The following is a 60,948-nucleotide window of genomic DNA, read 5'->3' as shown; positions in this document are numbered from 1 at the left end:
ACCTAGGGACAATTTGGACCGGCCAATCAACCCGACATGCATGTTTTTGGAATGTGGGAGGAAACCGGAGTGCCCGGAGGAAACCCATGCAAGCACGGGGAGAACATGCAAACTCCACACAGGATGTTTGATCTCATGACCTCAGAACTGTGTTGCACACGCGCGAACCACTGCGCCGCCGTGCTGCCAAATAATTGGCGTCAATTCAGTCCGGATGGTGAAAGAGGAAACAAAGAGGATTAGTACAAGCGTGCATAGACAAAACACGAGACAGTACAGACACCTGTCTGCGGGATTGCTGCCAGATGGCAACTCAAACTTTGGCATCCAAAAAATAAACACAATACAGTACTGCCAATGTGGGGCCCTAGCCAAGATTCTACCATAGCGCCCCCTACGTTGGAAAATATACTAACAAGACAAAATCTCGTGCATGATTGTTTCAATCGTCAATACATTTGTATTTTGAGTTCATGTTAGATTCCCCAAGTCAACGGTTTACAATTTAATGAGTGGTTTTAAGGTGTTTACAATGCATACTTATATACTCATAAAGGCCATTACTTATCTGCAAAAATATGCAATTATAAAGCGATTAACATACGTAGTAGATGCTGAATAACACCAATGACTTTACATTTGTTTTCGTATAAGACAAATATTTTTAATTATTAAAGCCCTTCTGCCTAACTACAACTCTTATAACGTGAATCAATTTCTTACGATTTAATAAAACTACTTCAAAACTTCAGAAGACGTGGGCCAAGAGTGTACTATCACGTAAGTGTAACTATTAGCAAAACGATTCGGGCTCAATGCTGCCACCTAGTGAAATTTAAAAAGCATCAAAGTGATGCAAATACAAACAAAACAAACTGCATTTGTAGAGAGCTTTTCAATGAATTGACACTCAAAATGCTGAATACAAATATTACAATATAATAAGTAAATAAAATCCCCCGTTTTACCTCACCAAACCGGAAACTCCAAATAGACTGACACACAGTGTTTTATCCTAGGTTTTGATTTGTAGAATGTTTCCCCGATTTACTGGATATTTCCCCCCCCAAAGCTTTCTCAAAGCTTGATGTATTTAACAATGGTGTTTCTCCGCAGAGGTTTAGACATTTCTAGTTTTGGTTTTAGTTACCAGTGGAGCTTTATGGCCGAGTGCTGATTTGGGCGGCAGCAGCTCAGGAGGTAGAGCGCTCATCTTGGGATCAAGGGATCCCAGTTCGAATCCGGCTCGTCCGTGTTACATGTTGAAGTGTCCTTGGGTAAGACACTGAACCCTAATACCCCCAATGCAAGCAGGTTAGCGCCTTACATGGCTGCAAGGCCGCTATTGGGATATGTGGAGCACATTGTAAAGCGCTTTGGGAAGTCATTGACTTGAAAAGCGCTATATAAATGCAGATCATTTCATTTTCCGTTAAAATGATCAATAACATCCCTGTTTGCAGGTAAAACGTCTGCGTGACCTTTGAAAAGTCGATACATTTTTCCGTATCCTTCTTACCTTTTATTCAAAATCAAAAATAGGTTGCATGGCAGGAAGGCTGGTAGAGTAATTTCAAGCCCACGCTCGCAGTTTTATTCTATGATGAAAATGGTGAACGTAAGAAAAGGAATGTTTCAAATACAGTCCAAATGTCAAACCAAACCCTCCAAAAGATGAAAAAGGATGTTTATTCGAGTGCATCTAAAAATTTCAGATACTTGCATGTGCAACAAAAAGAGAATTCAGCCAGAAGATGGTGTCAGCAAGTAGAATATTAGGAAGTTATACACACCCCTTTAAGTACACATAAGATTGACATAATTTTATAATGTATTTTAAAATGGTTTTAAAAGAATAATAAATATAAATAACTTATATGCTCTTTTAATATTCAAATGCAAATACAATAATTGGAAATAAAAGCCATAAGTATATAATTGTAAAAATAGAAAAATACTGTAATACATTCCAAAATCAATCAGGAAACATATTTAAAATACATTAATGCAACTTAAAGGGACACTGTAATATTTGACAACAAGAATGTCATATTGTGTAGTGCAAACAAAAACGAGTGCTAAAAAGCCAAAGGAATCAGGACAGCAGAAGGGTTATACCATTTAGATGAGACAGACTGGATTTGAAATTTTATTTTGATCTAATGAAAACATAATTACGTTGAAAGATTGTATGCAAATGTGGTTTTTTTTTTTTAATCCAACAGCTTTTAGTACCCCCATTTGATAAAGGCGAATATTTGACTCTTAGTCTGGAGTGCCATCTCTAATATCGCAAACAAAGAAATTCTAATTTCTCATTCCTTTTTGTCTCTCTTGAAAGTCTTTGTTACACCTTTTATCCTGTAGTGCCATGACCGATTCCGTCGTAAACAATGTTAATTCGTGGTTATAATGGCAATAAAGACAACTGTAATTTTTGTTTCTCAACATCCACAAACCAAGATTTGATCCGCAAGAAAAGAAAACACAGGAGACGTTGGAATCCTTTTTAGGGGTTTAATGGTTGTACAGATTCATTTCAATGACTTAACACATACAAAAATACCCTTTCAATACATTTTTAGAAACTAACATCTAAATGACCTTTTTTTTTTTCGTTAAATGTTTCCGAACAGCGAAAACAGTTGTCTGAAACAGAGTGTCGGTTCAAAAAATACCTACGTATTATGATTGCTATTTAAAAAAAAGAAATCAAACGATACAAATAGGCAAATATAAATTAATTCTTAAGAAAACCCCTGTTAATGGAGCGTGTGATATTTGGAAGGGAAAAAGGGGAACAGAACCTTATACTGGTAAATAAGCCCGAGTCAAAGCAAGTCTGCTCCGAGGAAGAAGGCTTCTTGTTGATAACAAATTCAGCAGCACGAGTCGTTCACATCACTTCTTGTGCTGTCGTGTCAGATTGTGTTGACGGGAAAGTGATTGGGGAAAAGAAAACAAAGTCCTGATGCCTTTAAGAACCTCCACAGGAGGCGCAGCGGGTTATCACCCAAAACAAAGGGAATTTTGTCTCTCTCCGGGCACGCAAACACACTCGAGCATGCACACGCGCAAATCTAGCACGACAAATTTCGCAAAGCTTTGAACCAGCTTTCACTGAGCACCACAAAACGGGGCGCTGTGATCCGGTCAGGGATTGGCTGCTGTGTGCACGGCTGCTTCAGGAGCAGCACAGCTTCACCTTGTTTCGCGCATTTTCAACCCCTGTAGCGAATATTTTTTCTCCTTTTTTTATTCAGGTGGTGGAAACCAGCAACTCACAGACCTGATTTTGAATTTTATCTGTAACGAGCACTTGTTAAAGCACCGTTTTGAAAACAAACAAAAAAATACACACTAAAAAGATTGATACAAACCTGGAATCCTTCTTAGTGGTTCTTGTGGTCCAAAGAACTATCATTGTTGTCAAATCCAAGCAAATCTCCACTAAATCATTGCTGCTTTTTTTTTATAAGCTATAGCATGTTCCCCCCTTAAAAACACTCGGGGCAGAAATCTTCTGGATAAGACACAAAGAGAGAGAGCACGCGTGAGAGAGACGAAAAAGAAAAAACTTTTTTTAAACTTTTTTTTTTTCCCCATTTAGATAAAACTATAATAGAAGCATCAAAAAAATTGACAGTGATCATAGCTCTTTTTTTCTTAAGACAAAGACGTTATGTACATCGACATTTACTGTACACATTTCTGTTTGGGATGAAAGAGATCTACTTACGCACATCCGCCGAGTGGTCGACAAAAGACTGGGTATTTTTGTTTAAAAAAGTAAGACGGGAACCAGGAGATGTTGGGTTTTTTAAAAAAATGAGAGGAACGGACTGCTGCTGTCTTAGATCTCACTCGAGTGTTGTGTTAAAAGAACTCTGCCGAGTACCGACAACCTCATGTTGGACCGAACCGCCGATTTTCTGGTTTTACGGTAACCCGCCGGAGGCTCGGAGGCGAGGTGTCGGCCCCTTTAACGCGACAGCCGGAACCGGCCCGTCCGATCGTGTGACGTCAACCTGTGTGCTGGACCACAAAGCTCCCACCTGTGAGTGTTTATGAATCCAGAAGATATTTCCCAGTTCAGGCTATGTGGATTCGGGCCTTCTCGGTTTCCTTCAGCCTCTTTGCCTGCTCCTCCACGGTGGGCGAAAGGGCTCGCTTGGAGGCGGCTCCGTTCAGGGGGTCTGGTCCTCGGCTCACTAACGTAGGAATGGAGCTGCCCACCGGGTGGGTCGAGTGCTTGGACGAGACGTGTTCTGAAAAACAAAAATGGGAATGTCATTTACAGTCTGGCTCATGTGTATAATGCACACAAGTTTTATCTTTCATTGGCTCAAATTACTACAGACCGCACCAGATTGAAAGCTACATGTGCAAATGTATGGAACAAACTTTTTTCGGTTATAAGCCGAAGGCTTTGACAGCCAAAAAAATAAACCAAATGACGCCCATTTCTTACATTAAAAAAAATCATCAGGAAAATGTCTAATACAAAAAAGTAACACTTTGTGCCGCCATCAAAACACTCAATTACGGACTGTGTGTCCAGCTGTCTTTCTCAAGCACAACAGACAATATGAATAGAAATTGGCATTAACATATAAACAGGAGTATGACAAAAATCAGTATTCATAAATACGTGGAATCTTTCTAACAAGTAGTGTCAGTGGATTGAATATCTTAGTGTGGCAGCAGGTAACAATTTATCAAGAATATTTTTCCGATCAAGCCAAAAACCGACATCATATTAGGCTGCGATTCAAGGGTCTCCAACCTTTTTAGAAAGCCACTTTGTGTTACTACTTAGCGCAAATGGCACCCCATTTGATATACATTTCTAAAATAGCAACTATATTCAAAACAGGTCTCCAAGCACCTCAGCTGTCCTTAAGGGGCACCACAATCGAGACCCCTGCTGTAGTCTGATAACGGTCAGCCCGATAATTATGTGCCTCCTTTGGTTAGTAACTGGTTTCGGCATGTGTAATGATTTTTTTTTTATGTGGTAGTAGCAAAACCTAGTCTACATTCTATCGCTTTTCCATGTGTGCGATGGATGGGAGATATTAAAATCAGTTGCATGACAGAATAAGGGTACAGGCTGTTACTATTGTATGGGCTTTTAGATTTTAGTCAGTATTTGTTGGCCTGGGGAGGGATCAGCGCCACCAGGCTGTACTTGCCAAATACACCCCAGAGGAAATGGTGACAGATACAGCCAGTCTTCAAACGAGTGTCTTTATCGCGTCAAAATGTGTTACTTTTCTATACAAGATATTTCCTGCTAATTCTGCAAAGACTTATCTTACTCTATAGGAAAAGTTGGAATCTTGTTCACCCATTCATGCTCATTAGATGACAATGTATTTGACTGCAGAAGGGAGTCATAGTTACTCCCACAGTTTAACCAAGCTTCATTGAATTTCTTCACTTTGACATTCAGAGCATTTGGTAGATACTATAATGACTATTTTTGCACCAAAATGCGTATGCTGACTTTTTCTTGCACTATGATGACTATTTTTGCACCAAATGCATATTGCACAAACCCTTACGATAACAAACTGTATGTAACATCCTACATGCCGACATTTCTTGTGTAAATTATAACTATAACTTTATCCTCCTTGTTTCATAACCTTATCTTCTCTGTTCCTTTATCTTCTTGGATTTTTACCTCACTGTGAATGTGTAAACCTGGAGTGTCATGCCCAATTTCGTTGTCACAATATGTTAACCCATTTTGTAACAATGACGATAAAGGTATATTCTATATCACATCGATGCCTTGTTCTAAATAAACAGCCAAATTCACCTGGTTTGCACCATTCTTGGGCAACTGATAGCAATTTTCTCAATTTAAGTGACAATTTTCTGATTTCACAATCTACCTAAGAAATGGGGTAAAATAAGAACAAAATTATAATGATAACTAAACGAGGTCTGTTATTTTTTTGCAAGAAAAGCGACAAATAAGATCTGGCTGTGCATCGAGTTAGTCATGAACCTTAAATACAAAATGTCAAAGCTGCTGTATATGTGAACTGCTAATGCTAACATGTATATACACATCTCATGTGTTTAGCAGATATTACTCACTGGAACCGATAACAGGAATGAACATCCCCCGTTCTTGTTCGGCAGTAGGCACCTCAGGAGTTTGGGTGGTCTCAAATACTGGAGCCTTAGGAGGTGTGATGCTATATATCAACCAAGGAGAACAAAGTTCACTTTCTAATTCAACAAATATAACCAGATAGTCATCCAAAACTCACTTGTGTCTATTGAGTGCTAGTTTGATAGAATTTTTTACAACACGGCAGCTGTTGCTGGCTGGCAGTGGTGACGATGCGTCAGGCAACTCCATGCTGGGAAGTCTCTGATGGGACCCATACAAATTTGAACCCGTTGTATTTTAATCAAACAGTCTCCACAAAGTAAGTCTCACCTGTGTTCTTGAAGAATCAAGGTTTGGAATGGGCTTGGACTTTGACTCTGAAAGAGCAATCTAATGGTAAAGAGGGGGAAAAACATAGGTGACTTAGCTGGGTGAAAAATATGCAAATAAATATAGGTAAAACAAAAATAAATGTAGTCATGGTTTTCAGAGTCCTGTACAACCATAAGAGGCAGTGTTTCAAGCACTTCGGGCATCTGCAGGTCAAGAAATGAATACCAGACTTCAGGCATTTGCATCACCTGCAATTGTTAAGAATGTCTAAAAATTGTGGTCACACTCGCAGGTAAGCCACTTTCAGAATTTTCCGACATGAACGTGAGGATTCCGAGTGGCAATATGCCTTGGCGGTCTTACGGGACAGTTACATTTGTAACTTCTATTTTGTCCCTAACAACCGCAAGAGCTTCAAGCAGAGAATGACTGGTGCCAGCGGAGTCAAAAGAAACCCCAGAAACATACATCACTGAGAAGCCTCGGGTGGACCAAAGATGATGCCGAGCGGTGTGGGGGAGGCCAAATCAACGCAGTAAAACCTGGTGAAAGTGCTAAGTGACGTCCTAGAGGCAGCAGCACAGATGTCCTTCCGGGGACACCCCCAATTAGAGCATCCCAGGAAGTGGCTTCAGCCCTGGTATAATGGCAGCGCACGGCTAGCAGTCGCGAGATTGGTGAATGGGCCCCCCAACCTAGCATGACAAGGCAGAACCGCGAAATGAGCCACCATAACAAATAAAAAGTTGACTCGAATGAAAACCCGCCGTAGGGTTGATGTAACTGCGCACTCTGGCCTGTTTCTATCCTCACCTGGAGGAGCAGAACACGAGAGACGCAGCGGCCTGTTAGAATGGCAGCAGGAAAGCAATGTGAGGGGATGGCAGAATTTAGCCACAAAGAGACGCCAGGGCCGTCCGAGTGCCGCCTCATTCAGACGGGCCTAATGGACAAGGTGTGACGCTTGCCAACGCGCTTAGCAGAAGCCAAAGCGAGAAAGTGAGCAGCTTTGCAGGAAACCCACCAAAGGTCCGCTTCAGCAAGTGGCTCAAGGTAGACACATGCAATTCATTACCAGTTGAAGATCCCAGGATGGGACGAGAGGAATAGTATAGGGATGAAGCCACTGAAGGCCCCTAAGAAACAAGGACACAAGGCCATGGCCCCCCCAACAGACATGACCATAGATAGTTGTGCCCAGATAGTGGCCACTTATGCCCTCGGGGTAGACTGAGCCCTGCCTCCATCGAGGAAGGACTGCAGGAAGTCCAAAACGGTTGGCACCGACCAGGACACCGGGTCTCAATAACGGCCCCTACACAACGCTGTAAATAACTTGCACCCGTTGTCGTACTGGAGCCGAGAAAAATGGCGCCCTGGCATTAAAGATAGTATGCCTCAACCGGCCAGTATGGCCACTCAGTGCTGAACCGGCGGCAGGGGTTAAAAAGCTGGGCGTGCCAAAGCACCGCCAGATGGCAGACCCTGGGGGAAAATGGAATCTGCCAGGTGATTCAAGCTGCCGGGCAGGTGCACAGCCCGTAGATTGGCCAGGAGGGGGTGCTGTCCAAGTACACGAGCCTGTGTCTCCCTCGCAAGTATAGGAAAAATAATTATCTGCGAGTGTGACCAGAATTTTTAGACAATCCTAACGATCGCAGGTGCTGAGAATGACTAATCTGTTATGCATTTCCCAAACTGTGCATGCGCGAAAGTAACATTCAACGCTTGAATCACCGCACCTGGCAGTCAGTAGGGACGAAATAGGACTGTAAATAGCTACCGTAGTTTTTTCTCGAGAAGAGTCTGACGATGGTGGAAGTGGTTCCTTGAACATAGAATCATCCTTGGAGGGAAGCCACAACAGAAGCAGGAAAAACAACAACAAAATGGATTTATTCCCCAAAGACCATCACAATTCAAATGAACACATCCTCAGTTAATCTTACCTCCGTGAGCCTCTTGGCTGTGTCTTCCTGCACAGGTGAGTGTGGTCTTTTGACAGCTCCATTGACAGAATCCTCAAGGTTTTCTGGCTCCTCTTTGGGGCTGCTTGCAGCATTGGGAATCACATTGTGGGAACTTGACGTTGTGGAATCAGTGCTACTCGTTGGAGGAGACTGTTCCATTTCTTTGTCTGTTGGCTCTGAATGAAGAACACACACTTTTATTTTGACACATCACAACATTTGGGTCAATTGCTGTCACCAGAAAAGAATGTGCTTTTTAAAAAATTTAATATTTATAGGAATACATGCTAAAAGGCGTGTTAAGCCCTTGGCCACAAGACCAGGGTCGGCAAAAAAAAAATGGAAGTCACCTCATGACACGTACTAAACAATGTCAATTCAAAGGACTCTTTTCTATCTCCATTATCGACCAGTTATTGTTCTTTTTTGTCTCTCTGCCCTCTCTCAGTGCTGTGCTAGATTCTTAAGGATGTAATGCTGCTGTGATTTATGGCCTAATTTTCAACCCGTAAAAATGACTATTGACCATCTAATTCTTTTTTTAAACTTTTGGAAAAAAACATCAATGTTGGAAAATTGTGGGTTAAATGTAATCTCTGCAGAGACAGAAACATATCATAGGTAAATGTTCATACAGCTTTGTTTAACATAGATTTCATTACCAACCCTAACCCTAAGAAAGGCTTTGTTATCATAAATCACCTACCCCTCCTCCCGAGTCCTCACAAATAAAATATGAAATTTCAGGTTTGCTCCAGGCTCAGTCCTGCACATCAAGTTAATTCGCCAGGTTAGGGATAGATTTTTTTAAGGCCTGATCTTACCTCCAACAGATATAGATACAGCCTGATCGTTAGCTGCTGGTGCCAAGTTGGCTGTAGGGGGAGTCTCAAGAAAAAGCTGCTTTGGAGGGCTGACACTATCAGAAAAAAGGGACAACATCAGTAATGTTTCCATGACAGAAACAGTCAAGGCAACCATTAATTTAAATTGATTTACCCGTCATCTGTGTCAGATGTAGGCACGGCGGGTTTGCCGGCAGGGGAGCTGAAAGGAGTCCCCGACTCTGTGTCTCTCGAGCTGTCCAGGTGACTGCTGTCCAAAGACATTCTTTTCGAACTCCCTCCATTAGAGCTGCGATTCAACTCTCCAATGCTCTGGAAGTAGCAATAAAGTAAGCAACCAAAAGCAGAAAATAACACTGTGCTTTAAAAATGTCTCACTCTCTTCTTCTTCTGCACCAACTCAGGAGGAAGATACTGGTGGAGCTGCTTCTTTTTCACATGAGTAGCTTCAATCTTCATCCCATCTTTTAGCATGTTGATGTTGTTGGCCTGTCTGTACACTGTACACAGAAGTTGATAAAATAAGGGTCATTTAAAAGCTTATTTACTAAGTGCTTGAATCTTCTTTTAGGAGACGAATTAGGTTATTGAGTTTTAATAAGTGTTGCCAAGACCATACAGCATTTGAGGAATGCAATGACTAACAAAACAAGTTAAGCATTTGGTAAAGTAACAGTCTTTAACATAAAAGGCTTTGAAATTATGGAAGGACCAAAAGCGAAAACAACTTGAAAGAAATCAGAAAGTATATTTTAAAAAGTTGTATCAAGACCCACTAGTATAAAGGCTTAACCTAATATAAGATCTTGTTAGTTTCATCACTGCCACAATCCTTCGGTATGTTTACATGTAGGCAATAATCCGATTTGAAACGGAAAATTGAATTTCCGGAGAAATCCGAATAAAATGTCCCGGATGAATTAACCGATACATGTGACACTTTTTTTGCAGAGTAAGCAAGAGTTTGCATGTATTATTTGTTTCTGTACTGCATGTCCAGAATGCTTCGCGCTAACAAATATTTGAGATGGAGAAACAGGATTTGCGCATAAGCTATTAGATCTCCAATGTGTCTAAATGCACGAGTAAACAGAACAAGAAAGGTCTAACCCAAGCATTGCAATTTAAACTTGCAGTCAGACTAAACTATAAATATTGTGCACACTTACATGGTTTTATATAACCGGAATCTGTGCAATATTCCGTTTCCAAATGGATTATTGCCCACATGTAAATGTACCCGTTGATTTTACAAGTGCAGAGTCTATGTTGAAGCAAACGTGTATGATACTTGTGAGACTACCAACCAGTGTCTGTGAAAGACTGGATATCGTATGTTAGGTCAATGTTCACACTCTCCGCATTCTCCACCTTCTTGAAAATGATCCCAATAAACCACATGGACACAAAGTCATTCCTGCAAGACATTCGTAGAAAAATAGAACTTTGAGTTTTTTTTCCTATCCAAAGTGGTTGTCTCAATTGACGTCAAAAACATTAGTTGTCAAACTAGCCAACCTTATTGAATTATTTCTTTTCAGTAAAGGGGGGATTAGTTGGGGGTTATTCAAAGAAGAAGAAAAAAAAATCTCACTCATTGCGGTTCTCTTTGGACCCAGGAAAAGACTGGGGATTGACGTGTGCCAAGGTAATGTATTCATTCCTCTCCAGGTTTCCAACCAAAACACGAATCTTGGACTCAACAAGTCCAATCCTGCATAAAAACCAATTGTGATTGTATTGAATCAGATTCTGGAGGTACCATTAGAATTAGAAGAAAACCCAATAACAAAGATCTTCAAAGATTTATTTGTTTGAAAGCAGCAATGATGGACTTGTAAAGATACAAAGTGGAACTCACCATTCCAAATGATTTTCTTCTGTTGAAGCACTGGCTGTCAGCACAATATAATGTCTGTGGAAAAAATCATTAGATTATTCCTTTGACGAAAACATCCCAAATAACTCTTGGGCTCTCAAAAAACAACCTTGATTAGAAGAGATTAGATTGTTGGCATGCAGCAGTAGAATCACAAATTAAAATTCAGAATACAATTTAATCAGGCAACTTCAATTAGTGCTCAAGTTCCAAAAACACTTACTTGTATTTCTGAAAAAAATTGGGAGGCTCAAAGAGCTTCGACCATTCAGCTTTTCCCTGAAGAATCTCATCTGTGACGCTGAGACCTGGTTGTTTTTTTGAAACAAAGTGCAAACCGATAGTACATAAAACAATAAAAAGATAATTACGTGAGCATGTTTGGAATTGTCACTTTGAATACCATATTTGAACTCCTCGCTCATTATGGTGCGAGTCGAAGTGGAGACATTGTATGTCGAGTTTTGCTGAGGGTAGGCTGGGGTGATGATGGGCATCAGGTGATATCTGTCAGATGGATTTACCTAAAATCAAAATGACAATCACTTAATTTGACAGTTCGGGAAAAGGAGTGATGTAATAAAAAATATTAATAATAAATAACACACGCAGTTATTCACGTTTGTTTGGTGGCCGATATGGGACAAAACCTAGGTCAGTCTTTTCATTTCCACCTTTAGCTGGCAATTATTTTTTATTCAACATCGAAAAATAATTCGCAATCAAAGTAGTCCCACCTAAAACAAATTATAGTAGGTTTTCAATACATAACTGGGCAGAAAGTTGATTCAGGTAGACAAAAAACTTTGAAGAAATAAAATCCTGGAACAGTTGTTGGTTCAATTGCTCAAGAGACTAAGTGGCTAGGTAACCCCAATAATGATTATACTTACTCTGGGGTCCCACACAGGTAGATTCAGATTACTGTCCTCTGGTTGTTTCAAGAGCACAGGGTTTGGCCACTCCCTGTGAAAAAAAAATTATTTAAACAATTTTAGAAGAACAGTGTGAGGCTGAACTGTCCAAATTAATGTTAGGCTGAGGGCCATTTCATAACCTTGAACCTGTACAACCATTTAACAACAAAACAATACTTGTCTAAAACACTTGCCAATTGATGGAAATGTGCATCATGTAACATTTGACAAAATTACAATTCAGTGGCATATGGAGCACTTGGATGAAGTGTGTGCTTGCTGTTATATACACCGACTCCTTTTCATTGCATCAAAAGGTTTGTCCCATGAAGATCACAATTAACTAAGTTAGTTAAGGGGTAATAAGATTTACGATATTCGATAAACACATATTTGGTGAAGTTGCAAATGTCAATTCAGTATGGTAACTGCAAAGAAGTAATGTTTAAAAACTGAACACATTTCTATTACAAATAAATAAAATCAAAAAAGACTAGTTAATGTCCTCAAATCACCTCTTCCGGTTGCCAGGCACAATACATAAACTAGCACAAATGTTTAAGCAACCTTTTGTGGGGATCCTTTTAAGTAGAACAATTATCTCACCATTTGGAGAAGACCAAAAAGAACTTGTGGACCAATGTGGCAGCAACAGCATTAGGGTAGAGTTGGCAAGTCCTTGCTACGAGCATGGCCCATGAAACTCCACCCAAAAAGCCCAGCATATTGGAATAAATCCCACGACCTATGGTAGAAATGATAAATGGCGACTACAAATTAGCAATAAATATAGTGAAATGTATATTGTATGCATTTTGAGGAAAAAAAGAACAATTCCAAGACAATGGAATCTGATACAATTGACTGTTGCCCTACTCAGTACAGTAACTACCTTAGGTAACAAAGTAAGCCCTAAATAAAAGAATCGTGTTCGATGTCTACTGTTAAAGACTTCAAAGAAAAAATGTATTTCATAATCTGATGGATGAAACCTATAAAAAGAGCTAACATCAGAATAAATCTTACGTTTTGCCCAAAGTTTGATGGCTCTTAAGGTCAGCCTGAAGTTTTCTTTGTTTGGCACTAGGTAGAGTATTTCATCAGTCACTCGACAACCTGTAATCACAAAACATGTCAGAAAATGCCTTGAGAAGCGGGAATCAGTGACATTTTTTGTTGACTAAAAAATATTACAGTTACATAATAATTACAAGAATTAGAAATTTCCAAGGTGCAAGTAATACCATTAAGACTTCGAATGCAACGTATGTCTAGATTTCTTAGGATGGAGTCCCCCCGCAGGTCTAGGTTGTCTGGAATGGATTGTAACGCCAGCCTAGCAAAAAGCAGGTCAATCTAATAGGAGACAAGGAAGGATAAAACCTTATTCTTAGTACCATACATAAATACAACTCGTTTATTGTACTAAATACCAAAACTCTTTTTTTTGTATGAAAAAGACATGTCTAACCTTGTTAAGAATCATAACATCAAATAAAGACTCATAAAGACTCAAGGCTTATTTGTTCAAGTTCAACCAGGGACGCATCAAAATGTGAATGTATGGTCAATATTGAAAAAGAAATCTTGCATAGTTGCTAAACACTGGAATAAAGCATTTACTTTTTCTTCAATGGATTGTAAATTCATAAAGATTATTGCTTCCAAAAATAACTGAATTCAAAACTTTGGAAACATTTATTTTCCACTGACATTCCAACAAAGCATTAAAATACAATAAAAGAACCGTCATTAGATGCTAGTGAAATGTTTTTAATGTCAATATCTCACAAAAGTGCATTTAAGTGCTTTTTACATTTTGTGTCGACTCCCTTTACTGCATGACGCATTTTTTCATTCTGTGCATCTGGTTATTTTTAAAGTGATACATCAAATAAGTCATACCTCTATTCCATCAAATTTGAATTTTATAACTGGAACAAAAGCATCTTCAACAGCCTTAGAGAAACAAAAAGAAAGTCATGATCACAACATGATATCAACAAGGTACCAAAGTTGTCACATAACATATATCTAAGGGAAAATAAATTGAAGTACCCAGGCGCATAAACATTAAAGATGGAATAAACGCTCTGCAGTTCACATTTGTCATTATGACTAGTGCACTAATAAATAATAAAGACACTCCAATTAAAGAAAAATAACCAAAATTTAAAGAAAATGTTCCAGTATGAATTAAAGGTCATTAATAATAACAGTCATCTTGTCTAGCACTAAAGCAAGGAAGAGGTAGGCTGTCAACTTTTTTTTTTTAAATGGCCACACAACTCAAATCATGCTATGTGTGAATTTACGTCTTGTTTAAACAATGGGGCCTATGAATAGCGCTGGAAAACATAACAGCGGTAGCTCTGATGTTAGCTTGATAAAATAATGTTGCCAGTTAATTTTAACTTGCAGTCTCAAACGATGAGCAAAATAATAAAAATTGTGAGTGGAGACCATTCTGCTATGGCACGTGTAAAAGACTGAATGAACTCCACACCCCCAAAAAGTAAAAGGTAACTTGGCCATTTTAAACATATTAGGCTAAGACTATGCATGAAAATAATTAGATACCATTGCAAGCCCAATACAGCTTTACTTACCCTCAGGTCTTTGATCTCTTCATGCTGTTTAAATTTCTCAAAGAAAGATAGAAAAAAGTCGCTCCTTTCTACATGACGAGGAGCCACACACAGGGCATCAATATCAGCTCCTGTTACCAGAAAGTGATTAATCAGTGCCATGTGCAAAGATTAACACCAAGACATTACAGATTTTCAGCAGCTTTGCAATGCTGTATAGACCCAAACTAACTAGTGAGAAGAAAATCAAGGTTTACTCTGGTTGCATGGGAAATATGAGGGCTGGGATGACTTTGGGAACTTTTTCTTCACAACCACAATCCGTAACGCCTCATTGTGTTTCATGTAACGTCTTTTATTTCTCTATATGATGAACTGTTTCTTTTGCCTGTTGGTCTTTTGATTTGTTTGGTGTGGGATTTTTATTTTAATTTTGTATGCAAAACTGTTAAAAACTCAATAAAAATTGTGAGTTATAAAAAGAGGAAAAGCAAGCGATACAGCTGAAAAAAAAAAGAGCATGATTTGTAAAGTTTTTCTGATCACAGTTTAAAATCTAAATTTCAATTTGTGCCTACAAATTTGGTTTGTTCACACACTGAAATCATACACTGGGGTGTTAAATGTAAAAGATTAAGCTGCAAAAGATATTTACCACATGCAAAGGCAAAATACTTTAAGTACAGATATAACATCCACTGATAATGAACCTTCTCTATTTTCCATATTTGTGCACAGTGTTATTGTGTGAAGATGATTTATTTTGCGATACAGTTCCTGTGTCACTGATTTTTTCATTCTTTTTAAGGAGCGTATTTTGTCAGCTGTTTATTAGACCGAGACTGCCTCCTTCCAAATCCCAAAATTACATAATGAAATCTGAGAATGCAAAGGATGTATGACAGGACATACCTTTTGTGTGCACCCCAAGACGATATGAACCAAATGTAAATATCTTGCCACCAACACTGCATATAGCGGAAGGTGGTAGGTTCTGTTAAAAAGAAAACAGCATTTCACTTTTTTGCAACCACAAAAAAAAGTCAATAAGCTTGCCCACAGCATAATAATTAGAGTGTATTTATTTCACTGAAGTTGATGAGTGATTTAGATATTTTTTTTGTTATCTTTTGTGTAAGCAAAAGCTAATTTTACATTCAAGAGTCATCAGTGGTAACAACTTTATTGATGTCAACCATTCCTATTTCTACAACTGAAACGTATTTTGCTGCAATTTTTTTACTTGCGATCTGAAATGCGGTATGGAGGCCTAACTGTCGGCAGCTAAAATAGAAGCTAAATACAAGCTTCACGATTACACTGGGGAAAACAAATAGATCTTCTAGTTTTATAGTTGGAATCTGTAACGTCTAATCTCGTTATAAACAATGTTTGCTATATTGTTATCAATGACAATGCCGACATTTAAACAGTAATTCTGTTTACAGTGCGTCTAGGTCATCACACCTACCTTTAACTCACTGATCTCTGCTATCCATTCTTTGACAAAGTTATTCAATTTTCCCAGGACAGAAAGTCTGAAAAGACAACAAAGTAGAATGCCATTAATATGACTAAATTTATCCCAGTTTTAATATCCTATTTGAGTAAGATAGATAGATAGATAGATACTTTATTCATCATTCAGTAAAATAGCACCATGAAAACAACTGAAACTAAACAACAGCTCGAGAATAAGGAAATCCTGTTCTGACATCAGTCTAAAACAACGTTGTACAGGATTGTCTGAGATGTCATCAAAAATAAATCAATATAAAAGCAATCAATTTTCGTCCGCTCCTCTCTCGGCTCTTCTATCTAGCAGCATTTGGATGTATGGTGAAAATACAGAGTAAAGAAAACAACGTTTCCTTTTAAGAAATGGGATCTTCGATTTGGCTAGGATTACCAGGTTTTGTAGAGGAACAGAATTGAAGTTAGGTTTGATAGTGTTGAACTGAAACTACAGGAGCAGGAACTAATATCATCCAGAACCACATTGTACCCAATTTGGATTAAAAAAAACAAGAGAGCACTAAAAACGCAGGATCATTTATAAGTTCTGCTGACATCATATTATTTTATCTGAAAATGCTCTGAGCTACAAATGTTTTATTGGGACATTCCTAAAACATACTGCACACGCTCACCGGTGATTTAATTCCTCTTCGTCTTCAAACACTCCAAATGGTTTCATAGCATCGCAGAGCTTCTTGGTGTACTGGTGGTCTATGTCTCTTGGAGGTGCAAGGCTGATTGCAGATGTAATACCATAGTGTTTCTGAGGCGGTTGCCCTCCAGGCATGATGCTGCAAAGCATCAGAAACATACGTCGCTAATAATAGAATTTTATAAACAAGGAAGGTTAGGATAGACAATCTTTTTAAATGTCATTTTAAGTGGATATTTTACTAGATCAACATTAATGAGTCCTAACTCAAATTCAAAATGTTATGTTATAGCCAAAACAATACGTCAGATTGTTGTTTAGCATGCGAGGATTTCAGGATTTCAATTTTCGCCAAGTTGCAGCACACTTTAATGGCAAAATTGACTAACGTGCATTTTTATTTTAAATATATGCAAATAAAGCTCATCCCATGTACGCTGAAAACTTGGCAATTATTCGCATTCGGTAAGCTTGCTAACAGGTTGGAACGCGAGCGGGCTAAGTTAGCATTAGCATACAAATTAGCTTCCTCGTACGGAGGGAATTACTTGTCAAATACGTTTCGGACCGAATTTATCAGTTTACTTGTTATTTAAATGTTTGTAAGTGAAACTGCTACACTGTTTGGCAACATTTAAGCAAAAATAGACTAAATGAAACGTAAAGGCCGAGGCAAAACTCCATGGCTAGAGGCCTTGTTATGACAGTTAGCCACGCTAAAGCTAGCTTTTAGCCTTTTCTTTTGGACAGTTAAATAAGAATAGCAAGCTAGCTACTGGGAGATTGACTTCATAATTTCTCTTACCTTGACATTTCTTTCATGACACAAACACCAGACCCGCTCTGTTAATGCTGCGTAGCTGCGAGAAAACTAAGAAGGTCAGCAAGAAGAAATAATAAACAGCGCCGACCTGATTACAACAATGGTCACTTTCCCGAGAGGAGTTCAAAACCTTCCCATTGAACCGGAATCACTCCTTATGAGTTACCATTTCCGCTTCAAATCATGAAAGAATCCCAGGTCTTAAAAGGAGAAAAATTTTGGGAAGTAATGGGAATTCTTCAAGGCTTATTCGCTTAACACGCGCCCGGGCGCTGTTAGGAAACCTTTTATCGGAAACTACAACTCTGCAGGCGATCGTGGGAATTACGTCGGCGTCGAACGCAGCGCGCCGTTCCGTCCTTACTGCCGGTAGATCACGTGATATAGGCTATTGTGTTTTTTTTTGTCTTTATTATTATTAATAATAAAATTATTATTATTACATACCTGTCAAGCTCCACGGCTCCATGCCCTTACAAACTGTCGTATTTTGCCTTACAAAATAAAATAAAAAATCTTACCCCACATATTTATTTTCAAACGTTTATTTATGTAGTTTAACATGTTATATTGTACATGTGTTTCGTTATACCATATATATTGTTAATTAACATTTTGTTGTGAGATACTGAGTTGCTCGACATGAATGAGGTTTATTATAAAAAAAAAGTTCAAAAATGAAGTAGCTTGGACGTTCGCTGTAGAAGGAAAAAATACATGCAAATAGAATTAAGTAGAATTCTCTTATTCAAATTATGAATTCATTTTCTGTATTCAATTATTGTTGGTAATATACTGATTAAAGGGATAACCACAAACCTGTCTTTTTTCATTTTCTCATTTTATACTTCCTCTTTTTCTTAACTTCTTTATACAACATAATAATTCGTAATATAATGCATCAAAGCAAGTGAGCCGTTTGAGAGCCACTTTAATGAGTTGAGCCGAAAAAGCCGGTTCTCTAATAAGAGACGGACTTCCTTTCACTACATCAAACCGCTCGCTTCATTTGCAACTGAAAAAAAGATAACGAGATAGAGGCTACCGCAACTCGTTTGACTTGATTGATTTGCCGTTCGGTGATAGTCGGTGTATACCGGATGGTACCCATCATTGACAAATTTGCGTTTTTCCGTACAGATTTTCTTGTACGTCGTACACGTCTTAAAATCCATAATAAACGTACTTTGTACGGCAAAAACGTACAGGTTGACAGGTATGTTATTATTATCATTATTATTATTATTATCATTATTAATATGTATTGAATTCAACTGACAGGAGTCACATAAGAAAATACACACTCAGTAAACATAAAAATATTTTGAAAAGAAAAAAAACGTATAGATACAAATACGGTTTTGCTGCAAAAGCAATGTCTTTATCATTGATAACAACGTGGTGAACATTGTTTACAGAACTCAGTTTAGGTCTAGACTCCTCGTTCTTATGTCAACGCCAATTATTTATTTTTGTTTTTCAGGACAGACCAGGTGGAAAAATATGCCTGGAGAGAGATGGGGGGCCACCAGGCTGTACTTGCCCAAGACACACCACAGGAAATCGTGCCCCTGTAAAGTAAGCTACTTTTAGTTATTGTGTATTTCTCAGACTGCTATGAAATTAAGTTGTTTAACCTGTTTTTCTATTTTTAATATACAAGAAACCAGCTCGGTGGCCTTGGGGGTATGGCGCCCGCCCCGAGACTGGGAGGTTGTGGTTCAAGCCTCGGCCGAGTCATACCTAAGACTTAAACATTGGTACCCGTTGCCTCCCTGCTTGGCGTTCAGCATTAGGGGTTGGAATTGGGGGGTTTGGTCAGCTAATGACTCCCAACACCTCATTTGGGTTGAGCGAGGGGGCTGGGAATCCCCTCCTCTGTATCAATCTCCCAAAAAGAGCCAGAAATGACTCTAGCCACCTCCCACTAGGGGATATGGCTGCGGTATATAATAATAATAATGATAATAACAATATACAAGTAATCATCACACACAGTCACATTTTCAAAGATCTACGTTTTCAGTCTATTTCCATTGTAATCTAATACGCATGAGCGACTCCATTGCATATTACTGCACATGCGTGACCTTTCAATAAATACGCCTACTGAACCGGATGTGGTCAGAAAGGCCCAGGCAGCCGAACAAGAAGGCTGGCGGGCCGATCTCCTACATGCGCAGTAGTTAAACTCAAATTTTTATGCCTTTACCTGAATACTTTGGTCAGCAATGGGTTTATATCTTTATAAACTCCAACAGCCCCTACGACCCGTTTGGTTAAGGGACACACCCACCGACCACTACGCTTAAACATTCAACCTACAATAGTAGCTTTGTACCTTACAAGTTATAATAACGGATGAAAAAGGATCTTTTCTAAGCAAATCACATTTAATCACAAACAATGGGAACAATTGTTTTCATGTTTGGCGTGGAATGCGTTCACAGATTGTTCATTTTAACAGTCGAATAACTGCAGCTTTACACCTGAACAAACTCCTCACACTAAACAAACTCAAATGGGAGCTATGAACAGAAATGTGCTTGCCTTAATCATGATAGCCTTTGCTTTGGTGCTGGGAAGTCCGGGGAAGACCTTTGGGCGGCAGTAGCTCAGGAGGTAAAGCGTTCATCCTGGGATCAAGAGATCGCAGTTTCGAATCCCGGCTCCTCCGTGTTATATGTCGAAGTGTCCTTGGGCAAGACACTGAATTCCTGATGCCCCCGATAAGCAGGTAGTTGCCTTGCAGGGCTGACGGTGCTATCGGTGTGTGAATGGGTAAGTGCGAAGCACTTTGTAACACACATTGACTTGAAAAGCGCTATATAAATGCACACCATTTACGTTTACATGACTCTGTGTAACAACAGTACTTGATAAACCATCTAATCCCGTATACCCATGACTAGCTTTGATCCTAAAAAGCATATAAACACTTTGTCAGGGGCTGAGTAAGAGAAGTAAAATCGATTGATGTCAATCCTTTAGTTTTTAGACGAGTAAGTATGTCCAGGTGTGAAATTGCAGGTAAAACGCAGGGATTCAGTTGCAACTTGTCGTTTTTCATAAAATATGATTCTGTGTTGTTTATTACACTTTTCTCGTATCTAGACTTTGAATTGCCACTCAAACAACAAAATTATGCACATCAATTTGTCAGTTTTAATCAAGTCAAGTCAAGTCAAGTCATTTTTATTTGTATAGCCCTTAATCACAAAGAGTCTCAAAGGGCTGCACAGATTATTACACAGACTGGTTTTCAGACTATTATTACATCATCCCCTGATCTGGAACCAACATGAGGGCAAGGAAAACCTCAAAAACCTCAACATGAGGAAAATGAAGAAACCTTGAGAAGGGACCGTACATGTGGCATCCTCCTTTCAGGATTACCAGACAGCAAAGGATGTTGCAATCACAAATAACACAGAGATATTGTCCACGAAAAGTCTAGGTTATTCATATGCTATAGAGTAGAAGTGTGTTTTAAGCTTAGATTTAAACTTTTCCACTGAGGTTGCAGATCGGATCTCAAGGGGGAAGAGCATTCCACAGCACCGGTGCCCGGATGGAGAACGCTCTCGAACCAGCAGAACACTTCTTGGCTCTTGGGATCACCAGAAGACCGGCGCTCTCAGAACGAAGGCTTCGGACTGGAACATAGGGGGAAATCAGATCTAAAAGATATAAGGGAGCAAGTCCATGTATGATTTTGTATAATATTAAGAGAACCTTGAAATCACATCTTGGGCTGACAGGGAGCCAATGCAGGTTAGCCAAAATCGACGTGATGTGATCGGACTTTTTTGTCCTAGTTAAAAGCCTGGCTGCAGCATTTTGTACCAGCTGAAGACTTTTGATTCTGGACTTCGGGAGACCGGAGAGTAGTGCATTACAGTAATCGAGACGGGAGGTAACAAACGCGTGAATTATGATCTCCGCATCCGACTGAGACAGTATAGGACGAATTTGAGCAATGTTGCGAAGATGGAAGAAAGCGGTTCTAGTCATTTTCTTCACATGTGTTTGAAAGGACAGATCTGGGTCAAATATGACACCTACATTTTTAACTGAGTCACTCAGTGTGATGTGACATTTGTCAATGTTCACAGCAGTTTTTGAGATTAAGTCACAGCATTTAGATGGACCAATAACTAACATTTCGGTTTTTCAGAGTTAAGACGCAAGAAATTGAGTGACATCCACTCTTTTATCTCAATGAGGCAGGCCTCCAAATTTCCACAATTTAGTGTGGCAGATTCCTCCAACGGAAGATATAATATATTATTAATAATTTAATTATTAATTCATATATTTTAATCCAATATAGTGACCGCCCAAAAAGTCACGTTATCCTCGGAACCTTGGATATGATTTTGTTGAATTTTATACTTTTGATTACGGACGTATTGAGAAATTAATATGATTTTCATTTATATTGTTTTTGCAGATTCCCTTGCTCCTAAACATGCTGCGCCTTTAAAGGACAACTTGGCGACACCACAGCTGTTTCTTTAGACGAGCTTTTTTTTTTTGACAAGTCAAAGATGTCATGACAAGAGTGACATTGCATTTCTCTGACTCTCCGACTTTTTCATTATGTGTAATAGATTTTTTTTGAAGTACGCTAGTTCTTCATCTTATAGTTTTATGTAATGAAAATGAAATGATCTGCATTTATATTGTGCTTTTCAAGTCAATGACTTCCCAAAGCGCTTTACAATGTGCTCCACATTTCCCAATAGCGGCCGTGCAGCCATGTAAGGCGCTAACCTGCTTATTGGGGGTATTAGGGGTTCAGTGTCTTACCCAAGGACACTTCGACATATAACACGGAGGAGCTGGGATTCGAATTGCGATCTCTTGATCCCAAGACGAGCCCTCTACCTACTGAGCTGCTGCCAATGAGAATTATTTTCTTGAAAACCAAATTCAGTCTTCGCTTAGTTTATTGTCTCAATTTGGAATTGTTTCTGTTTAGTACATCCTTGTGAACTTTCTGAGTAAAATGTCCTTGCAGATATAGTTTGGCCTAGTTGATTAAAACATGACCATGTACAGTACAATTTATCAGTCGCTGATAGATTTTTTTTTCAGTTCACTTAGAATGTCCTATTTTATGGATTATATTCGTTTATTTAATCTCTGTGTAGCGGATTAAAACAGTATTTTTCATCTTTGTTGCAGAAAACCACACATGCACTTACATTGAGTGAGTGAGTGAGTGAGTGAAAAGCAAGACACTTGTGTTAACCTTTTCTTTCTGGCTAGTAACTATAGACATTAGTCACTAGCGTGTTTGTGCTTACATGGGTTTGCATTTTTATTTATTTTTAACTGTGATGAACTGTTGACATTATACACATAAGTTTGTGTCCTGTGTTCAGTTTTGTTCTTAAACTGTCTTTGGGTAATTTCTAGTAGAAGATTGATTTATTTCTCTTGCAGTAGTACATTATTCTTCCCCATTAACCTTGTTTGTTTTCCTAGCAAGATAAGAAAAACCCAAAGAATAAATAAATGAGGTGTTCCTCAAGGTTCAACATCGGGCCCAGTATTTTTTTTCGGTTGGGTCCTGTCATCGGAAACACAGCTTCAACAGTTAAGATGTTGATACAAAGTTTCTTAATTTCTATTATTAAAGGAGAGTCTGGGGGGAAAAAGTATAAGAAAATGGTCACCGAATGAATGGAAGGAAAGGGATACACAAGGAAGAAAAATGACATCAGAAAGGAAACCAGTAAAAAGATGAGCGTAAGGAAAATGCAAATGTGAGGTGGAAAGTGGGGGAAAAAGATATCAAATGATACATAGAGGAAAGGGTTTTAAGCGTTTATGCACGTAGTTGATCCTTCCCATTACTGTAATCCACATTAAACCCCACGGAAGGAAATCCTACCGGTAATCAATGAACTGATCTACATCGCAATTGGAGCTAAGGTTGTCAGGTAAGTAAATCCCACTCAGGAGATTGGCCGTTTTGTTTATTTCTGTTCTCATGACAATGAAAGCTTCTCTGAAACCGTTTGTTGGCCCCGAACAAAATTGGAGCTTGGAGCATTTAAAAATGATGCAAAAGATCAAGAACAAGGCAATAGAATATATGACAGCTTTAAGATAGCCTTTTAAAATAGGCAATGCTTTTCCACCGAATAAAAATGCATTAAAATAATACAGGAATAAATACATATAAGTATTAAGAAATATTCATGGCTATAACATATATATATATATATATATATATATATATATATATATATATATATATATATATATATATATATATATATATATATATAACCGCGGTGTACTTGTCCCACCAAAGATCCACATTCACGCTGGACTGGATGATGAGGTTTTTATTACAGTTACTGCAAATGGATGAGTCACAACATTAGCTTTTCTGTTGGCTTTGATCTCTTTGATCTCATTGCAGTCCTCTCTGGTAAGACTGCCAAAAAAGCATATCAAAGAGCTTTCTTTTCACTTTACAGAAAATACAGTTTAGAATATCACAATACATTTTTACATCTTTACATTTTAACAAGATACTTTTAACAAGAGATCGTATAGTGGATTTTTAACGTTTACAATGGATTCAACATATTTTTCTTTTGTCTGAATTTCAACCAACATCATCCTTTTTTAATGTATATGAAAAAAATAGAAATAAAAACAATAATGAGTATAAAAACGGGTATAAGTTACCTGCAAATGGATGAGTCACAACATTAGCTTTTCTGTTGGCTTTGATCTCTTTGATCTCTACAAGGGGAATTCATAATTTAGTAAAACAGAAACAAAACGAAAATAAACCTAAACAGCTTGACAATATCAATCACATTACTGTGCATGTTGAGAGATTTGTCAGCTGGGGTTATAATGTTTAAAATTAACTTCTTTTGTGGAGCACCAAAAGATAGCAGTTCTCTCTGGTAAGACTGCCAACAAACCCCGCCTCCCGGTCACATGTCAGAAGCCAAACCCCACCCCATACCAGCAGATGGCACTGTTGGACTCATCATTGCAGGACATTTACCAAAAACTATACACATATTTCAGCAGGAATTTCAATAAAACAAAAGTTATTAATACACCCGTTACATATATATATATATATATATATATATATATATATATATATATATATATATATATATATATACACAACAAAAGGAAAATTTATTGAATTTGTGCTGTATATCTTCAGAGTTTACACACAAATTGAAAAATGAAGGTGAAAAAAAAACATTAGGGTGTTGAAATGTCCCAAAGCTGTCTTAAGGGTACTAGGCGCCATCCTCTCCTTTCTGAATGATTGCAGATGGGAGCAAAATTTGTGAAAGACACAACCCTGGAAATTATAAAATTGGTTTTGTTGACCACCTATGTAATTATGTTTTTTAGGTTTCAGATTCGGGGCAGCACGGCGGCACAGTGGTTAGCGCGTGTGCGGCACAGTTCTGAGGTTGTGGGAACCTCCAGCGTGGGTTCAAATCCAGCTCCCGGCCTTACGGTGCAGAGTTTGTATGTTCTCCCCGTGCTTGCGTGGGTTTCCTCCGGGCACTCCGGTTTCCTCCCACATTCCAAAAACATGCATTTCAGGTGAATTGGCCGGTCCAAATTGTCCCTAGGTGTGAATGAGCGAGTGAGTTGTCTGTCCCTTTGTGGCCTGCGATTGGCTGGCAACCAGTTCAGGGTGTCCCCTGCCCACTGCCCGATGATTGCTGGGATGGGCTCCAGCACCCCCGCAACCCTACTGAAGATAAGCGGTGAAGCTGATGAGATGAGATGAGGTTTCAAATTCAATGTGTAAAATGTTGACAATTATTATCATTTTTACAATGAACTGTCATATCTGTAACAATTCAGTCACTTGCCTGCTTATTGCCCTCATCTGCACTCACTCTTTCTGCCCCAGCTGCCACTCGTTCCCTAATTATCCCTCTCCCTATTTAAGCACTTCATTCTCATTCACCAGTTGTCGGTCTGTCAGCGAACCTCAGATCATGCAAGGCAAGCACCCTTGACTCTGGCTCCCGTTTTGATCCCGACCTGTTCCTGATCCTGCCTGATTCCGTCCCCTGTTTCCTGTCTCGATCCACGACCACGCTTCGTTCTCCTGTCCCGGCCACCTAACTTGTTCCGATCTCGGACCATGCTCCGTTCTCCCGTCCTGGCTACCCGACTTGTTCCGATCTCCGACCACACTTTGTTCTCCTATCCTGGCCACAATCCACAATCATGCTCCGTTCTCCCGTCCTGGCTACCCGACTTGTTCCGATCTCTGACCACACTTTCTTCTCCTATCCCGGCTACCTGACTTGTTCCAATCCGTGATCACGCTTCGTTCTCCCGTCCCGGCTACCCCACTTGTTTGGATCTATGATCACACTTTGTGCTCCTGTCACGGCTACCCAACTTGTTCCGATCTCCGACTATGCTCCGTTCTCCCATCCCGTCTGTCTTTATCCTCTTGCCCTGACTTCCCCGATCCCTTAATAAAGTGTTGTGTGAAACGTTACACATTTGGGTCCACCGTTTGTTCAGGTCGTGACCAAATCGCATTCAAGTTGTTTGTAAACATAAAACTGCTTACTGACGCTGTGAAGAGAAGAAAATTCGAGTTTGTTTCATGAATATCTGAATCGCCCATTAAACTTTTTAATCAGTAAATATTTTGTAAATGCAGCAAAATAAATGTGTCGTTGCTTTCATGTAAAATCAAATCTAGAGGGGAATATTTTTTTTAAATTCTAGTGAAAAAGGGATTTTTTTTTATCACAACAGTGCAACATATTTGAAATTCAAGGTTTTACAAGGAAACAGGAGCGAACCCTAAAGCGTCTTTTCTCCCTCTGAACATATGCCCGAAAATGCCCTTACACACCACTGGATATAGAAAAAAAATCCTCTTCTTGGTAGTTTTTGAGTTTTTCCTTGCCCTCATGCTGGTTTTAGATCAGCGGATGGTATCATAATAGTCAGTGGTTTGCAATAATCTGTGGTCTGTGCTGCCCTTTGAGACTCCTTGTGATTAAGGGCGTCACAAATAAACATGACTTGACGATTTAGAGTTTTTCCTTGCCCTCATGTAGGTTTTATATCAGGGGATGGTGTAATAAGTCTGTAATCTGTCATAGTCTGTGGAGCCCTTTGAGACTCTTTGTGAATAAAGGCGTCACAAATGAACATGATGTGACTTGACTTTCCTCATGTTGAGGTTTTTGAGTTTTTCCTTGCCCTCATGTAGGTTTTAGATCAGGTCATGGTGTAATAATAGTCTGTAGTTTGCAAAAGTCTGTGGTCTGTGCAGCCCTTTGAAACTCTTTGTGATTAAGGGTGTCATAAATAAACATGGTTTGATTTGACTTGAAGTTTTTGAGTTTTTCCTTGCCCTCATGTAGGTTTTAGATCAGGGGATGGTGTCATAATAGTCTGGTTTGCAATAATCTGTGGTCTGTGCAGCCCTTTGAGACTTTTTTTGATTAAGGGCGTCACAAATAAACATGACTTGACTTGACATGACTAGTTAAAAACAAATTCAAGCCTTGCAGCTACGCACGCACAGCAAAAATGGCCAACGGGGCATGAAGCCAAGGCTAAAAGGCAGGTGCTCTAGCGCCTAAGAGCTTATAAAAAGGAGCAGGTTGCAACCAAATTCATTGGACACACGCAGGTAAGTAAGCCAGGTTTGGTTTTTGTGGGTTCCCCAGCCTTTTTGTAGCAGAGAGCTTCTTTTATTTTGTTACTGAGTAACAAAAAGGGCTACTAGTTGACTAAGATTACAACTTATCATGTTATTACAATGTTGTTACAATGTTATTACCGAGTTGAAATTATTAGGTTGGAAAGATGTCAGAATAGGTTCAGATAGATAGATAGATAGATAGATAGATAGATAGATAGATAGATAGATAGATAGATAGATAGATAGATAGATAGATAGATAGATAGATAGATAGATAGATAGATAGATAGATAGATAGATAGATAGATAGATAGATAGATGTCTCGATAGATAGATAGATGTCTAGATAGATAGATAGATGTCCAGATAGATAGATAGATAGATAGATATTTAGATAGATAGATAGATAGATAGAGATAGAGAGAGAGAGAGATGCCTAGAGAGATAGATAGATGGATAGATACTGTAGATATATATCTAGATACTGTAGCTAGATGTCAAAATAGATAGATAGATATCTTGATTGAACAATGTCTAAATACTGTAGATAGAAAGATAGATGTCTAGATAGATAGATGTCTAGATAGATGTCTAGATAGATAGAGATAGATAGATAAATAGATAGATAGATACTTTATTCATCAAAAATACCCAATATAACGTGTTGATATAGAGTATTTAAATAGTGCTACGGAAAATACACACTGTAATAAAAATAGGGTAATATGCAAATGTGGGGGTGGGGTTTAATGTGGGCTTTTACTCCCCCGGGTGGAGTTCAAGAGCCTCATGGCATGAGGAAGAAATGATCTCCTCAGTCTGTCCGTGGAACAAGACTGACAGCATGTTTGCAATCTCAACATGATCCTGTTTGCTGCCTAGGTCTGAGGAGTCATGGGCCTCCAGAGGTTGTTCGTGTTTTTAGCCGCCTGCAGTGTTTGGTGGATGCACCCTACAGGTGTGGTCTTTTTCCTTGCTCTTTTATATTCTTATATATATCGGGTACTGCTCAGATTCTTATATTCTTCCTGCTTTAGCTTCAGTTCTTGTACAATTTTTACTTAGGACGGGGATCTGAAACCAGTTTAAAATCTTAACATGATATTATGATTTGATTAATTGATTTCGTAATCCAAGTGTTTTTTAAACTCATTTTCTGGGATGCACCTCAATGCATGATCCTGTCAGGCCCGTCCTGTCCGGTACACTGCTCGTTATCGATCCCGTCTCTCCCGTATCCTGTATCAATCCCTGATCCAAGTCCCGTTATCCTGTACCCTGTATCCGGTATCGATCCCGTCTGTCCTGTCCTGTCCGGTATCCTGCTCGTTATCGATCCCGTCTGTTCCGTATCCTGTATCGATCCCTGATCCAAGCCCCCTTATCCTGTATCCTGTAGACGGTATCGATCCCGTATCCTGTATCAAGGTTTTACATGTCGAAGTGTCCTTGGGTAAGACACTGAACCCCTAATACCCCCAATATGCTGGTTAGCGCCTTACATGGCTGCACGGCAGCCATTGGGAAATGTGAAGCACACTGTAAAGCGCTTTGGGAAGTCTTGACTTGAAAAGCGCTGTATAAATGCAGATCATTTCATTTCAATCCCTGTTATCCTGTATACTGTATCCGGTATCGATCCCGTCCGTCCCGTCCTGTCAGGTATTCTGCCCGTTATCGATCCCGTCTGTCCTGTACCCTATATCGATTCCTGATCCAAGCCTGTTATCCTGAATCGTTCCCGTCTGTCCCGTCCTGTCCGGTATCCTGCTTGTCTGACCCTGGCTTCTTGTGTTCCTGCACATGACTGCTCCGCTTCCGTAAATAAAGTTAGGTGTGAAAATATTACGCGTTTGGGTCTACCGTCAGTTCGGGTTCTGACAATATTTGACAAAGTAGAAGTGGAATTTCCATTCCCAAGGTCATGATAACTTTTTAAAGATGAGAACTATTTCTTACTGATTATCTCGAATTGCTACCAGTATGATAAATATTTCTTCAGAAAAAAACAACTGTTTTTATGGTATTACACTCTTGTTATTGTGTTATTAAAATTTGAATGGCGGAAAAACCTGCTCAATATGAGTTTGACGTATAAAAAGTGCTGGTATCAGCCACTTGCTAATAAATGTAATGCAATCTGAATGAATTAAATGACTGTATCTTGTTCAGCATCCAGAAAGCTGCCAAGATGTCAACTGACATATCAAAACGTGAGCCTGGAGAAGGAAGGATGTTTCTCATGTCACCTGGTAGAGACGACTATTTGTTCTGGACACTGCACCACAGAGGTAACCAATATACAGTGGAACCTCGGTTTTCGAACGCCTCTCAGTCCGAACGAATCGGAGTCCGACCAAAAATTTCGAGAAATTCTTGCTTCGCTGTTCGGTCCAAAAATCGGAGTTCGAACGCCGGTAATGCGTGAGTGCGTACGCTAGGGTGCGATGCTGAGCGGCGTACGGGTGTTTTAGCCCCTTATTATGCCTCCGAAGAAAGTCAGTGCAAGCAGCAAAGTTGCTACAGGTGAAAAAAGAAAAGTAGTGCGTACAACTATTGCATTTAAGAAAGAAATAATAGCCAAATATCAAGGAGGTGTGCGAGTGTCTGATCTCGCTAGGGAATAAATCTACGATCAGTACGATACTAAAGAATAAGGAAGCTTTGAAATTTAGTGATGTGGCTAAGGGAGTCAGTGCTATAAGCAAGCAACGGCCGTCCACCTGCGCCTTTTGCTGACCACCACTAAGGTAAGAAATCCTATCCATAATTCTTTTCTTTATCCTTTTTATTTTTATTTTTACACGTTCATGTTAGCGTAATCTTTCGTACGGAAGATTACGATAACGCGAACGTACGATTAGCCTGGGTTAGCTTTATGTGGGTGTTGGAACGTAGCCCAACTTTCAGGGTGTTGGAACGGAGCCCCCTTTCCAATGAACCGCTCACCACTTGTTGTGGAGACCCGGGTGCTAAACGACTTGTAAACGACCTGATTTTTATGTTAGCGTAATCTTTCGTACGGAAGATTACGATAACGCGGACGTACGATTAGCCTGGGTTTTCTTTATGTTTACGTTAAACATTCAAGGTAAACATTCAGGGTGTTGGAACGGATTAAAACGATTTACATTATTTTTAATGGGAAAAATGATTTCGGTGAGCGAACAAATCGGTTTTCAAACTGGGTTCTGGAACGGATTATGGTCGAAAACCGAAGTTCCACTGTACTAATGTTGTTGCCTCCCTCATTACCTTTACAATATTCTATCACATCTGCTTTATACAGTTTCCCATTTTCGACGGCTTCCCCAATGAAGAATCCCAAGTGTGTATGTATCAAGCCGTACGGCACCAAGAGTTCAAGCTGTCCGACTGCCTTCCGGGCATAGACCCCGTGGTCAAGTACCCCGTTGCGTTGAACTGCAGTTGTGCTACTTGCTCCATCCTCACGTCCAATTGCAGCGAAGAGCCCAGGGAAGCCCCCGAACTGGACTTTTGTTCACACATCAATGTGCCGAGAATCATCTGATTTCGTCATATCAATGTGTGACATTGTAGGATTGATCATAATAAAGATCTTGGCAGAACTTGCTTGGGCTTTTTTTCTTTGTATGTTTTTGTGTTTTTAATTACATCATTATCCATCTATCTATCTATCTACCTTGGTCATATCCCTCAAGAGGGGTGACCGACAGCAAGACACACACATACAATAACAAAGAAAATAAAAGGGAAATAATTAGCATAAAAAAACACACGACATTTTTTGGACCATGGCCAACCCAATTGCCCACACACCCAAACAAGTTAGGCACCTCAGCACCCAAGTTGGTCATGCTTTCGTCCCACCAGATGAAACGGGACACCAGAAAGCGGCCATGTCACTCGGGTCAGGGTGACACACCACACTCTTCTTTTCAACAGCAGGGCCCAACAGCTTTCGCTGGTTTACCCCTGCCGCATCATACGGGTGCCCAGCCCATGCTTGAGAACGCGTCCAAAATCCCACTATCCTTTCACAACACCTCTCCACTTCTTTCTATCACCAACAAGAGCTCTAGCTTCCATTATATTTAGACCTCTTTCCTGCAGAGCACTCATAACACCATCCATCCACGACAATCGTGGCCTTCCTCTTGGTCTCCTTCCATTGACTTCTGCTCTGTAGATCCTCTTCAGGTCTCTAGGTTATATTTTGGGATTTATGTTGTGTAATCCGTATTTGACTGTTAGGGGAAGTTTATTATTATTTTTCAGGGGAATTGAGTTTTGTGTCATGATTTGAATCGCCTGTGCTCACTCATTTGGCACCAGCCGCTGCTGGCTATCTGATTAGCTCCCTGTCCCTTTTTAAACCCAGTCCTGTCACTCTCCGGTTGGCAGTCCATCTGCGAACCTCTGTTGATACAAGGCAAGCCTTTTTGACCCTGACTCCCGCCTGTCCCGTTTTTGCACCCGTGTTCCCACCTGCTTGTTCCTGATCTCCCCGTTTGTTTCCGGCTACGACCCGTTTTTGATCCCGACCACGTCTGCTCTCCTGTCCCTTTTTACGATCCGCTTTTTTATCCCGAGCACGTCTGCTCTCCCGTTCCAGCTTACGACCCGTTTCTGACTCCGACCACGTTTTTGCTCTCTTGTCCCGGCTATCGACCTGTTTTTCCGTCCCGACACTGCCATCACCCGCTACGGAAGATGCACTTCCGCACTCCGATCACAATCCGTGAGCGACTTGCTTCCCGCGTCCAGCGAGCACCGGATCGTAGGCGCAGCCCTTCCTCTTTCTTCCAATAAAGCTTGTGGTAATTGTTACGCAATTGGGTCCTGATTCCGTTCTGGTCGTGAAATTTTGTATAACAAAAAGCGTAAGAGAAGTATCCCGTATATCACCACTAGATGGCAAACTCTCACAGGTCAGAAAAGGGTTCTTGGACCAAGCCTCACGGGATCTCACGTGATTTAGTGAGACTTTCTCAATAAATGATCTTTAATGCCAACAATTAAATGGTGTCGTGTGAGACTGACATTTATCATCTATTTTGCAGATGAGGTAAAACAACAAAAAACTAAAAAATATATAAAACAAATGTGTAACAGCAGCTGGAGCTAGCCCATCCACCTGGGTCCCGTTACATATACAGTAATCTCTCAATGTAACACGGTTTACTTTTCAAGGTTTCGCTACTTCAAGGATTTGCATTGCGCATTGTGTTCTGTATTCTGATTGGATGAACAGTTCCTCCGCCCATTAATATTTGAACCTAATGTTTGTAAAAAAAAAGGATGTTTACAGTTATTTGATTTGTTTAACAAATACTCCAGTCTGTAAAAAGGGTTTGTTCTTTGTTATAGGTTAAAAACGGTGTATTTAACTGAAAGACATTACTATTTCTCCAATCACAGGCTCTTTTTGGAACATAGACCCCGCGATAAACGATTGTATCTCTACGGAACTCTGTCGTCATGTAGTTGTAATCATCATGAAAAGCTTGCCATCTATTCGATCCATCCATCCATTATCTGCACCGCTTATCCTCAGTAGGGTCAGGGGAAATGTTCCCTGTAATTTTCCAGGGGTCTGAGCGTTCACACAAAGTCGGTGAGCAACGCTTGAAACAACAGTGAGCAACCATAATCCCAAGTCTGGCATCTAAATCATGATCAAACATGTCCAAAGCTTGACATCAAGTTACATTTTGCTGAGTTTCCAGCAATGCAAAATTATTTTTCTCTTTTGAATAAATTGACTCATGCTGTCGTGTCCAGCATGGTCGCCGTGGCGAATGGCTGGCCCCGCCCCCCTGGGCACCAGCTGAAGCAGATCGCCTAATTTGCGCGTTTGCTTCTTAAGGGGGGTTTGGGTTTTGCGGGTGCTGGCTCATTGCATTTTCTGTTCTGCGTTTTCTGTTCTGCATTATTCTGTTCTGTCTGTCTTGAGGAAATCTGTGTTTGCACGTTCTGAGTTAAAACCTGTTTTGTGAGTATCCCCTGGTCTTAGTTCCTGTTTGCCTGTAAAGCCTGTTTTTGTTTGTTTTGTCCCTGAATGTTGGACGACTTTTATTTCCTTAATAAAAGTATCGGATCGTTAACGCAAATGAGTTCATCCTTCCTGCCTCCTGCCTCAAATCTGGTCCGGTCTCGTGACACATGTACTATTGCAAAGGTTGTAAGGCCTACAAACGTCGTTTGTTCTTACAATTCTTTCACAAGATATCCATTTCTTTTTATTTCCTGATATATTTTGTCGCATAAAATTAACATTTTGGGGGGCTTATTTAGTCGGTTGTAAGATAAAGAACTGTACTTATTCACATTTTTTTGTGGAAGTACAATGTTGGCAACAAGATTGACTTGGTATAATTGGAAATTATTTGAATGCAACACAAACTTTTTCTTCTTTTTCCGTGTTTTTTTTCTACTTTTTTAAAAATTCCTTTTAAAAAAGTCTCATTGTGTTTATTTTTTCCGAGCTGTTACTTTTTTCTTTTTGTTCTCTATTTACTTTTTTCCTACGTTTCTTTCTTTTCTTTTTTTCTGGCTTTTTTCTAAATTTTTCCTTCTTTTTTTCTCTTCCTTTTGTTTCTTTTTTTCTCAGCTTTTCACTACTTTTTCATTTTGGTATTTTTTTCTTTTTTGTTCTATTCCCCCCTTCCTTTAAGTCATTTTGTGCATAATTTTACTTAATTTTTGGTCATGTTGGGATTAAAGAAGCAAAAACAACCTAAAGAGCCGTTTAGGACCCTTTTTAGTGAGCCCAGCCGAAGAAGCCGGTTCTCGACATACTCTACTAACGTTACTCAACTTTGTTCGACTTCAAAATACCGCATTTAGGACACAATGTCAGGGGAAGCCGTGTATTTTTACCTTCATGCACTGTTACTTTGACTTAAGTCGCTTCTTAAAAAGTGATTTTGAGCCCTCATTTTTGTGCGCTGGCTAGATTTTCTTTTGCGCTGAGAATGTGCGAGCAGTGCGCAATTGCGCACGTGCGCAGCTTAGAGGGAACACGGGGCGCTAGAGCCCATCCCAGCCATCTTCGGGCAGTGGGCAGGGGACACCCTCATTCACACCTTAGGACAATTTGAACCAGCCAAATAACCTAACATGCATGTTTTTGGAATGTGGGAGGAAACCGGAGTGCCCGGAGGAAACCCACGCAAGCACGGGGAGAACATGCAAACTCCGCAAAGGAAGGCCCTTAGCTGGATTTGATCCCATGACCTCAGAACTCTGCCGTAGACGCTAACCACTCATCCGCCGCGCTGCATGCCCTCTATTTCCTTTTATAAAAAGTTTTATACATTAAAAATGCAGTAAATTGCTCAACAGGGCAGAAAACAGTAAATGGAGAAATGACCTGCTTATTTTAGGAAAATGTTTTAATGAATAAGTACAGGGGCAGCACGGTGGAGCAGTGGTTAGCGCGTTTGCGGCACAATTCTGAGGTTATGAGATTGACCCTTCGTGGGTGGAGTTTGCATGTTCTCCCTGTGCCTGCGTGTTTCCTCCCACATTCCCAAAAACATGCAGGTTAATTGGCCGGTCCAAATTGTCCCTAGGTGTGAATGAGCGAGCGAATTGTCTGTCCCTGGGTGCCCTGCAACTGGCTGGCAACCAGTTGAGGGTGTCCCCTGCCCACGGCTGGGCATGGATGGGCTCCGGGCCCCCCGCGACCCTACTGAGGATAAGCGGTGAAGATAATGGATGAATGAATGAGTGAAAATAAAGGTTTAGCATGCGATGATAACAGTTGTAAAATATATCAATTATCCTGCGAATATACTAGATTACAGAGATTTTTTTGGGCATAACCGTTCCAGGACGGAATCAGGACCCAATTGCGTAACGTATACCACAAGTTTCATTGAAAGAAAGAGGAAGGGCTGCGCCCACGTTCCGGTGTTCGCTGGACGCGGGAAGCAAGTCGCTCTCGCACTCGGATTGTGATCAGAGTACGGAAGTAGATCTTCTGTAGCGAGCGATGGCGGTGACAGGGACGGAAAGCAGGTCGGTAGCCGGGACAGGGAGAGCAAAAAACGTGGCCGGGGTTGGAAACGAGTCGTAAGCCAGGACGGGAAAGTAGACGTAGTCGGGGACAAAAAGAGGTCGTAGCCGGAGACAAACGGGAGCAAAACGGGACAGGCGGGAGTCAGGGTCAAAAAGGCTTGCCTTGTATAAACAAAGGTTTGCAGACGGACTGACAACAGGAGAGTAACAATAGTGACAGGGAGCCAATCAGAACCCGCAGCGGTTGGCGCCAAAGGAGCGGGCATCGGTGATTCACATCATTAATCATGACAATAAAATTTTTTTTTCCTTTTGAGCTGTCAAAAGACTTCAATTTTACAAGTTAGGTAAGAACATAATCAACGTCGCAAGCACAGTTTAAATAACCGCGACACAATTCGTCGAGTTTATCTGACTGTATGCTTTTTGAAGGTGTTCCACAAATATTGCATTACAGTCACAAATATTGAAAATCCTTCCTAAAATGTTACATAGCAAAGTGCTGACATCTGACTCAGCATACGAAAATTATACAGTGACGTCATTGGACACGATAAATGAATATATCACGCACAAATGTATAAATGAGGTTTTTAACAGCTAGAGCTGCAGGTTATGAGAAATCTTTTTTGCAGGGTTCACAAAAGTCATATTTCCGCTTTTAAAAATGTGGACCTGGTAACCTACATTTTCTTGAAACACTAGAGGGCAGGATTGAGCCAATAGGCAAGACGTAGCCTTAACTCAATTCCGGTATAACACTAAAATGTAATTGTAATCTTCAGAATAAAAGGTATTTTTACCTCCACTGCTCAGAAGTATTTAATTAAAAAGTTTCAAAAACTGTATTTTGTCAACAGATTGTGAATTTCCCTGCGGAGATGAATAAAGGATCTATCTATCTATCTATCTAACAGATTGTCTCCCCCAAAATAACTAATTTGATAAGAAAAGGCATAGCCTTTGAGTCAAAAGTCAGATTTAATTGTTATATTGCATATAGTTTAGAAATGGCTGAAATGAAAGCTTTGAATTTTCATCTATATAGAAGCGAGTGTCACTTGTTATTACTCAACAATGAGTATTGTATGACTCCAAAAATATTTGATGTTTCTTGCAAATGATTGCGTATAAATGGTCAACACAGCAGTTTTGCATTTCCACACAGGGAATTTCGATAACTGTAATTAATACAAAATTAAATTGCTTGCATGATTGATTGATTGATTGATTGATTGTTTGGTTGACTGACTGACTGGTTGTTTGGTTGGTTGGTTGGTTGGTTGGTTAGTTGACTGACTGACTGACTGACTGGTTGTTCGGTTGGTTGGTTAGTTGACTGACTGACTGACTGGTTGTTTGGTTGGCTGACTGACTGGTTGTTTGGTTGGTTAGTTGACTGACTGACTGACTGTCTGTTTGGTTGACTGACTGTTTGGTTGACTGACTGATTGATTGGTTGTTTGGTTTGTTAGTTGACTGACTGACTGATTGGTTGTTTGGTTGACTGACTGACTGGTTGTTTGGTTGGTTGGTTACTTGACTGACTGACTGGTTGTTTGGTTGGTTGGTTACTTGACTGACTGACTGGTTGGTTGGTTAGTTGACTGACTGACTGACTGTTTGGTTGACCGACTGTTTGGTTGACTGACTGACTGGTTGTTTGGTTGGTTGGTTAGTTGACTGACTGACTGACTGACTGGTTGTTCGGTTGGTTGGTTAGTTGACTGACTGACTGACTGGTTGTTTGGTTGACTGACTGACTGGTTGTTTGGTTGGTTAGTTGACTGACTGACTGACTGTCTGTTTGGTTGACTGACTGACTGATTGACTGGTTGTTTGGTTGTTTGGTTGGTTAGTTGACTGACTGACTGACTGGTTGTTTGTTTGTTTGGTTGGTTGGTTGGTTAGTTGACTGACTGACTGACTGATTGGTTGTTTGGTTGACTGACTGACTGACTGGTTGTTTGGTTGGTTGGTTACTTGACTGACTGACTGACTGGTTGGTTAGTTGACTGACTGACTGACTGGTTGTTCGGTTGGTTGGTTGGTTAGTTGACTGACTGACTGACTGAATGGTTGTTTTGTTGACTGACTGACTGACTGGTTGTTTGGTTGGTTAGTTGACTGACTGTTTGGTTGACTGACTGTTTGGTTGACTGACTGGTTGTTTGGTTGGTTGGTTAGTTGACTGACTGACTGACTGACTGATTGGTTGTTTGGTTGACTGACTGACTGACTGGTTGTTTGGTTGGTTGGTTACTTGACTGACTGACTGACTGGTTGGTTAGTTGACTGACTGACTGACTGGTTGTTCGGTTGGTTGGTTGGTTAGTTGACTGACTGACTGACTGAATGGTTGTTTTGTTGACTGACTGACTGACTGGTTGTTTGGTTGGTTAGTTGACTGACTGACTGACTGTTTGGTTGACTGACTGTTTGATTGATTGATTGATTGATCGATTGGTTAAGTAATTCTATTTTGCAGTAACTCAAATAAAGTGTAAAAAACATTTGAGAAAAGTTGATGTGACGATGAGAAACAATGAGTGTTGTATGACTAAAAAGTATTTGACGTTTGTTGCAAATGATTACGCATGAATAGTCAACACAGCAGTTTCGCATTTCCACTCAGGCAATACAGACAACTACAATAAGACAAAAGTCAATTCATTTGTTTTATTGATTGATTAATTGATAGATTGGTTCTATTTTGTAGTAACTCAAATAAAGCATAAAGAAAAGTTAAGGTGACGTGAGTTGTGCAGTCAAGACAACGTTGTTGCGGAATAGTGGGCAATTTCAGTGTGATGAGTAAAGTAACATTCCGGCCACACCACTTACTGCAAGTCATAACAGGCCCAAGAGTGTTGCTACACAATTTAGTTTGAAGAAGCAAAGTCCTACTGGCTTTTATTTTGCTGTCTCGGCTTGTTTATTCCCGGCTGCCTTCGCGTTTGTCACCGCAGCCATTGCTACATTTTGTTGGTTCCTGGTCAGCCTGGCTGCTCATTGCATGATTTTTGGTCGGCCAGACTCTTGTTTTTCCGCCCATGCTGCGACCGCCTCTTGTTGACCGGTCCTGGTTAACACCCCATTGGCCACTCTATGTGTATTTTCTATACGAGTTAGCCCTTTTTTTGGCTGCTCTTCCTTGGTTGTAATTCACGGTAAATTCCATGGCATTCTCCATGGAATTTACCGTGAATTCCGGACTATAGAGCGCACCTGATTATAAGCCGCACTCACCACATTTCGGGAGGAAAAACGTTTTTGTACATACACAAGCCGCACCTGTATATTAGCCGCATGCCCCCACATTGTTGACTATTTTTTTTTGCATTATAATGACTTTTGCACCAAATGCAAATATGCACAACCCTTACGATACCAACTGTATGTAACATCCTACATGCCGACATTTCTCGTGTAAATATTATAACTATAGCCTTATCCTCCTTGTTTTATAACCTTGTCTTCTCTGTTCCTTTATCTTCTTGGATTTTTACCTCACTGTGAATGTGTGAAACTGGAGTGCCATGCCCAATTTCGTTCTCACAATATGTTAACCCATTTTGTAACAATGACAATAAAGGTATATTCTATTCGATTCTATTCTATTCTATTGAAAAACGCATTTCGAACACGAACTTAAACAATACCCGATTAAGTCCAAAAAACACAGGCGGCAGATTGAATGGAAAATGATACCGGTAGTTAGGATGTAATGCAGACCTGCAGAGTCCGGGTGCCCGAAAAAAGTGTATATTTCCAAAGGTAAGGGTGGGAAAAATATATATCCACTATTGTCGGCCGTGTCCACAAACACGTCTTACTTTTACTCCACTTCCCGTCAGCCCGCGTTTGCCCCACCCCTTCTTTCTCATTTGCTCGTACAAAACATATCAGAATAAGTTTCTAAAATAAATCCATTAGAAAAATATACAGTTGCAAATACATATTATACATGGTTATACATATTTACAAAGATAGACGGTACACCGAGAGAGTTTTCAAAGCCTTAATAATAATATTATAACTTTCATTCCAAACTGTGCCTGTGAAGGGTAGCAAAACGGTACTAGTAACACGCTCTCGTTACAGCAAACAGATCTGTTAAAAAAATCATACGGTACTTGAAATAAGCACGGTAAACCGTCCTTATCTTCCTCTTTACAACCGAGTTCATCAAAGTCGTCTCCCTTCAGCATGAGAAAGAGACTTTGTCATACAGACGTCGTCGCACGCTTCCTTATTATAAAGCGCGTTAGCATTGCGCTCGCAAAGTAAATGCTGGGCTGCACGATTGCATGTAACTTGAACGTTGCGTCATGTGTCTTTTTATTTTGCATGATGAGGATATGTCTACGCTAATTTAATTAGTGTACAAGCTAAGAAATTACAGTCTAAATCTTACCTTTTGTACATAAATTGGCCGCATCACTGAATAAGCCGCAGGGTTGAAAGTTTGGGAAAAAAGTAGCGGCTTATAGTCAGGAATTTACGGTACCTGCTTGTAAAACACTCTCGACCTCTTCCACTCATTAACATGTAAAACAATATAGTAACAGGTTTGCTAAGATGCGTGTGTTCCTCTGATGACGTCACAGCTCAGGATGACTAGTAAAGACATCCAACCTTTAAAATGCAGAAAATATTTGGAATATAATGAGGAAATGCATATTCATTTTATGCAAAAACGATGCACTGTTTCCTCACAATTTGTCCGTTTAAGAATTTGAGATTACCCTTAATTATTATTTTTTGGTGTCTTCTGTTTGGTAGTAAATTCTTCCTTTGTTTACACACCAATCTAATTGTTAAGCGAAACTGACTGACTGTTTGGTTCACTGACTGACTGACTGGTTGTTTGTTTGGTTGTTTGTTTGTTTGGTTTGTTAGTTGACTGACTGACTGACTGTTTTTTTGTTTGGTTGGTTAGTTGACTGACTGACTGGCTGACTGACTGACTGACTGACTGGTTGGTTGGTTAGTTGACTGACTGACTGGTTGTTTGTTTGGTTGGTTGGTTAGTTGACTGACTGGTTGTTTGTTTGTTTGGTTGGTTGGTTAGTTGACTGACTGACTGACTGATTGGTTGGTTGTTTGGTTGACTGACTGACTGACTGATTTTTTGTTTGGTTGGTTACTTGACTGACTGACTGACTGACTTGTTGGTTGGTTGTTTGTTTGGTTGGTTGGTTAGTTGACTGACTGACTGTTTTTTTTGTTTGGTTGGTTGGTTAGTTGACTGACTGGCTGTTTTTTTTGTTTGGTTGGTTGGTTAGTTGACTGACTGACTGACTGATTGGTTGGTTGTTTGGTTGACTGACTGACTGACTGATTTTTTGTTTGGTTGACTGACTGACTGGTTGTTTGGTTGGTTACTTGACTGACTGACTGACTTGTTGGTTGGTTGTTTGTTTGGTTGGTTGGTTAGTTGACTGAATGACTGTTTTTTTTGTTTGGTTGGTTGGTTAGTTGACTGACTGGCTGATTGGTTTTTTGTTTGGTTGGTTGGTTAGTTGACTGACTGACTGATTGGTTGTTTGGTTTACTGACTGACTGGTTGTTTGGTTGGTTGGTTACTTGACTGACTGACTGACTGACTGACTGACTGACTGACTGACTGACTGGTTGGTTGGTTAGTTGACTGACTGACTGACTGGTTGTTTGTTTGGTTGGTTGGTTAGTTGACTGACTGACTGGTTGTTTGTTTGGTTGGTTGGTTAGTTGACTGACTGACTGACTGACTGACTGTTTGGTTGTTTGGTTGGTTGACTTTAAAAAATATTTGGAACATAATGAGGAAATGCATATTCATTTTATGCAAAAACGATGCACTGTTTCCTCACAATTTGTCCGTTTAATAATTTGAGATTACCCTTAATTATTATTTTTTGGTGTCTTCGGTTTGGTAGTAAATTCTTCCTTCGTTTACACACCAATTTAATTGTTAAGCGAAACTGACTGACTGACTGGTTGTTTGTTTGTTTGGTTGGTTGGTTAGTTGACTGACTGACTGGTTGTTTGTTTGTTTGGTTGGTTGGTTAGTTGACTGACTGGTTGTTTGTTTGTTTGGTTGGTTGGTTAGTTGACTGACTTACTGACTGGTTGTTTGGTTGGTTGGATACTTGACTGACTGACTGACTGACTGACTGACTGACTGACTGACTGGTTGGTTGGTTGGTTAGTTGACTGACTGACTGACTGACTGGTTGTTTGTTTGGTTGGTTGGTTGGTTAGTTGACTGACTGACTGACTGATTGGTTGTTTGGTTGACTGACTGGCTGGTTGGTTAGTTGACTGACTGACTGGTTGTTTGTTTAGTTGACTGACTGACTGACTGACTGACTGACTGGTTGTTTGTTTGGTTGGTTGGTTAGTTGACTGACTGACTGACTGACTGACTGTTTGGTTGTTTGTTTGGTTGGTTGGTTGACTTTAAAAAATATTTGGAACATAATGAGGAAATGCATATTCATTTTATGCAAAAACGATGCACTGTTTCCTCACAATTTGTCTGTTTAAGAATTTGAGATTACTCTTAATTATTATTTTTTGGTGTCTTCTGTTTGGTAGTAAATTCTTCCTTTGTTTACACACCAATTTAATTGTTAAGCGAAACTGACTGACTGACTGGTTGTTTGTTTGTTTGGTTGGTTGGTTGGTTGACTGACTGACTGGTTGTTTGTTTGTTTGGTTGGTTGGTTAGTTGACTGACTGGTTGTTTGTTTGTTTGGTTGGTTGGTTAGTTGACTGACTTACTGACTGGTTGTTTGGTTGACTGACTGACTGACTGGTTGTTTGGTTGGTTGGATACTTGACTGACTGACTGACTGACTGACTGACTGACTGACTGACTGACTGGTTGGTTGGTTGGTTAGTTGACTGACTGACTGACTGACTGGTTGTTTGTTTGGTTGGTTGGTTGGTTAGTTGACTGACTGACTGACTGATTGGTTGTTTGGTTGACTGACTGGCTGGTTGGTTAGTTGACTGACTGACTGGTTGTTTGTTTAGTTGACTGACTGACTGACTGACTGACTGGTTGTTTGTTTGGTTGGTTGGTTAGTTGACTGACTGACTGTTTGGTTGTTTGTTTGGTTGGTTGGTTGACTTTAAAAAATATTTGGAACATAATGAGGAAATGCATATTCATTTTATGCAAAAACGATGCACTGTTTCCTCACAATTTGTCCGTTTAAGAATTTGAGATTACTCTTAATTATTATTTTTTGGTGTCTTCTGTTTGGTAGTAAATTCTTCCTTTGTTTACACACCAATCTAATTGTTAAGCGAAACCCCACCCACTCTGCATGGGCGAAGACAAAAGAGCTGTATTTAAAGACACACTCCTACCTGCACGCACACACAAGAGGGACAAAGCAGGGTTAAGGAGCAGGGCGTGGCCCACATATTTTCTAGTCTGACGGGCTTTACCTTAAGGCAGTTGACACCTTTCCGTAGATAAGAAAACAGTTGGAGTAAGACTGTGTGGCACATTCCTCACATTTGACCACGTCCGTGGAAGAAAAGGCTACTACTGAAGATTAGTGCATGGAAAATCCAGACCAACACTTTCTTTATTTCATTAATTGTGACCAATGTTCCCTCTAATTTTCCAGGGGTCTGAGCGTTCACACAAAGTCGGTGAGCAACGCTTGAAACAACAGTGAGCAACAGCAATCCCAAGTCTGGCAACTAAATCATTATCAAACATGTCCAAAATTTGACATCAAGTTACATTTTGCTGAGTTTCCGGCAATGCAAAATTGTTTTTCTCTTTTGAATGAATTGACTCATGTGCTATTGCAAAGGTTATATGGCCTACAAACGTCGTTTGTTTTTAAAATTCCTTCACAAGATATCCATTTCTTTTTTTTCCTGATATATTTTGTTGCATAATACTAACATTTTTGGGGGCTTATTGAGTCGGTTGCAAGATACAGAACTGTACTTAACCACATTTTTAGTGGAAGTACAATGTTGGCAACAAGATTCACTTGATATCATTGGTAATTATTTGAATGCAACGCAAACTTTTTCTTCTTTTTCCCTGTTTTTTTCTACTTTTTAAAAAAAATCCTTTAAAAAAAAATCTCATTGTGTTTATTTTTCCTAGCCGTTACTTTTTTCCTTTGTTTGTTTCTTTTCTTTTTTTCTGGCTTTTTTCTAAATTTTTCCTTCTTTTTTTCTCTTCCTTTTGTTTCATCTTTTTCTCAGCTTTTCAGTACTTTTTCATTTTGCTATTTTTTCGTTTTTGTTCTATTCCCCCCTTCCTTCAAGTCATTTTGTGCATAATTTTACATAATATTTGGTCATGTTGGGATGAAAGAAGCAAAAACAAACTGAAGAGCCGTTTGGGACCCGAAAGAGCCGGTTCCTTTTAGTGAGCCGAGCTGAAGAAGCCGGTTCTCGAAAAACTCTACTGACTTCACTCAACTTCGTTCTACTTCAACTCGACTTCAAAATACCGCATTTAGGACACAACGTCAGGGGAACCCGTGTATTTTTACCTTCATGCACTGTAACTTTGACTTAATTCGCTTCTTAATTAGCAATTTTGAGCCCTTATTTTTGTGAGCTGGCTAGATTTTCTTGTGCGCTGAGAATGTGCGGGCAGTGCGCGATTGCGCACGCGCACGGCTTAGAGGGAACATTGATTGTGACAGGTTTGTATCAATTTATATCAAAGATTTTATGAAAACATTGAATCGACAACTTATATTTATGTAATTATTATGTGTGTTGAAAGTATGTAAATGGAATTATGGAAATTGAATTAGAATGCATTTAAGATATTTTATGGAATATAAGGTTTTATATATACGGTTTAGTGGGAATTCACAGTCAAGACTGCATACAAATTACTATGGTTGTAATTATAGTATTAAATTGCAGTATTTTTGCAAGATAAACATCTTTTTGTTGTAATAACTAAGAACTGTCATGATTACTGATGTGATTCACCCATGCCCACTCCTTTGGCGCCAACTGCAGCGGGTTCTGATTGGCTCCCTATCAGTATTTGAACCCAGTCCTGTCAATCCCCGGTTGTCAGTCCGTCTGCAAACCTGTTTTTACAAGGCAAGCCTTTTTTGACCCTGACTTCCACCTGTCCCGTTTTTGCTCCAGTTTGTTTCCGGCTACGACCCGTTTTGATCCCGACCACGTCTGCTTTTCCATCCCTTTTAACGACCCGTTACTGACCCCGACCACGTTTTTGCTCTCCTGTCCCGGCTACCGACCAGTTTTTCCGTCCCTGACACCGCCATCTCCCGGTACGGAAGATCCACTTCCGTATTCAGATCACAATCCGATTGCGAGAGCGACTTGCTTCCCGCGTGCAGCGAGCATCGGACAGCAAGCGCTGCCCTTCCTCTTTCTTTCAATAAAATTGTGAGAAAACGTTACACGATTGGGTCTACCCTGTGTGCTGTGTGCTGGTCGTGACAATATTCTGCTTTTAAAACAAAATGCCTTGTTGAAACTTTTAGGGCCAAACACTTACAAACACTTGCATTACTGTTGTGTCAGGGACGGAAAAACTGGACTGGGAGAGCAAAAACGCAGTCGGGGTCAGAAACGGTTGTCGTAAGCCGGGACGGGAGAGCAGACGTGGTCGGGATCAAGAATGGGTAATAAGTCGGGACAGAGAGCAGACGTGGTCAGGATCAAGAATGGGTCATAAGTCGGGACGGGAGAGCAGACGTGGTCGGGATCAAAACGGGTCGTAGCCGGAGACAAACGGGATAAAAAACGGGACAGGCGGGAGTCAGGGTCGAAAAAGGCTTTCCTTGTAAAAACAGAGGTTCGCAGATGGACTGACAACAGGGGACTGACAGGACTGGGTTCAAATAGTGACCGGGAGCCAATCAGAACCCGCGGCAGTTGGCGACAAATGAGTCACATCAGTAGTCATGACACTATATGAAAGCACTTCATGGTTTGATGATAAAAACGAACAGAATTCACTGAGAAACAAGAGTTTGCTGATGATCTCTCATGCTCTTATCTGTTTGTTTATCCCAAATGCTATTTATAGCTTAGCCAAGATGCACAGACCAAAAGCTTCTGACCTCTCTTTTAGTACGCTACTCATTAGTCCAATCTCATCCATCTTTTATGTCAGTTGCTCTAAACCTCCTACGATTCTTTGCAATTCCTGGTCAATCCGTTGTTTTATTTTAGACTGATGAACAATAAAATCCTTCCACTTGATACCATACCTGTCGCGCTCCAGGGCTCCATGCCTTTACAAAATTTCATATTTTCCCTTAAAAAATACAAAATAATCTTACACCATATATTTGTTTTTCAAACGTATTTATTTATGTAGTTTACCATGTTATATTGTACATGTTTTTCATGATATCATATATATTGTTAATGAACATTTTGTTGTGAGATACTGAGTTGCTCGACATGAATGAGGTTTATTAAGAGTTCAAAAATGAAGTCGCTTGGACGTTCACTGTAGAAGGAAAAAATACATGCAAATAGAATTAAGTAGGATAATACATTTTCTTATTCCAATTATGAATTCATTTTCTGCATTAAATTATTGTTGGTAATATACTGATTAAAGGGATCACCACAAACCTGTCTTTTGTCATTTTCTCCTTTTATACTTCCTTTTTTTCTTAACTTCTTTATACAACATAATAATTGGTAATAGAATGCATCAAAGCAAGTGAGCCGTTTGAGAACCGGCTCTCTTTAATGAGTTGAGCCGAAAAAGCCGGTTCTCTAAAAAGAGACGGACTTCCTTTCACTACACAACTACCACATGAAATCCGAGACGACAGATGCATGCGCACAGTAGCATCAAACCGCTCGTTTTGTCTGCAACGGAAAAAAACGATACTCAGATAGAGGCTACCGCGGCGAACTTTCATCATAGTCGGTGTATACCGGATGGTACCCATAATTGACAAATTTGCGTTTTTCCGTACAGATTTTCTTGTACGTGGTACACGTCTTAAAATGCATAATAAACGTACTTTGTATGGCAAAAACGGACAGGTTGACAGGTATGTCATACTGACTGAAAAAGACACCCAAAAAAAAATCATAGATGTCTGCTGTCCGATTTGTCTATCGCTCGGTTTGTATAGCCCGAACGCAAACTAAATTCCAGGATTTTTTTCTTTTTTGTTTCACATACACAAAATAAACACTGAGGTTGTGAGCGTTCAATCATTAACTCTGGTCAACATAGCAACGTTTGAACAGAATAGTTTTCCCAGGAAGCCCGTTATTACAATTTAGGAAACATGAAGCGCACTCTCATATATAGTATATTACACTATCAGGGTTGGGTAGGGTTACTTTAACTGGATTACTTTCAATGACTTTTGGATGACTCCAATAGCAAATATGATAATAAAAGACAAAAGAAACTAAATATGAATAAAATGATGACTCACAACACGTGGTAAGCTTTCTCTCCTGGGTTTGAGCTCTTTGATCTCCGGCAAAACTAACATAAAATGCAGGGTTGGGTAGGGTTACTTTAACTGGATTACTTTCAATGACTTTTGGATTACTCCAATAAAAAATATGCTAATAAAAGACAAAAGAAACTAAATATGAATATAATGATGACTCACAACACGTGGTAAGCTTTCTCTCCTGGGTTTGAGCTCTTTGATCTCCGGCAAAACTAACATAAAATGCAGGGTTGGGTAGGGTTACTTTAACTGGATTACTTTCAATGACTTTTGGATGACTCCAATAGCAAATATGATAATAAAAGACAAAAGAAACTAAATATGAATAAAATGATGACTCACAACACGTGGTAAGCTTTCTCTCCTGGCTTTGATCTCTTTGATCTCCGGCAAAACTAACATAAAATGCAGGGTTGGGTAGGGTTACTTTAACTGGATTACTTTCAATGACTTTTGGATTACTCCAATACCAAATATGCTAATAAAAGACGAAAGAAACTGAATATGAATAAAATGATGACTCACAACACGTGGTAAGCTTTCTCTCCTGGCTTTGATCTCTTTGATCTCCGGCAAAACTAACATAAAATGCAGGGTTGGGTAGTGTTACTTTAACTTGATTACTTTCAATGACTTTTGGATGACTCCAATACCAAATATGCTAATGAAAGACAAAAGAAACTAAATATGAATAAAATGATGACTCACAACACGTGGTAAGCTTTCTCTCCTGGCTTTGATCTCCAGCAAAACAAACATAAAATGCGACAGAAACAAAATGAAAATAAATCCAAACAGCTTGCCAACATAATTTTTGCCGTTCCATGTATTCCGTTACTCCCCAAGCCTGCACAAAATTGAGTCATTTTATTCAAAGTAATCAAGTTAAAGTAACCCTACCCAACCCTGTACACTATGTACAATTATTGAATTGGAGAAGGCATGTGGACCTTATACGAGAATCTCTGATAAATATGAATCTTACATTAGAGAAATCAGAGAACGAGAGTCTTTGCTACTCTAAAGATGAGGGAACTAAAAGCTTACGAGCCGCCCGATAATGGGCTTTTAACAGGAAGTCCATTGTGATATAGGTTGATGGTTGCACTTTTATGTTTGTAGTCAGCGGTAGCCATAGAGATAAAGAACTCTTCCATAGGTCCACCAGCAACATTAAATGGACATAATGTGTGTCTTCTTTCTATTCTCTTAATTGACTTTTATTCTAGTTTGTAAACAACAAACCCCGACTCAAAAACAACATAATAAGGGAATAATAAGACATCCATCTATCCTTTTCGACATCTATCTAATGTGTCTATCTATCTATCTAGACATCTATCCATCTAGACATTTATCTAGACATCTATCTATCTAGACATCTATTTAGACACCTATCTAGACATTTATCTAGACATCCATCTATCTAGACATTTATCTATCTAGACATTTATCTAGACATCCATCTATCTAGACATCTATCTATCTAGACATTCATCCATCTACAATATCTAGACATCTATCTACAATATCTAGACATCTATCTACGGAATCTTTCTATCTGTTTATCTATCTATCTATCTGCAGTATCTAGACAGCATTCTATCAAGACATCTATCTATCTATTTTGACATCTATCTACAGTATCTATCTATCTAGACATCTATCCATCTACAGTATCCAAACATCTATCTATCTACAGTATCTAGACATGGTTCTATCAAGACATCCATCTATCCATTTCAACATCTATCTACAGTGTCTATCTATCTATCTAGACATCTATCCATCTAGACATTTATCTAGACATCTATTTAGACACCTATCTATCTAGACATTTATGTAGACATCCATCAATCTAGACATCTATCTATCTAGACATTCATCCATCTACAATATATAGATATCTATCTATGGAATCTATCTATCTATCCATTTATCTTTCTATCTACAGTATCTATCTATCTATCTATCTATAGTATCTAGACATCGTTCTATCAAGACATCTATCTACAGTATCTATCTATCTATCTACAGTATTTAAACATCTATCTATCTATCTACAGTATCTAGAACTCTTCCATAGGTCCACCAGCAACGTCAGATGGACGTAATGTGTGTCTTCTTTCTATTCTCTTAATTGACTTTTATCCTAGTTTGTAATCAACAAACCCCGACTCAAAAACAACATAATAAGGGAAGGTTTGTCATGTACGTGGTTAAAAACTAAAATGGCTGTATGCTTGGGTTTTTGAGACCCTGGCGGCAACACTGGAGCTTTAGATTTGTCTTCGTCTTTGTCATTTCATCTGAATCTTCCGTACTCTAGAACTGAATAACCCTTTGGCTTAAAAAAAAAAAAAAAAAAATAAATAGACTTCCCGTTTCAGTTTCCTTATCTGCAAACATTACCTTTGAGGTCAATGATTGACTGGTGGTTTCAGTGGAAGCCAGACAATGACACTCACTCTGAGACTGTTTTAATGCTAACCCAGAAAGCCATGCAGAAATGCATTGACGTGTTTGTTTTGGGCTTTAGTGCTTTAGACACAATTATTGAATTACTTACATGATCTATCTATCTATCTATCTATCTATCTATCTATATATTGCTGTGATGGGGGACACAGCTGGAAACAAGGTTAATAAATATTTCCTTGACTATCTATCTATCTAGAAATCTATCCATCTAGCTAGACATCTATCTATCTACAGTATCTATCTATCTATCTATCTATCTGTCTACTTACAGTATCTAAACATCTATCTATCTACAGTATCTAGACATCGTTCTATCAAGACATCCATCTATCTATTTCGACATCTATCTACAGTGTCTATCTATCTATCTAGCTATCTAGACATCTATCTATCTAGACATTTATCTAGAAATCTATTTAGACACATATCTATCTAGACATTTATCTAGACATCCATCAATCTAGACATCTATCTATCTAGACATTCATCTATCTACAATATCTAGACATCTATCTACAGAATCTATCTATCCATCTATCTTTCTATCTACAGTATATATCTATTTTATCTATCTATCTATCTACAGTATATATCTATTTTATCTATCTATCTATCTATCTATCTATCTATCTATCTGCAGTATCTAGACATCGTTCTATCAAGACATCTATCTATCTACAGTATCTATCTATCTAGACATCTATCTATCTACAGTATCTAGACATCTATCTATCTATCTAGACATCTATCTACAGTATCTAGACATCGTTCTATCAAGACATCCATCTATCTCTTTCGACATCTATCTACAGTATCTATCTATCTATCTAGCTATCTAGACATCTATCTATCTAGACATTTATCTAGACATCTATTTAGACACATATCTATCTAGACATTTATCTAGACATCCATCAATCTAGACATCTATCTATCTAGACATTCATCTATCTACAATATCTAGACATCTATCTACAGAATCTATCTATCCATCTATCTTTCTATCTAAAGTATATATCTATTTTATCTATCTATCTGTCTATCTGCAGTATCTAGACATCGTTCTATCAAGACATCTATCTATCTACAGTATCTATCTATCTAGACATCTATCTATCTACAGTATCTAGACATCTATCTATCTATCTAGACATCTATCTATCTAGACATCTATTTAGACACCTATCTATCTAGACATTTATCTAGACATCCATCTATCTAGATCTATCTATCTAGACACCCATCTATCTACAATATCTAGACATCTATCTACGGAATCTATCCATCCATCCATCTATCCATCTATCTTTCTATCTACAGTATCTATCTATCTATCTAGACATCTATCTACAGTATCTATCTATAGTATCTGGACATCTATCTATCTGCAGTATTTAGACATCGTTCTATCAAGACATCCATCCATCTATTTTGACATCTATCTACAGTGTCTATCTATCTATCTATCCAGACAGCTATCTATCTAGACCAGGGGTGTCAAACTCATTTTAACTCGGGGGCCACACGATAGAACAAACATTCTATCGGGGGCCGAACTAGTAGATTAAAGAGAAAGAAAAAGAGAGAGACAGAAATAAGAGAAAGAAGGAGGAAAAAGGAGAGAGGGCGGGACAAAGAAAGAAAAAGAGAGAGAGAGAGGGGGAAAAGAAAGGGAGAGGAAGAAAGAAATCCAAAGAGAAATAGAAAGCGCGAAGGGTATGAAGAGAGAAAGAAAAGAGAGAAAATGAAAAAAGGAAGTAAGAGCAAAAGAGGTTAAAAGACACAGCTAGAGAAAGAGACAAAGAGCTACAAAGGAAGAGAAAAAGAGAGACACAGAGAGTGAAAGAGACAGAGACAGAGTGGGAGAAAAGGGGTGGGAAAGAAAGAGAGAGAGAGAGAGTGCGAGAGAGAGAAATAAATACAAGTACAGTGTCTTTGTGAGAGGCACCTGGCTTTGGCAACATCAAGTGGACATATTTCAACCTGCAGCTTGTTTTTCTCTTGCGCTTCTCTGAATGTTGTCTCGCGGGCCGGATTCAATCCCTTAGCGGGCCTGATCTGGCCCGCGGGCCGGCTGTTTGACACCCGTGATCGAGACATTTATCTAGACATCTATCTAGACACCTACCTATCGAGACATTTATCTAGACATCCATCTATCTAGACATTCATCTATCTAAAATATCTAGATATATATCTACGGAATCTATCTATCCATCTATCTATCTCGCCATCTATCTTTCTATCTACAGTATCTAGACATATATCTACAGTATCTACAGTATCTATCTATCTATCTATCTAGCCGTCCGTCCGTCCGTCTTATAGCAGGGGTGGGCAAACTTTGCCCTGTGGGCTTTTTAATCTGTCGCACTGAACTCAAATTTAAAAAGACTGCTACTAATAAAACAAATTTGGGGGTTCACTTTTTCCCCCCAGTGTCACCCTAACACAACCTTTATAAAAATCTAATTTTCATTTATGTCTGCTATGCCAACATTCAAGTAATATCAAGTCAAGTCATGTTTATTTGTTTGGCCCTTAATCACAAGGAGTCTCAAAGGGCTGCACATACTACAGATTATTGCAAGCTACAGACTATTATGACACCATCCCCTGATCTAAAACCTACATGAGGGCAAGGAAAAATTCAAAAACTTCAGCATCTCATGGCTATATTTATCTGCATTTGCATTTATGTTATTTATCAATATATTTATGAAATATCAAGCAAAAACAGTTCTGCATTTGATGTTTTGAAAATTCTCATTATCAAAATGACTGCTTTAAAAAAGGGAGCCTAGTATATGTATTTTTCTTTAATTTGGACTTGCACAGGCCTCTTTTCTGAGTAACAATCCTGTGTTGGCGCTGGTAAAATTTGACAAAAAATAAAATCTCCTTCCAAACCAGTCGAGCTGAGTCAACTCAGCCTTTTTTCATCTCCAGCCAATATGTCTGATTTACTTGCGGAGGGCGTTTGACCAATATTTGCCATGCATCACAATAGACTACAATATTTAATCAAGAAAGCATATGAAAAAAAACGGGCTATTTTCTTCGTATGCACCTTCAACGTACCGGATCAAGACTGTAACCGCAGAGTGAGTGAGAGAGAGTTTTACAACAAAAAATATCTTTGTGATTGTTCATATGATGACTTATTCTGCTCCTGGAATTATTTTATTGTACATTATTTGAAATGTCAACATATTAAGCACACAGTTACTGTTGTCACGGTTGCCATGGCGCCCAACTGCCCCCGCCCCTGAGGCGCCATCTGCGGCTTGTTGACAGATTAGCTTCCCTTCTATTTAAGCTCAGTGCTCTCCCTCTTCCTTTGTCAGTCCGTCAACGAACCTCTGCTCTGCACGACGTTGGTTTTGACTCAGTCCTGTTTCCTGTTGGTTTTTCCTGTCCGGTATTGTTCCCTTTTATTTTGTCCTGTTTAGTATCGGTTTCCAGTTTTTTCCCGTCTAGTTTGTCCTGTTTAAGTTCGATGTCCTGTTTTGATAACAATCCTGTCTGTCCCGTCCTGTCGGGTATCGACCCCATCTGTCCGGGCAACTGGGATCGATCTTGTCGGCCTCTGGCTTCCTAGCAATACACGCCAGACTGCTGCCAAACATGCATGCTTCCCCATTTCCCGTAAAATAAAAGGCCTGTGTGAGAAACGTCACGCATTTGGGTCCTGATCCTGTTCCGGTTCTTGACAATTGTGTCAATAAACGCATACAATCAAACGTATTCCTCTTTAAGAAATAATTATCAAGTATGGGAGGTCGGTGGTTCGCGCCCCGGCCGAGTCATTCCTAAGACTTAAAAAGTGGTCGGCGGCGCCCTCTGTTGGCTGCGGCTGCATCGGCTCGCTACAACGGGTCAGGTGCAATCGACATTTCGTTCTGTGTACATTGTTACACAGAATGACAATACAAGGAAATTATTATTATTATTATTATTAAAATACATATTTTTCCTTGCCTAACATCCACACCCTCTCCTCGGACAACAATAAACACATTATTTCGTAGTTTTCATGAAACCTTCATGAATACCGGCTGCTCATTTTGTGTGGGAACATTCCCGTCAATCTATTCGGTTTCAGTTTTAACCAACATGATCCATGAGCACCATGGGAGATTGTTTTACATTCCAGTGTGATAAGTGGAAGGACACAGAGCTTGTTTGAGTGAGAGTAAGGGAGATAGAGAAGATTTTTACCGGGAAAAAATTCCTCCCGGGATAACAAACGTACAACAATAAAAGACTTCTTAACTGACACTCAGCACTTTGTTGAAATTTATCTGAACTATTATTGTTTGAATGTCACCGTATTTATCTTTAAATAAGATCATTTTTGTTTGATTGGAGAAAGATTTGCATCATGACAGGAAATACAATCTCAACACAGATTATTTTTCCACTTTTTTTTAAATTAAAAATATATTATCTGTTTATATTCAGTTCCCTTGAGAAATGCATAGTCTTTTTTCCCACTTGATATATTGTGAACTGCTTAAAAAAGACCAATGCTGATGCCATGTCTGTATGAGAAATATCTCCCAGAGGAAGTAAAGAGAAAATCAAATGTTTTCCAGAATGGGACCTTGGGGAGCAGTAGATAATAACTCTGTAATGCTGCAAATAAACAGCATGGGATAACCAGTATTAACAATAGCTTAAAAATCAACTCCATGTTTGTGGCTGCAAAAGTGCTTTTCTACATCTATTTCAGTGACTTATGCATTTTGAAACATTAAGTTACATAATAATGTTAATCAGTACACATCTTTTTTGCTACAGGTACAAAAAAAAGTATCAACAAAATAAAGCTATTCATTGGCAATGTCAGAGCCAGAACAAAAGATAGACGTAACGTTTCACTCAAAAGTTTTTTAGGATATTGAGGAAACGAAGGTCAGCGATCCGGTGCTCGATGGACGAGGGAAGCAAGCCGCTCACGGGATCGGAACGAGAACGGGATGCGGAGGTAGATTTCCCGGGGAGGAGCGTGGTCAAATGGGCAAAACGAGTCGATAGCCGGAGCGGGGGATCAGAGCGTGGTCAAACGGACAAAACAGGTCGATGGCCGGGGACAAACGAGGAGTTAGGAACAGACGAGAGGTATGAAAACCGCCCCGATGGGAGCCAGAGTCAAAGTGCTTGCCTTGCGTATGCAGAGGTTCGCTGACGGACTGACAAGGAGTGACTGGGGTACTGGGTATAAATAGGAGGGGAATCAATCAGGCACCTAGCAGCAGCAGCTGGCACCAAACGAGAGCAATGAGTAATCATGACAGGCAAAGTATTTTTATCTGATTTAAACATTTAAATTCGTATTCATGGTTTTCCTTGAACACATTTGAAACTAAAAGAAAAGCTATAAAATTAAGGGAAAATATAGTAAAGTAAGCAGCGTGTACTTGAATTTTTTATGTATTTTGATTCTATTTTTGCTACAATACGAGAAGGATTTTTAGAAAAATGAAAACTGTTTTTGTATTTTACTCATGAAAAAAAAACAACGTAATCATAAAAATGACATAAAATAGGACTTGAAGAGACACTGTGTAATATTTGACCACATTTGAAAAAAAATGCAGATTTTATCAGAGTTCATGTATTTTTCTTATTATTCAAATCAATATTGTTTTTTTAATGAATTATGTTTTGTTTTTTCACCACTAAAGGGCGCTAAATAATAAACACTGCATTTTTTTGTTTGTTTGCTTGGTAATAATATTTGTTTGTTTTTATTTATTTTTGTTATTATAATCCAATTTATTTTAAAAAATATATTAAGAAAGACAAACACCTATTTAAATACGCAAAGTAATTATTACTATTCGTTATATCGAACAATAACAATAGTTTAGACATCTTTTTTTATTTTTACCAATAAAATCATAACTACAGAATTAGAATTAGGATTGAAATTAGAATTTTCTGTAGAATATTTTCAGTGATCGTGCGTAGTGAACATTGTTTTAAACAAGATCGGAAGATAGAAGTCCAACATAAACACTTCATGAAGACTTAAATAGTAAAGTCAAGTCATGTTTATTTGTATAGCCCTTAATAATAAGGAGTCTCATAGGGCTGCACAGACCAAAGACTATTATAACACCATCCCTTGATCTAAAACCTACATGAGGGCAAGGAAAAACTCAGAAACCTCAGCATAAGGAAAGTCACGTTTATTTTTATAGCCCTTAATCTCTCTCAAAGGGCTGCACAGACCACAGATTATTGGAAACTACAGACTATTATGACACCATCCCCTGATCTAAAACCTACATCAGGGCAAGGAAAGAAAATGTTATATGACGTACACAGTTTGAAACATGAAAAAAACGTATAAAATGCTGGGGAAACTAAAAAGTTGAGCGGTATTACATATTAAAGATTGCCTTTATTGTTATTATCATATAATGCTTTTGAAATTATCTTAGCAACCCTGGTGTACAGTGTTTAAAAACAAAAGTTTAAAATAAATAACCAAATCAAATGTGTATGTATGACTGAAAAAAAACAATCCTTTGACATTAACAGTGTCTGAAATAACGTCTGCCCGGACGCCCGGAGCGTGCATCTTTTACATCGGGCGTACAACTTACACAACGTCTCCGCCCGGGTGGCCGACAACTTTTTCAAGAAAATAAAAAAAAAAACGAAAGATTTTTGTACAAATCAAACGTTTGCTTTATTACAATTTGGAAATTTTTGTTCGGTTTGGAAATTTCGGTTCGTTTGGCAAATTGCATACTCTGCAGCCAATCAGAAGCCTGCACCGAATAACTTTGTGCCTCCGGACTCTCCCGAGCGTTATAAGGTCGTGCATTTGCATATCATTTTGCAAAGTAGACCCGAAGAGAACACAAGAAAAATGTAGAAGTGGATAGGAATCAAGCCCAAACCTCAGCCCCAGAAGAAAGATTCAAAAGAAGCTAACAAAAAATATGACGCTACAAAACGTAAAAGTACATTAAAAGCATTGTGTAAAGAGGAGTTCACATGGCTTGTAGCAGACGACGCAACGCAAACATTGCATTAATGAAGATGAGTAAATACAGGTACATACTGATGGCAGATGGAAAACAGCGATGTCATATACCGTAAATTCCGGACTATAAGCCGCTACTTTTTTCCCTAACTTTCAACCCTGCAGCTTATTCACTGATGCGGCCAATTTATGTAATTTTTCTAACGGCTGCCAGCGGCGCTCGAGTACAAGAGGTAAGATTTAGACTGCAACTTTTCAGCTCGTGCAAATTAAATTAGCGTAGACATATCTTCATCATGCAAATTGCAAAAAGAAAGGCACATGACTCATCATTCAAGCTAAATGCAATTGGGCAGTCCGATATAGAAGGAAACAGAGATATCGCGCGCTAACTTTACTTTGAGAGCGTGACGCTAGCGTGTTTTTGAGTTAAGGAGCGTGGAACGACGTCCATATGACAAGTCTCTTTTCCAGAATATAGGAAGACGACTTTGATGACGTCAGCTATAAGGAAGAAGATGACGATGGCTTACCGTGCTCACTACAAGTACAATATGTTTTTTTCACAGAGCTGTTTGCTGTGTTGCGAGCGTGTTCCTTGTAGCGTTTTGCTACCCTACACAGGCACAGTTTGGGATGAAAGTTTTAATATTATTATTAAAGCTTTGAAAACTCTCTCGGTGTACCGTCTTTCTTTGTAAATATGTGTAACCATGTATAATATGTATTTGCAACTGTATATTTCTGTAATGTATTTATTTTAGAAACTTATTCTGATATGTTTTGTACGAGCAAATGAGAAAGAAGGGGTTGGGCAAACGCGGGCTGACGGGAAGTGGAGTAAAGGTGAGACGTGTGTGTGTGGATGCGGCCGACAATAGTGGATATATATTTTTCCCACCCTTACCTTTGGAAATATACACTTTTTTCCTTGGATTACTTTCAACGGGCACCTGGACTCTGCAGGTCTGCATTAAATGTTAAGCACCGGTATCATTTTCCGTTCATTTTGACAGCTGTGTTTCTTGGACTGTATCGGGTATGGGTTAATTTCGTGTTTGTTTTGCGTTTTTTCAAAGTGGGCGCATGCGGCTAATACACAGGTGCGGCTTGTGTATGTACAAAATCGGTTTTCCCCTCGAAATGTGGTGGGTGTGCTCTATAGTCCGGAATTTATGGTACATGCAATGAATGTTATAAGTAGATTTAGAATAAACTTAATTTTAAAGTGTTGTTCTGTTGTATGTTCTGATTATCAATCCTTAATACTTTGCAACAATGTTTTTCCTTTTTGCGATGAGTTGTCTTATTGTGTTTCAAGTTGGGAAAAATGGGGCAGGCAACTTTATGGCTGGGAAGGCAACTTTTCAGAATTGTCTGGCTTGGTGCTTTGTAACCTAGGGCGGCAGTGACTCAGGAGGTAGAGCGCTCGTCTTGGGATCAAGAGATCGCAGTTCGAATCCCGGCTCTTCCGTGTTACATGTCGAAGTGTCCTTGGGTAAGACACTGAATCCCTAATACCCCCAATAAGCAGGTTAGCGCCTTACATGGCTGCACGGCCGCTATTGGGAAATGTGAAGCACACTGTAAAGCGCTTGACTTGAAAAGCGCTATATAAATGCTGATTATTTCATTTCATTTTGTCATGAGTTTCAAACACTGACATTCATGATCAGCGCCAAGTTCCAACAGAAGATTTAAGCCTGCATCTTCTGACAGTGAGGCAAACATCCTGCACAATTCAGTGATAAGGAGCAAGACTGGAATTTGGTTGCAAACTTTGGACGCTTAAGAAGCCAAGGTCTTCAAGGCCTAGAAAACTAGCTGGAGCTGTAACCCGACGCTGCCTTCCTGCCACTTAACTTCACTGCCCCCTCCTTTTGTAACTCCTCTTATCTTTCATCAAGGCTTCTCTTCACGGCAACCCCACATCTTTCACTTGTTAAGTGGTGGCAAATGTAAATGGAGATGTCTTTTTTCTGCACCCGCAGACTTCTGTCCTTCTGTGGGCGGCTGCGCCATGAGTAGAAGTGGAGAACAAATCACATAATTGCATTTTCATCCACCATACATGAAGATTACCAGAAAGCCTTGAACTGAGACATTGTTCCTTTTTTTGTCTTTGAGGAACCATTTTGCTTTCAGTTCCTATTAGGACTACGTGTACTGTAACAATGACGCAAGTTATGTTCGTACTCGATTTACAGCAGGTCTATGAGTTGGGTAGGGTTACTTTAACTGGATTACTTTCAATTACTTTTGGATTACTCCAATAGCAAATGTGCTAATAAAAGACAAAAGAAGGGCAGCAAGGCGGCGCAGTGGTTAGCGCATGTGCGGCACAGTTCATGTCTTGGGAACCTCCTGCGTGGGTTCAAATCCAGATCCAGTCTTTCTGTGCGGAGTTTGTATGTTCTCCCCGTGCTTGCGTGGGTTTCCTCCGGGCAATCCGGTTTCCTCCCACATTCCAAAAAACATGCATTTCAGGTGAATTGGCCGGTCCAAATTGTCCCTAGGTGTGAATGAGCGAGTGAGTTGTCTGTCCCCGTGTGCCCTGCGATTGGCTGGCAACCAGTTCAGGGTGTCCCCTTCCCACTGCCCGATGATTGCTGGGATGGGCTCCAGCACCCCCGCGACCCCACTGAGGATAAGCGATGTAGCTGATGAGATGAGATGAGATGAAGACAAAAGAAACCAAATATGAATAAAATGATGACTCGCCACACGTGGTAAGCTTTCTCTCCTGGCTTTGATCTCTTTGATCTCCGGCCAAACGAACATAAAATGCGACAGAAACAAAATTAAAATAAATCCAAACAGCTTGCCAACATCATTTTTGCCGTTCCATGTATTCCGTTACTACCCGAGCCTGCACAAAATTTTGTAACTTGATTCATATTTAGTTTCTTTTGTCTTTTATTCGGATATTTGGTATTGGAGTAATCCAAAAGTCATCGAAAGTAATCCAGTTAAAGTAACCCTACCCAACCCTGATGTGTGCCTAGTCTACCTTTACACAGGGGTTCCTCGTTTCCTGTACTGAAGAACCTATGTACTGCAGGTTTCATGTTCCCCTCCTCGAGCTCACCTTAAAAATATTAGCAGAAGGGAAGTAGGGGCAGCACGGCAGAGCAGTGGTTAGCACGTGTGCGGCACAGTTCTGAGGTCATGAGATCGAACCTTGCTGTGTGGAGTTTGCATGTTCTCCCCGTGCCTGCGTGGGTTTCCTCCGGGCACTCCGGTTTCCTCCCACATTCCAAAAAATCATGCATGTCAGGTTGATTGACGGGATACAATCAAAATAATTAAAAAGTAAATAATAAATAACCAAATCAAATGTGTATGTATGACTGAAAATAAACAATCCTTTGACATTAACAGTGTCTGAAATAACGTCTGCCTGGACGCCCGGACGTCCAAATTGTCCCTAAGTGTGAATGTTTCACGGTTGCTGTTGCACCCAATTGGCCCCGCTCCTGTGGCACCAGCTGCGGCTCGTCGACAGATTGGCTTTCCGTCTTTTTAAGCTCAGTGCTCTCACTCTTTCTTTGTCAGTCCGTCAACGAACCTCTGCCCCGCAAGACGTGCGTTTCGACTCCTGTTTCCTGTTGGTATTTCCTGTTCGGTATTGTTCACGTTTATTTCGTCCTGTTTAATATCGGTTTCCAGTTTCGTTCCCGTCTAGTTTTTCCTGTTTAATTTCGATATTCTGTTTTGATATCAATCCTGTCTGTCCCGTGCTGTCCGGTATCGACCCCATCAGTCCGATATCTGCTCGGGCAATTGGTATCGATCTCGTCGGCTTCTGGCTTCCTATCATTCCACGCCAGACTGCTGCCTAATGTGCATGACTCCCCATTTCCCGTAAAATAAAGGCTTGTGTGAGAAACGTCACGCATTTGGGTCCTGATCCTGTTCCGGTTCTTGACAGAATGAGCGAATGTGTTGTCTGTCTCTGTGTGCCCTGCGACTGGCTGGCAACCGGTTCAGGGTGTCCCCAGCCCACTGCCCGAAGATAGCTGGAATGGGCTCCAGCACCCCCGCGACCCTACTATAGATAAACGGTGCAGATAATGGATGGATGGAGAAGGGAAGTAAAAGTAAACTGTCTCACTTGAATTGTAATATTGCGATGAAATACTATATTTTCCGTAAGGCGCCCGCTTTGAGACTGGGAGGTTCGGGTTCGCGCCCCGGCCGAGTCATTCCTAAGACTTAAAAAGTGGTCGGCGGCGCCCTCTGTTGGCTGCGGCTGCATCGGCTCGCTACAACGGGTCAGGTGCAATCGACATTTCGTTCTGTGTACATTGTTACACAGAATGACAATACAAGGAAATTATTATTATTATTATTATTAATGTCATCAAAAAACAACAACACAAATGCCATACTCTCTGAATTAATTACAAATCAACTGAAATATAACAAGTCCTATTGTTTGAATATAGCGAGTTTTGGCGAGAATTCAAATCATCCGAATCAAAATATTAGAATATCCTGTAAAAATATCTTGGTAGGCTGTAATTCCAAATCAGCAATATTCAAATACTAAAAGCCTTGCAATATTTCAGTTGATTTGTAATGATTTCAGAACTTATGACATTTTGTAGTGCATTCCAGAAAATAAAGAACTTTTTCGTAGTACTCTCATT

At 39.6% G+C, this 60,948-nt stretch overlaps 2 protein-coding genes and 1 long non-coding RNA gene across 3 annotated transcripts; 2 read left to right on the top strand and 1 right to left on the bottom strand.

Annotated features, from left to right (window-relative positions):
• Positions 1 to 2,503: 2,503 nt before the first annotated feature.
• On the bottom strand, positions 2,504 to 17,995 carry papolg (poly(A) polymerase gamma). The gene is made up of 24 exons (XM_088351967.1): positions 17,638 to 17,995; positions 16,813 to 16,971; positions 16,134 to 16,200; positions 15,575 to 15,656; positions 14,684 to 14,793; positions 13,980 to 14,033; positions 13,319 to 13,430; positions 13,101 to 13,190; positions 12,681 to 12,819; positions 12,051 to 12,123; positions 11,561 to 11,681; positions 11,381 to 11,465; positions 11,140 to 11,193; positions 10,873 to 10,992; positions 10,586 to 10,695; positions 9,657 to 9,778; positions 9,433 to 9,590; positions 9,258 to 9,352; positions 8,413 to 8,609; positions 8,247 to 8,309; positions 6,461 to 6,520; positions 6,288 to 6,391; positions 6,112 to 6,212; positions 2,504 to 4,268 (listed from the first exon to the last, which is right to left on the bottom strand). The coding sequence occupies exons 1-24, from the start codon at positions 17,652 to 17,654 to the stop codon at positions 4,093 to 4,095; spliced, it is 2,469 nt and encodes an 822-aa protein (XP_088208093.1). The 5' UTR covers positions 17,655 to 17,995; the 3' UTR covers positions 2,504 to 4,092.
• On the top strand, positions 17,825 to 23,201 carry LOC148354371 (uncharacterized). The gene is made up of 3 exons (XR_015852571.1): positions 17,825 to 18,024; positions 19,139 to 19,233; positions 22,109 to 23,201. It is a non-coding gene; the product is annotated as an uncharacterized LOC148354371 (long non-coding RNA).
• Positions 23,202 to 27,263: 4,062 nt separating this feature from the next.
• LOC148354370 (gonadotropin subunit beta-2-like) lies at positions 27,264 to 30,943 on the top strand. The gene is made up of 4 exons (XM_088351969.1): positions 27,264 to 27,337; positions 28,232 to 28,307; positions 29,522 to 29,640; positions 30,639 to 30,943. Exons 2-4 carry the CDS (start codon positions 28,244 to 28,246, stop codon positions 30,879 to 30,881), a joined length of 426 nt encoding a protein of 141 aa, XP_088208095.1. The 5' UTR covers positions 27,264 to 27,337; positions 28,232 to 28,243; the 3' UTR covers positions 30,882 to 30,943.
• The last annotated feature ends 30,005 nt before the right edge of the window (positions 30,944 to 60,948 follow it).

The sequence above is a fragment of the Urocampus carinirostris genome, chromosome 13, assembly GCF_059441175.1.
Source record: "Urocampus carinirostris isolate Australia breed hairy pipefish chromosome 13, RoL_Ucar_1.0, whole genome shotgun sequence".
NCBI lineage: Eukaryota > Metazoa > Chordata > Actinopteri > Syngnathiformes > Syngnathidae > Urocampus > Urocampus carinirostris.
Note: the sequence above shows the minus strand (reverse complement) of the source record. Positions and strands in the feature narration are given on the sequence as shown.

Excerpts from the sequence above, each read along its gene's own strand:
- LOC148354370 (XM_088351969.1), top strand. The coding sequence starts at position 28,244 with ATGGGCCTCCAGAGGTTGTTCGTGTTTTTAGCCGCCTGCAGTGTTTGG. Across the intron at positions 28,308-29,521 it reads TTGGTGGATGCACCCTACAG|CATCCAGAAAGCTGCCAAGA; the intron begins GTGTGGTCTTTT and ends TATCTTGTTCAG. Across the intron at positions 29,641-30,638 it reads CTGGACACTGCACCACAGAG|TTTCCCATTTTCGACGGCTT; the intron begins GTAACCAATATA and ends TGCTTTATACAG.
- papolg (XM_088351967.1), bottom strand. Across the intron at positions 8,310-8,412 it reads CAGCCAAGAGGCTCACGGAG|GATGATTCTATGTTCAAGGA; the intron begins GTAAGATTAACT and ends CTTCCCTCCAAG. Across the intron at positions 4,269-6,111 it reads CATTCCTGTTATCGGTTCCA|AACACGTCTCGTCCAAGCAC; the intron begins GTGAGTAATATC and ends TTTGTTTTTCAG.